We start from the raw sequence: 72,089 nt of genomic DNA on the forward strand, positions 1-72,089 counted from the left end.
GAAACTTTTCCCACGGAGGAGAGCATTAACCCCTTGGAGATCCCCCTGGGTCGCAGCTGGACGGGCGGGTGCTGCAGGGTGCAGGCGTCCGCCAGGCTGACTCGCGCAAACTGGGCTCCTCGCAGGAACCGCTGCTTCCTCGTCCTTTGTGCGGCTTCCTCCAGTTCATGCCAACGGAAGGGAGTGTGCTCTGTATTTGTTGGCAACACAGTTTTTCTTCCCTTTTCCTCTCGTTTCCATGAGAGCTTGGAGGCCAAGGAGAGAATCCAGGAGTTAGATATGCCTCAGAGTTTCATTACAGATACAATGGGCCATAAACATGTTGCTGGAGAAATGCAGGCTTTTAAGCCATGACCTAGTTAAGGTTCCTACATCTGCAGAAATTTGTTTTTCCCAGCCAGGCAGTTCCTAACTAACCTTTGGTAAGTTGTTCCTTTCCTCCCCGCCTCCTCTGAAAGGCTGTAGCTCTCTTTCGGCAGGTGTAATTCAATCAAATAGTCATTGCATATTCCTCGCTAGTCATTGCCTGCTCCCCTAGGCACTGACTGAGTTGTTGCCTACCCCTTGGCATTTTGGGGAAGTTGCATAATGCTGCAGAGACACGGTGGAGAAAAGCAATATTTTTAAATGTGTGCTTTATTTTTGAAACCTGTATAAATAAATACAAAATGACAAAGAGGTTCATGTTTACTAAACATTGCATTTGATTGTATGACATTACACAGTGTGTGTCACAAGAGTTCACCTTGTAATTGTGTCCTTTTAGCTGTTGGTGCATAATTCTGTAACTCATAGGAGACAATTAGTCCTGAAGCTGCATCCAGCCACCCTTTTAGTGGAACCCCTGAGTGCTTACAATTGCAAGAGAGTGTTCGGGGAGCTCTGGAGCCAATTGGCTGAAAGCAGGGAATTTCATTAAGAGAAGTCTGACATAGCAAAAGAAGAAGCTCATGGGAGGGGTGGGATAGATTCTCGAGAAAAGAAAAAGTGTTAAAGCTTCGGAGCATTTTTATTTCTGATTTTTTTCCCCTTAGCAGTTACAGAAATATATATCTAAAGTAATCAAGTCAGCAGAGACCACAGGTTCATTTGGGAATATGTTCTTTTTCATGCTCGCTGAGAGCAGGCAAGTGGACAAACCTTGAATGATCAGTTTTTACCTGAAGAGCTGGTTCATATTTTGATAGGGGTAAAATAATGCTCGATCACTTGATGAGGTGCTGGTTCTCCAAACCACTTACCATCCTCCCCCAGTGAAGGTCAACTGCCAAGGTTTTATAGACATACTCTGGTCATGATTTGCTTGCTTGCTTCTTTAAATTGCACTCTATGCACTTTTTCACATTCATTCTCTCTAATTCTCTTCAGAAAGCTTGAATGTAGATACCTTACCTTCACATTTAGAGTTGATAAAACTATTTGCTGGAAATCATTTTTGTATTCTATTTGGCCTATTTGAAGCAAATCTTTTTTTCTGTTTTTTTGAATTCTCTACAGATTTTTATGGATTATCTATCTGAATGGTGCGTGAGCACCAGGGCACTACAGAGCAGCAGGTGACAGGTTCTTAACTTAGAACTGTAAAGAGGTTTAGGGCTTTAAAAATCTTTCCCTACAACATGTTCTTTTTTCTAAATGAGAGAGTTTTTGGTAACATTTAGCAGATCCTGCATTCAGGTCTGTGTTTCTACCACATACCAGGTTTCCCATTGTTTGCATTTGCTATTGCTTTCCTCATAAGTGCTGCTTGCTTGCTGCTCACCTTTCCCATTTTCCTCTACTGATGGAGTTAGAGCTCAATACCTTCCTTCCACTCAGCAGCAATTTGAAATAAGCTTGGTGGGTAAAGTGCCGCTTTACTCCTTCATGAAGCGATTAAATCCAAACCCAGACACCCCATTGCTTTGACACAGGACACACCAATGTTACCTGGGTCCATGACAAGGCTGAGGCATTACAGAAGTAAGTCAGAAAAGATACATCTTTTCTCAGCTCACCTTCTGCCTCTCTCCTCCTGCACAGAAGCCTCTCATCTTCATTGCAGCTCGTGCAGACTTGTGAATAACGTAAGTTAATCTGGCCAGAATTTTTGTAACTGAGTCTATATGCTTCAAATTTGGGATACTCAGGTGAGACTTGTTAAAAAATGAAGTATCTTCCTAAGTCCTCTTTTGACAGAAAATCTCATGTTCAAAGTGCATTCTTCTTCTGTTTCTTTGATTCATTTTCTTTCCCATCCGAACAACGGAAAAATCTCTCAATTATTTTTTTAATTAAAAGCCAATATTTTCTGCTGCAGATCTTAAAACAAGCAATTCTCTCCTCCTCTCCTCCCCTTTCCAATGTTTTTTTCTACAGAGCAACATGTTTTCGAGCCAACTGTTGTACTCTATTTGCTCTGTCATGTAGGAATATTGAAAACGCACAGTTCTTCCTGGCTTAGAATTAGAATATCAAGCAATTTTAGAAAAGTTGGTAGTGGAAAATGAGCATCCCCAAATCACTGTTGATTGAGCCTTGCAAAATCAGCTGTCACCTAGTAAAAGTAAAAGGACTTTTACTTGTTTTACAATTGTCGTCCTCTTCCTGCTGTCACCCCTTTCATTTCCAAATGCACTAACAGGGGATAGAGATGGTAGGTAGGATAAACCTTTTGGGGAGAATAAAACAATTCATACCTAAAAATATTTGTTTAATCTGAATAAAATCTCTTTCACCAAACAGGTATCTCAATAAAGCCTGCAGTATGAATCTCAGACAGGTTGCATGGCACGAAGCCAAAGGCTGAGGGTTACCAAGTACTGGAAAAGTGCAAGCCTAAGTATACATGGATGGCATCCAGAGCATGTCTACATGCTAGCATACCTGTGGAGTACCAATTTTTCTTGTAAGCCTAAGTAGTGGCCAATTTTTTTGGTAAGCTTTGAAAGAACATTAAAAATACGAATGCCCTCTTTTACATTTCTCTCCGATGAAAGAGTAATTAAATGCTTTGCCCTTGCAGTGGCTAGAGTCTGGGTTGTTTCTCATTAAACCTGTGATGATCAGTGCTCAGTCACAGCCGGCCCTGTGTCCTGGACTCCTGGTCAGCCAGGCATCGTCAGAGCTTCCCTCTGCCGCAGGGAACTGTCTCACAAAACTAAACTCAGCCCTTGGCTTTGAGGTGCAGAGGAAAATGGTCATTTGGAACATGATGGGCTGCATTTTCAGCAAGGCTTAGTAGCAATAACCCCTGAGAGGTCTGTGGAGAGACACTGATGTACAAAAGAGTTATTTATTAAAGTATTTTTCCCATCATTTTTTCCATTTCTCCCTTAGCCAGGCACCACAGTTTAAAGCTCTATTGGTTGTAGGTGTCAATAATTTGAAACTCTTACCTTATTTTCAGCCTGATGCTGGAAAAGACCACCTGAAGAGTCCTTCAGGGCTGTGAGTACATCTGAAAGTTTTTCTATGCAGGCTTTTATGGCATTCTCTACAGTAAATCTAGATGTTTCTGATCGGAGTTGACTTTTTGTCTCTCTTGATTTTTCCATTTCCAGTATGTATTTGTTATTTCTACCTGTGAAACATTCACCCTAAATTTATTATTTTCTGCCCACTTTAGACATTTTATATTCTGAGATCTTGCCTTTTGAAATACAAGCTGAGGAAAAAGGAACTCTATTATAATGTTACAAATCTTTTTCATAGTTTTTACTCTTTCATAGTTCTAAAGTCTTGTATCTCAACTCTGAATTTCCCCTTTCTAAGCCTGATCCTTTTAACCTTTTCTTGTAAGTTAGTTTCTTCAGGCTTAGTATCATCCTTGGCTGCAAGGCAGTAATTGCTCCCTTGCTAAAGAGATTTGCAGAGTGTCAAATGGGTAGTTTAAATGTTATTCTCTCTGTCTCTGTCTCTGTCTCTTTTTTCTCGTCTCCCTGTTTCTGCAAGTTCTATACTAGAAATTTGCTGTCTAATATACACGCGGATGGGGATATAAACTATAATATGATGTGCTGACATTAAGTTTTGAATATTTCTCCTTTCCAGACCTATCCATAGGTCACGTCACTCATATATATCGAAGGTGTGGCAGAGCACCAAAACGTCTTTGGCTGTCCTGTCACAGCTGTTGCAGGGGCTCTCCCGGTAAGATCTGAGCTATTGGCTGAAATGACTCCCATCAACGGGCTACCAAACAGGAATAATCCTGAAATCATAGTGGGACCACTGCCTCTGAAGCCAGTACCGGGTGAGATTCAGCAGAGTCCCACCTCTCCTGCTGCCAGAGAGGTACGGTATCCTGAGTTACGTAACACTGTGAATAGGCAAGTCTGGAACAGCTCACAACAGCATGCTGAGAGGAAAGGAGAGAAAATTCAATTGCAGATGTTCTTGACTCAAGAATCACCTTAAGAGAGCTGGTATTTCTCACTTCCCGCCATAGGAAGTGTGTCGCAGGGCTCACTTTGTCCAGAAAGAAAACAGAACACAGCTTACAAGAAAAAGAAATCCTTCCAGCACATGAGTATTTTATCAGGAATGTGTGACTGTTTCAAAAAAGTTACAAGTCAGCTCTTTTTCTCTAAGTAAGAATATCAGTCAAAGAGACTGAGGGTCCATTTGTTATTTTCAGTAAGTAATAAACCAGCAAGCATCTGATTGCTCTCTGATTCTGTATGGTATTGTATGTATTTCATGCACAAATCTCCAGCACTGAGATCCAGACTCTTTTATGAATAATATCCACATTTTATTCCAAAGCAATGAAGTACTGAATCTATATTTGAATTCATGTAAGGAGGCAGCTGTGAATTTTCATTTTCCATATGTGAAAAGCCCTGGTCCTATTTAGACAACCTTAGTATACGTCAGAGCTGCAAATCTTACACACACTCAAATAATTTTGCTCACTCTTCATTTTCACTCCTTTGCCTTTGCAACTCAGCAGTTTTTATATTTTCTCTCCCATTCACCTGACACAATAAAAACTGTTTATTTTCCTTTCCTGACAGTTCTGAATTTCTGCAGCTAGCTTCTTTGTGCTTAAACTCAATAACTTCTCTGTTGCTCCACTCCTGCTGATTCATTACTATTAGGACAGCTAAAACAGTCTTCCTACCAACTTTTGACTACATTTCTGGGTTGGCTTTTCTTCCTCTTTATATAGAGCCAACTTGAACTGGGTCTATGCACTATACGTAATTGGTATGGGAGTGTATGCACAATATATATTAGTGGGGCATATAATTTTCCTGAATACAGCTGCCAAATATAAGATAATATTTACTTGTAGTATCAGTGAACAAATTGTTTATTATGAAATTTAATCAGCATGTAAAGGCATACTTTTTTGTGCCATATATTTTCTGGCATCGATTTGTTTATATGCATTTAAAATTTTGTTTCTAGCAAACGTCACCTTTGCAATTTGGTAGTTTCTAGGAACATTAATGTCAATCCTGCTCAAAAGTATGAATGTTCACACAGTAGAGCATGTTTAAAGGGATTTAATGTGGCCGAAGAGAATCAGAATAGAATACTTTGCATTCATTTAAAGCACATTCTATTGCATCTACTCTGGATTTGCCAGCTATTAGGCTCTTTAAAGCACGTGTCTTTTATATCCATTTGTTTGTAAACTTAAAAGTGTGCTTTTATTTCTGCTGTTGAATTGTTAGATGTCTTATTCCCCTCTTCTCTATAGCTAGATGGTTGGCATATGTTTCAGTTATTCTGCGCCATGAAACTTAAATCAGCAAAACAAATACAGTTCTCCTCATAAGTTCTGTGCTGCCATTAACCTATACACGTGCAAGCAACGTTTAAAGGATGAATGTAAATGTGAGCACACTCAAGTGTGTGGAATTAGTAATCTTGCCTAGTTCATCCTTGCAAGCTAATTGTACAAATGACTAAATGTGGTATTTTGGAATTAAAATATTCTGGTTGGTATGCAGCAGTGTAGGAATTGCATGCACCGTTTAAACATGCTGTTTGTGAACATTTGTTGGGCTCACTTGAATTCCCTGGTGACCTAGAAAGGAGACTTAATACGCCTGTGTTCTAAAGGTACACATGCAGATGAGAGGGTTATTTTTCAGAATAAAATGTATTGCTTGGGCATTTAGCCTAATTTTGGTAAGTCACACCTATGGAGAACTACATGAACAGCTTTCGCTAATGCAGACCAGCGAGGCATGCTGGCCTTGCACAGGACTGTTGCTCTTTGAGCTCCTGAATGATATTGAGATGCAGCCTCTCTCACATTAGATTAGCAATTAGAAAATGAATATAATTTGATTGTCTGTTTCAGCCAGAATTTCTGCCGTCAGTGCTTGTGAATCCTGAATATAGGGCAACATAACAAAGCATGACTGGAAGGGACCAAGTCAGAAACCATAACAGGCAGTGGAAGTTACCTATAAACTCCAGACTCCAACTTTCCATGAAACCAGAGTGGCTGAAAGCCTCGACAAGTGCTGCTGGCAGCCAAGAGCTCCCTAGCTCTCAGGCCTCCTGCTGTTCACCCTGACTTGGGCTTGGGTCCGTGGGTCCGTCACTTGCTCTTTTGAGTAAACTCATTTTTATCTCATTGCTGCAACCAGGTGTGACAGAGCAACCGTAACAAATCCGCTTGTCACTCAGTGTGGTGGTTTGCTTCTCCAGGAAGCCTCACCTCCCTCAAAGCCCTGGGAGAAGGTGCGAATGGGTGGCCTGCATGGGTGTGGGGAGAGGACGAAGGACCTATAGGTGGACCCTGGGCAGTGACCTCAGCTCTACCATGCAGACGGAGAGGTGCGTCTTGATCAGCGTTTTATAACTTTGCGGATGCTAAGGTGTTGGTAAGGAAATACTTAATAGCAATATTTCTGGCAGTCCTGGTAGAGGTCTGGTTCTCGTGTAATCCCACAAACCTAGATTTTGGAGCTACCCAAACCATCACTCAGTTGCAGGTTTTTATCTTAACCTTTGGTTAGCCTGCTTGGGCAGCTGTGTTTCTGCTGCTGGATATGCTAGGAAAAACAAAGAAAAGCACTTGGATCCCATGAACGTGAGGACAAATGCATATGAGGTGAATGCATTTTCCCTGCGCTTGCTGCTGAGCAGAGTGCAGGATGGGGCAAGAGGAGCTACTGGGGAAGCAGCGTGGGCTTCATCTTTGGGACACTGCTGGCCTTGAGCTGCTGCAGGTGTCCTTGAACTGTTCAGCCGTCGCTCTCTAAGGGGAGTCAGAGAGGATACACAGCCTCATTAGCTGGGTTAGGCCAGACAATTTATCAGTTTGCTGACTAGATGAGGAAATGGGAATTCTGTAGCAGGTTGGGAGCACAGGAAGCAAAGAGAGAGACAGCCATTTTATTTTAGGCTTATGCTATACATTGAGATTCATTATACAATTTTCTTCCCTAAATTAATACAAAAATAGTAAAAATAGGTTAAAAAAGCCAAAACGAAAACCCCTGAAATCTTGCAAGCCATTTATTTGACGCACAGATTAAGACTTCTTGGAGCTTAAATAACTTAGAGTTATTTAGATTGATTTTTTCCCCCCAAACTAAAAAAGGTGATGCCTTTTAGAACGCCAACCGTATTGGACTAATTCTTGTCTAAGCAGTAAGTGCCCCACGTAGCCGCATGTAAATACTGAGGTGCCCCTCTCTTCAGGCAGGAGGCTGTGTCAGGTGCGGGTGTCTCGGGACCACTACGGGGTGCAGGACGCATCCACAGAAACGTTGCTCTGCCCAAACTCAAGTGCGGCAGGCAGGAATACCTCTTCGAATCACCTCCTGGGCCCATGCCCTTCTCAAAAAAAGGCTCTCTCTTGCACTTTCCTGGCAGGGAGTGGGTTTCACAAGGGCTCCCCAGGCGCACAGACCAGAATTTGGATCTAAAGCTCCCCGTTCCCTGGCCCGGTTGGAGAGGGGAGAGGGTGGGCTGAGTTTGCCCTCGCGCCTGCAATGGGCTGGGGTCGGCGCTGCTCTCCCCATTCTCATCAGAGCTGCGTGTACCATGGGAATGCTTACTTCTTCCAAAATATTTAAAAGTCAATAAATGACAAATAGCTGGAGTGATAAATGTAAGTATTCAAGCAAAGAAGAAATACTTTGCCCATATGTAGCTAACCGTACAATTCGATTTGTATAGAACTGGGTCTTGATAGGCATGAACGTAAGGGAGAAAAAGGTTGTGGGTAATCCTTTCTGCTGAGGGTCTTTAAAAAAGCAGCTTCCCATTGGGCTTGTGCCTTACCATGTGAGCTCTGCTTCAGCGAAACACATAAGCGTTTTAATAATTTGGCACAGATGAGTAGCTGTGTGTGAACAGGATTTCTTACATGCAGCGGCCCAGCGGTAGCATGCGATAGCCGTGCACTTCGCTCTGGCTTCCCGCAGCAAGTAACGGCAGATCGGCCCCTTTCCTTCTCGTGCTCCGCTCCTGGCTCCAGCCTCCCGTCCACGCTAGGGTAATTAGAGCAGTGCGAGGTCTGTAGCAAACCCAAGTCCTAACTCATATTCTCTGCTTCCTTTGCCTAGTCCCCCCCAAAATTCTGTGTCTATTTCCCAACTTAAGAAATGGGAAAACTATTAATTTGCTGAGTTTTGAAATAACCAGCTGTCTTACAGAGGCACGTGCTAAAGAAAAGCCTTTTCCTACTTTCCCACTGTTCAAAGAGGAAGTCATGATCTCTAGTTCTGACTCTCCTGAATTTTGTCCAGCCACTCGATTTTGATTTTTTCTTTTAATGCAACTAAACAAGCTGCTGGTTGAAGTGGGATTTGGTGGCTCACAGGAGGACAGTTAGCCTTGAGAAGCATTTTAAAATATACCTTTCAATTTACAGTGTACATTTTACGTAAAATCAGTGCTGGCTCAGAAAGCTTCTGAGAGCAGATGTGAATCCTCATATATTTTAAAGTAACCTCAAGCCACTTTGGTATTGTTTTCCCTCCAGGTTCATGCAGTTGACCATGATGAGTGTGTTTGCTTTTCTTTGGAAAAGCAGCTCCTTCTCTTTGCCAGACAGGTTTGTCTCAGCCTTCACAGCTCTAATTTTAATCTGATTGGAACATTCCCACTTAAAGCTTTGGGCAGAAAATTCTGGCTTCATCAGTTAATTTTTACAGTGAAATTATTCCAGCTATACTAGCTTTTCTCTTTTCATTTTTTTCTTCCATACTTTACGGTTTGGAAATTTTAATGTTTGTAGCTGATCTGTGTGCTCAGAGAGCCACAGTCTTTCACATTCTTGTTAGCCTTAGCTAAAATTTTGGCTGTTCATTTTTAGTCGGTGCCTGACAATGTATAATACTACATTACTCACTGAGTTTATGCAAAAATTGGGTCATTTATATTGCAGACAAACCACAGTTAAACCTGGGCTAAAAAACCACTTACGAGTATGACAAAAAGTGCTTAAACATAGGTAGCCTTCTGAAAAGGAGGTTTATCAGTAAGGGTAAAATCTTATGCACAGTTAGTCATTTAGAGTGCTTTGGACCAAGAACAGAGCATGATATTTGCACCCACTAATCAGTTGATGCAATGAATATCAATTGACTTTGGTGAAAATAATTACTCCAGAGAAAAGAGCCAAAGGGGAGGAAGGCCAAAGTGGGTTTAGCATAGTCTGGAGAACATGCAGTTTCTGGTACATGTTGACGTAGTCAAGCTACCTGTACAGATGGAATATTTGGTGTATCTCAGATATATCAGGATTCAGGCATAAAATGATGAAGCTCGGTTAAGTACACTGTCGGCGTTTTTATGGTTTTACCTCATCAAGCCTGAAAGTGGGGAATGGAGTAACAGCTTGAGGTGAAACGTGAGAAAGCTACATAAGTTGTTTCTATTTCTGTTTTGGGTTTTTCTGTGAGAGTTGAGGGGCTTTAGAAAGTGCTTCCCTGCCCTGGCCTTCTTTGCATGGACATGGGCACAGTCCCTGTTCCTCTGCCAGTCCTCGGAAGAACAGCAACTACTGGTAAGGAATAAATAAATTCCTGGAATAAATTGCCAGGGGAAGTTCAGGAATCTGCTTTTATAAAGATTTCTAAGAATGGGAGAGACAAATATCCTTCAGCAACGATTTAAGTACAGCTGGCTCTGCCCTGGGGCAAGGGGACTGACTAGATGTCTTCTAACCCTGATTTCTGTGGAGGCCCAAGCACGACTGTGGCACGTCATCTTAGGAACGCCTCTACATCAGTTTTCCAACAGGTCTGGAGATCGCAGAGAAATTTTGTCACTGGTTTTATCACCTGTATCGGAGATCTCAGAAGACCTCACATGCTGAGATTTAATAAGAGATCTGTGAACTACAAGCTCATTTTTGGGCATCTCTTTAAAGACACTCCTATTTATGCATTTCAATTAGATGTAAGGAGGTTTATCATAGACATCCCTGCGTCTGGTGGTTGTAGATGATGGCATCAGGGATAGCAGAGGTGCAAAATCAGTGTTTGACACGCATTCCTCTCTGCAGTGTACAAACAACCTCTTTCACACATCTCCCATTTCCAAGTAGAAACAACAACCCAGTAGGCTGCTGCTGTCAAAAGTAGTTTACTATTTCTTTGAAACACTCAGCTGATTTGTTAATACGCTCAGAAATTTAAAAGCCACCACAGCTGCCTGCTGAACAGCTGGGACATAGGGTGATTGTTACGTAAGGACCTAATGACTGTCACAGAAAGTCTGCAATGGAACATATATTTGAGGAATTATTTCTGGCTGCAAAAATGTAGCCCTATGCCCGAGTCTAAAGCAAACAGGGGAAACAGATCTTTTCCCTCAGCTCTCATTCATTTGACTGTCTTGAGGGTGTCCATCTGATTTCTGCCAAGTTGTTGTAGCTCCTCAGCTGGTACTCCATTTGATGTTGTTCAAGCAAAGAGCCCCTGCATTCCTGGATACAAAATTTTTTCTCCTCTGGAAAGGGAAGAGAGCTATCTGGGGTAAGCAAATGTTGGCAGCTGCATTGCAAACTTGTTTTGCTAGTCGGTATGTAACGTTTTGCTTGAGGGCAAAATATCTGGCTATCTTATTTTCTGCTAGGGAAGAAGCTTTGGTAGTATCCTTTTCTTGAAAATTAACATTCACAAGGTGGCATTTGAGGATTTTGCACAGTGCATCTGGGGCTCACTTGGAATTGATGCTAAAGGGAGGTTTCACAGGATGCAGCATAGCCCAGGTTTGCTATCACAGATGCACTAAACACTGTCCATGTAACTCAGGCAGCCTCCTGAGCCAAAGCACTCTCACTGGGCTGAGCTACATGGCTCCTGCAATATCCATTAGACCTTCATATACTGTGAATGAGGCAAACACTGTGCCAACTGCTGAAAACTTTTCAAGAACTCCTACTTTCTGGACAAGTTGTAAGAAGGAGTCTGGTTGAAATAGCCATATGTTCAATAGAACACCTGACACACGAGCTAGCTTCCCGCGGCTGGATTTTAGTGGGTGACACATAATTGGAATACTCTCAGCAAGATCAGTACAATTGGCTTATGCATCCTCATTGGGGCTCTGCCTCATAATAAAGCCTTCCCAGAATGCAGTCTGTAGTTCTTGAGGATGGAGAGGGTGGAGGAGAAAAGAGATGCTTCTTCGTCTGCATTACTCCACATCACAGATGCTGACACAATCATTGAATAAGAACTCACAGCTCCAAAAAGATTCAGTAAGGTAATCTTTTTAATTTTTTCTTTCCCTCTAATGTAATGCTTTCAATAGATCCCGTTGATATAGGCTCTTTGGGGGCATAGCTAAACTTGTTAAATTGCGGTCCCTTCCTTCAGTTTGTTACATATGACACTCTACTGTCATATGTCTACTGTCTCTTGGAAGAGCCCATAGCTGTAAGGTCTATTGCTTTACAGGTACTCTAGGAAGATTGAGGGATTAAGTAAAAGTTATACATTACGCAAAACTACCCACTAATCCTCTTAGTGTCCATTACCAGTGAATGGCCTGAAATAGACTCTTATTAAAGAGCCCTAACATTCACTCCCTTGATGACATTTAAGTATTTGAGGTTTGTGTCATGGATTTTGGTGCTGAAATATTCAGTACACCATCTTCTGTCTGCTGCTAGATCCACTGGCATGTGCTAGTAGAGTGCTAGCAAAATTACAGTTCGTAAAGCAAATTACTTGTTTAACTACTAGTGAGACACTTATAAAATAGAATTATATATTTTCTAGAGTGACAGAGTCACTGGGATTTTTTTTGTTCTTTTTTTTGTTCTTTTTGTTTTTATAAGAAAAACAAACAGCTATAAAACCATGATTAAAAATGTTCTAGGGGATGATTTACATTTTAAAATAATGATATTTCTAGGAAAAATAAGGTGATTTATAACATAAAAGTGTTTTGAAAGTGTTTGGTTGCTGCATACTGCCTTCTTTCCCAGTACAGTTTGCTGTTATACAGTCTTGCATAAATGTTTAGATTAGGGGAGAAAAGAAAAATTAAATGTGATGGCTAAGACCTATAAGAGCTGACTCACTGACTTGAGTTATTGCTGTGCAGAAAGTTTGTAAAGCCTTTACATCCAGCGAACACTTAGTGCTACTCCAGCCTTGACAGTTGACCTTTCGATCTGATCGGGTTTAGCAACAGTAATTGCACTACCTGCAGTACAGACAACGCAGAATGCTGCTTAGTAACCCAACTTTGCTCATTAGATCTTAATTCATGCCTCTAAAGTTCACCCTCTCTTTGCATGCGTGTGCAAATTCTCTCATAATACCTGCTAAGGGAGCCAACCAAGGAACAATCCCCCGCCCTGGATTTTTTCTTCCTTCCTCCCATCATTTTGAGTATTCCTGGATTTAGCTTAGAAGGTGAAACCCCCCCTAAACCTCTTCCCCTCCCCAAACATTTAGCCAATACTGATTTCTTTTTCTCTCAGTAAGACCTCGTGTAATAAACAGCAAACAAACAAGTTAGACTGTTGTGATTTGGTCAACCACTCGGGTGCTATCCATATCCACCATTTCAACACACTCTATTTCCTCACGGTTTTCAGGATTCTTCTTCTCTTTCCTCTTCTTCTTGGATGGTGGCAGGAAAGTCAGTATCACAGGTAAAATGGCAAAGCAGTGAAAGAAGGTGACTAATGCTATTAAAAACAAGCACCTGAACAGTGTACGGGTCAGATTTGAAGGCACAGCTGCAAGAGGAATCAGACCAACAATATAGCAGAGGTAGCTCTGCAAAATAGCTACCCCATGCACTTCCAGGGCATTTTTCACCCATTTAGTTCTTGTGAACTCTTTGCCCAGGACAAAGGTTGATAACAGTGGAGCACAGTTGTCAATTGTATAATTAATTCCGTAAATTAAGCACAACACAGAAATACAATCTAGTTCCACTTTCCACAAGGTCATAAAACCTATAACTCCAAACTCAACTGAGGCAACAGTTAGAGTGAGCCAGACATTGATCAGAGAATCTGCCACCAGGAATGCAGAGAAGAAGAGCAGAAATAAAGCACTGATGCAGGAGTTTTGTAAGGGGGCTCCCACTGAAGAGGCGTAACGATCCATGTACACAAATGATGGATTGAAAACAATGAATTTCACCTTGGAGGTGAGAGAGAGCTTCCTCAGGGTTTCCAGGAGGTCATAAAGTTCTTCCCTCTTGGTTTCCATTGTCTTGGCCACCAAGAACATCCTGGAGGCCACTACATCGACTTCGTTGTTGTATTTCTTGGAAAAGATGATATCCTCTGTAAAATGGGCAAATTGAGGGGCTTTCAGGAAAGAGTTCCTCAACATATCAGTGAAATTTTTCTTGGGCAATCCAGTAGATATGTTGAGTTTCCTAAGATAATTTAAGTAGCTTTCAAACCAAGATATCCTCACAAACCCCTTGGTATACTCTAGCACATCCTCTTGAACACTGGTGTTCCAGTACTCTATTGACTCATAGATATAAAACCCAATGACCGGGCTGTAGTTACTGAAATACTTTTGCTGGGCAGTAGTATACTCAATGGTTCGTGTTGCAGTTGCTACGATGTTACTAAGGTCTGACCCTTCACTGACCTGCAGGTAGCCCATTAAGGCAAAGGAAATATAAACCAGGTAAAAGAGAACTACAAAAGGCTTGACGTAAGTGTTTGTTATCCAGTCACAATAATAGCGTTTAAGGAACCACACCAAAAGATGACTTTCGTAAGTGTTTGTTTCCTCTGAATCCGTTGTGTCCTCACTGAATTTGGCTGTCAGAAGAAACCTATACCATGCAGGCTTCTCTTGCAATACCTCTGGCTTTGGTACCTTTCTACAGAAGATACTATGCTGGTAGTTGTTTTCTATGTAGCCAGTAAACACCAGGCTGGAACCATAAAAGGAGAGTACATAGAGGTAGTTGAAGAAAATTGCAATACAGGAATTGCAGCAGAAAATCCTGGCTGCTTCAATGTTAGTGAAGGGACTGGCCCCTATTCCAAAAGTGACCAGGTACATGGCAGTGGTGAGAGAAAACGAGAGCATGGAGTCTGCAAATACGGCTGCAGTTCTCTCTTTAACATGTTGGTCTTCTCTAGTTTTTCTCCAGGAGGACAACATTTCAAATGTCCCATATAACCCATGACCTACAATAGAGAACAAAGCAAGTGTTTAAAGTACTCAAATCAACAGGAGGAAAAACGAAATGCGGGCATGCTAGAAGACTCAAAGGAGACACGTTTGGCTGTTACCAATCCTTGAGGTAAACAACCTGCAGAAGAGAGACATTTTTATGGAGTTATAAGCCACAGAACCACATTCACTGCTGACTAGCAAACCTTACTATCTGAACTCAACGGGAGTTCTGCATCACTGACCCAGGGTTGAGGAGTTAAAGAAAAGGTATTTTTTTTTTCTGGTTGGCTGTTTCATTTCATTATTTCAGTGTGCCTGTGATGGAAGATGCTTCAAAATTAGTTTTTCCTGATGATGGGATCTGACCTGTGGTGAAAACAAAGAAATAGGACCTTGACGTGCCTATGCTGGAAGCAGAGAATTAGTTGGTTGCCTTGTAGAAAAACTGTAAAAAAATGAAACCTGCATGCAAGCTGAGTATCGTCAAGTAAATCAGTTTCTGACTTCTCCACTTCCTTTCCAAATTTTCTGCCAGGAAAAAGAAATCCTAGAAATGGAACAAACCAAAAAAAGTACAAGTGAATTTTAGAGAAGTAGAATGATTGAACTGATGTGCAACTGCTTAAAGCTTTAGTTTTCTCACTCTAACTTGTCTGAGGGTCTGTAAAACCAAGTGCAGCTCCATTTTTCTTGCCAGTTCCTAAATGTAATTAATTTAACTAACTGTTAAAATGGATGCAGCTTTCATGAAAGGAGATAAAGACCTGCAGACCTAAAATCCTCTGTTTAACCAGAAGGTAGAATGGGGAAAATGCATGGTTTTATCTCAATCTCTGGTTGGGGCTGTCTTCCTTTTCTGGTTTCTACTGTGTGACAGATAACAGAGGTACACTGGAGGGATACAGAACTCTTGCTTGCTTGTAATAGAGCTGAATGGGAAACAGTCATTAACCAAATATCAGATGAGAATGGCCAAGATAAAAGTAGGTTGAGTTTTTACATAGAGATCAAAGGAAAAAAATAGTCTTTCTATCACAGCTAAAATGTAAGTCTGGTACTTTCTCATAATACTTCATATCATCTTCATCAGTAAATAATAGATCTTTTCCATCCAATCCTACCCTCTTTGTTGCCTTTTAATTTCTTTTCTTCCTTATTCTTTTTCCCTGTCTCCTGCCTTTCTCTCTAGTCTGCTCTTTTCTCTGCATTGCATTATCGATAGAAATTCCCCAAAGCCAATCCACTGTGCTTTGCTCTTACCCCATTCCCCAATAACATTAGATAAAATGATCAGTGCTGAATTAGTTGCTGATAACAATGAAGTGCAATCACTGGACTTTTGAAGGTGATACTCCAGTCAGGCAGGGTCAAGGTAATTCACATATCTCCGTTAGAATTTCAGGCTGTCTGTAGAGTGACAAAATTGCTGTATCGGTTATGTTCTCTTCACATACAGACGATTGTCACTTTTGCCACACAGGCTACCAAATTGGTCAAGCAAACCCTGAACAAACTAAGTGTTCTGAAGAACCAGAACATATCATGTTTTATTCTTAAATGCCCCATGTGGGCTAGATATTTAATCCACTTGACAAATTAACTCTTCTGTAGTCAGTACCTTTTACAGAATGGACAGCTACACCTGATTCACCCCCCCCCCCCTTGCAAGGATTACCCTATCTACATTTTGAATAGGAGGAAGAGCTGTTTACTCTGTTAATACTGAAAAGAATGGGTATTTTATAAAGAATTCAAAACACAGATCTCATAAGATGGGATAACAGAACAACTGGTGTATTTCCTTATCACCACCACCTGGTATTTGAAATGACAAAGTCCATGCTCTCATGCATGCCAGATATCATGCCTACATTGTTACTTGCCGTCATGGCATGGAACACCAATGTCCAATTTGTAGCAACATTATGGTCCCATTTTCAGTATCGCATTTAGCATCTATCTTAATTTCCCCAAACAACGTTTTACAGTTGCTTCCAGAGGCTAGGTCAAGACTGTCAATTTGATAACTAGCACCGTGGCCCCTCTTAAAACTAATGGGAAATACTGGAACTCCCCAGACATAAAATAAAGCAAAAAAGCACAATCAGTGACTGGCACCCCGTTGTTAATTATGCTTCAAATAGTTATGTTCTAGTCTAGTAGGGAAAGCTATTAAGCTTGCTTTCAGTGTGTTCTTTGTAAAGACAGACTGACCTTTACTTAAATGTAACTGATCACTTGCCAAAGCAGGGAGTGAGAGGTTTAATCCATTTATGGCTCCCATAAGTCCTGCAGACAGGCTTGTCTGAGAATTTCACATGGCATCATATGCATTAGCTTGTAGTGAGCCAAACAGTATAAAATGAGGTCATTGAATATTACAAATTACTTCCATCATGAGCTTTAGTTATAACATGTTTTTGTAAAAAAATGTTTCAGCGTTAATAGGCTCTTGCCTAAAAACATTCAGATAGCTGCATTAATTTGGGAGGCCTTTGACTTTGCAGTGAATCAAAATTTAGATCTAATTAAACATGACACAGAGTATGACTTTTTCACAGGTATAAGATTTTGGATAATAGCAATGTCTTGATAACATTGACTCCTGATACCATATATTGTCTCTAAGGAGAAAACATAAAAACACTCTGGGACACAATCTGCTCTTACATAATCTTGGAGACTAAACCTAAAAGGAATTTGATTAAGAGAACTGTTCAAGTTAATGCATGAAGAGCCTTCACTGCATGGGCTCTACAAAACTAATTGAAAACAGCTGTATGTTATTCTGTTTTAGGATAGGCAACTTGGATTGTTTGCAGTCTGCATGCTAGGAATGGGTATTTTCTTTTGCCTGTAGACCTTCTGATTCCTCTGTCCATTTTGTGTAATAGCTACAAAGCTCTAACTTACCTTTAGGAAGATGCGCCTAAAAGACTCACAGACTTGCGCACTTTCTGCATCAGTGACACTACTAACCTGATTCAGTGCCGCTTGAGAAAAGGATTACGCCTAAACTCATATGCAAATTGGGCAGGGCAGTCCAAAAATTAGCCCTATTCAGGTAGAATGGGATTTATCTAATCCAATTTACTCCCCTAAATACTGGCTGCAAGCACAACTTGGGGTAACTATCTATCTCCAACACTGTCTAACTTGCTGATGCTTGTATAGTTCTATATCATAGATACTAGGGTAGACAGATCCATAGAGGCATTTTGTAAGAATCTCTTTCACTCACCTGTCATTTCAGAGTTTCCATTTTTTGCAACCTTAACTGATTTGCACCACTTGTATTCCTCTTGCTAGCGCTGTCTGCCCTATATAATACTAATGAGAAGGAGGGAAATTTTTCCTTGCAAATAAATCATGTAATTACTTTAACCGATTTTCCCTTTTTACTAGAGAATTAGCCACAAGTATCTAATGATTTATGCCAATTTTCTCATTATTCATAGTCACTCAGTAAATAATAAATATGAACTCAAACAGCTAATGGGCTATTGGAGAACTTTTCCTGTTGACATTTGCTATTATGATTCACTGGCTGTGCCCTACAGTTGTGCTGTACAGCTATAAGCTAGGAACAAGAAGTATAAGGAAGTACTGGATTTTGTAAGGAAAAGAGATTCTAAATAAGCAAAGTAAAATGTTAGGGGAATACGAGAAAGATATTGGTGAAAACGGAGACCAAATTCTTTTTTTTTTCTTACTCTCTTTTTCTACAACTTTACATTGTAGACGATCTGCCTGCCACATGTCTTGGGCAACAGAAGACAAAAATTCTGGCTTTTGTAGCCAGAGTAAATGAAGATAGTCATAGTTACCTATTATTTGTGAAGCACCTTAAATTTTTCATGGGCTGAGCTGGGCCTATCTTTAGTTTTGGAAACCAATAATACCAGTAATAAAAACAATAAATGGTGCCTAGTGTAAGTATGGCGCTTTAATGACTAGCCTAAAACTGCTACAAAAAGTTTCATTAGCCTCCTTCAGGATCAACTTTTGCAAATACACATGCTCTGCAAAATCAATGTAGGGCATGTGTGAGAGAAAAAACATATGTAGGGAGTTGTGAAGACTAAGGCAATTTTCTTCTGTTGCTTAATACTATAAAGCTCTTTACCTTACTACTTACGTGCAGGGGATGTCACAGTTCCCTTTGGCATCATTCTAAAAGCTGAAACAAGAAATGCATCCTTTTATATGCAAAATGCTTGCTCAAGCAAAAGGCCTTTATGAATGGGCATAGGTAGCCTACAGTTGGCTCTGTCCCTGTTTGGCAAAAGGCAAGACTGCATAACAGAGGGGTGAAGTGATTGAAAGCAGCCCAAGAGCCTGTGGCAGGAGGGTAACATGATCTCCCAGTCACCAGAGTCACAGACCAGCTCTCTATTCACTTAGCTTAATTGCTTCCCTAAAATGAAGGCTGCTGCTGGCTTTTCTTCAGTTTAAGGATTAAGCGGTATGTTCAATTTTACATTAAAATCATGTGAGGTTTTAGGATTTCAGTCTTATCATGAGAAGATGAAGTTCAGGTATTGAAACAGACTTTTTCAGTAAGAGAAAGTATGGAAAATGACTGAGAATGAAGTTTTGGCTCCTTTTCTCACAGTTTTACCCATTCATGAAAGTACAGAATAATGGTACAATGTGATTTCCATTTTTTTATTTTTAGCATTTTTCTGTGTGACTCTGTGTGTGTACTTGATGTCTGAGTAAAGTCTCTCTGAATAAATTCTCACTAAGTTCCCTTCTTCTAAGCTTTGTTTGGAAGGTAGTGTTTTATGGATAATTACTTTTATTCATCCCATTTAAACACATCTGCACTCAAAACACTAGTAATGACTGAGCTCTACCTCAGTGAGGCTGAAGGCTGCAACAGTACCTACGATACCCACTATCTGCCAGAATTGAGACTGGTGCTGACTTATTCAGCAGCAAAGCAGATCTGAGGTCTTTCCCCATTTTTAGGCACTTGCTCTCCTCCCCTGCCAAAGTTTACTGCTCCCTCACCAGGACCAATTCAACCGTTTCTAGCGTTCCTCTCTCTATTGGACTAAAGGCATGGTCTGGATTAGAAACACAAGTGACACTTTTTTTTTTGAGGGTTGCTTTTAATCTAAAATATTTTACTAGCCCAGTTTAAGGCATGGTCCCAGAAGTAGCACCTAAATTTACGCTGAAGGCACGAAAGCCTGTGGCCAAAGGTAGGAATGAGCCTTGGTAGCAGGCGTGGAAGCCTTGTAACCCGGACAGGCAAAACCTCAACCGGACCCATGCTCCGTTAGAATCACCGAGGCTAAGTCTCGATTTTTATTTAGGGTTTTTGCTTGTATTGCAATCGCTGCATCCATGTAACACTGTCAGTTCAGCTGGATGAATGCCCTCTCACTTAGGCTGATTTAAATCTGAAATCATTCCACTGAATAGGAGGACCTGTCTACAAGAGGAATTTAGTGTGCAGCGAAACAGTGTGTGAATTTGCAGAGTACTAGCTGCTCTGTACCATCTTTCTTTGTGGAAGTCTGTGAAAGGGAGCTTGACTCACAATCAAAGTGTAGCAAAATATCACCCACAAAGGCAAACACTGGAGGAGCAGCTAGGATGCTATAAATCCATACCCCAGCTTATTGCCAATGCCGTCAAGCTTCAAAGAGCTACACTTGCGCAAAATTAGTACATGGCAGATCAGAATCATGCCCCAGGAATTACCCTTTCCAAAACTATACCTGTAATAACATATGATATAATGAAGGTGCAATGAATGTTCCTAGGTGACTGTATTAAAAATAACAATGTACACTGCTCAACTATGTGATGGCTTTCCACAGAATGTAAACAAAGAGGCTGAGATAATTTCCCTCTGCTGACTTATGTTTTCCAGCTAGATCAGCGAGCTCATCAGCTGCCATCTCATACAAAGCTGAGTGAAATTGCTAGTCCGGACTCCCTTTGTCACAGGAGTTATAATCAACCAGTTGTTGACTAAATATTAATGCTAGGTGACCTGCCTCATGTGGCCTCTCCCAGCATAAGCAACTTTAACTCGGAACATATAGCAGTTTCAAAGTGCTGCTGAATATGCAGGCAGAGCAAGAGAATTTGCATCCAGTTCAAAAAGCTAGCAAGCAAATCTCTGGATTCACACGCTATTCCCAATAAAACAATATTAAAGCAAATAGAGAGAGCTCAGCATGCAAACAGAACCAAATGTAACTTACACTTCAGTTCGCAATAATCTTATCCCAGTTTAGTGGCATGGGTTGAGCTGAACACGGTTACATCATCATCAGTCTAATATTGCAACCAACTATGGGTTTTTCTAACCGATGTCTTACTTTGCCTTCCATAAACAGAGCTGTAACACTATAGTTTTGCTGCGTGAATGTCAAAGAGTGTGTGTACAGTCAGATGTGCCACAGGGTGCAGACTTGCCTGTCTCGAACAATTCTGGTGAGCGAAGAAAAATCACTGCAAATACTACTTGCCTTTCTTTCACCTGCCTGAGTATTTCTGGGGGCACAGCTCACAGTGTGTACTAACATCCCATAGGATACCAGCATCCTATAAGGTGCTCATCTGGTCAAATGTGTTTCCAGTTGGCAGTGTTTTTCTCAGGAGGATTGTGGAAAGACAGTTGAACAGCTGTAACTGTGAGGACGCTGTGTGACAGCATACCTCAAAAATACAATGACAACGCTGCAGGGTAGGTTCATTATTTGTGGCTGCTGTTTTAAAGACTGCTGAGTTTTATATATGTATCCAGAAGGTGCATTATGCCTGCAGATGTTAACGTTTGATTTGGGATCCTCCCCAGAAAAGAGACATACTTACTGAAATTAGGCACGTCAGTCTGCTAGGCATTTAGGCAAGACACCAGCAGATCAGTCTTGTATTTGAATATTAGCTGTTCATTCTCAATAGTCAGAGCTGATCTCTTAAACCATGCTTATAACAGTGCCAAATATCCCAGTCAGAAACCAGCAGGCATGTCCATATATACTCCTCAATTTACTGCCTGGATCAAAAATCTGAGTATCTGGGCATATTCACACTGGGTAAAAACCTGCCTCAGTCTCCTGAGAGGGTGCCTGTCTGCTGTGTTTTGTACTTTGGAAAAAAGTAGGAGAAACTGAAATGTTTAATAATATGCTCTAAGTATCTATCTGTCTGCTGCATTTGACATCTGCGGGCACAACCAGCGAAACACGCCAATGAAGAGAAAATGTGATTGTATACAACAGACAGTGCTGGTTGGTGCATTCAAAGAGGAAATCTTCAACCGGTGCTCAACATGTTATGTTGCGAGACCACAATGTTATTTTTAGTCTTCAATCCTGCAGAAAGATTCTCTGGGCCATTAAGCCTATGTTCAAATTAAACTGTTTAATGCACATGCAGGAAAATAGTGTGTCTTGAAATCCAGCACCAGGTTTATGCCTCATTTAGGTCTCATGTGGGGCCTCCAAACACAGCTTAAAATGGGTTTGGGTTGCTCATCAGATTCACGTGGATCTGCTGCACAGCAGGAATTTTGATCCCAGTCTTCTGGCAATGCCTGTTTGACACACAGTAGCCTTCCTACGCTATGTTTCTAAAGACTGCAGTTTTTGGAAAGGCAGCATAAGCTCTCCTTTTTGTGTGAAAGACCCTACTTTGGTCAGGCTTTGCCCTTTATGAATTATATTTGTTTCCGTAAGTATATATTTGCACAAAGAATATACTGGCAAAAGGAAATCACCCTCACCTCTGCTTCAGAGAAAACATATAGGACCAGTGATGCCTGGGATACATGATGTGTGTCCCTTTTATACAGTTAAACTTCCCAAATACTCATATTGTATCATAGCAAACAAACATTAATGGGTCGATGTTTTAGAAATGGTACAAAAGACAAGCTAATTTTAAGTGTGTGATCAATATATTATTATTGAAACTAAAATTATTCTAGGCAAAAGTGCTTATCTGTGAACAAATACATACACATACACACAAGACAGATGTACATAGTCCTGTCATTTTTCTACCTCTCTGAGGGGAAGAGAAACAAAGAAAAGGAGAAATATTTTAAATAACTAGAATTAAACAATGCCTCAGCGTTCATAATCCTAGTCTTACCATGATTCCTAGTCTTGGTTCGCTATATTTTAGTTCCAGAATACGTATATTTTAACTCCATTCATTACAAAAAGCCATCTTTTGACTCAATATTGCATTTTAAAATTAAAATATTTTAAACCACAGCAAATTAAATTCAAATCAATGACCTCTTATTATTGTGATTATCTGGGTATTCAGTGACTATGTGGTTAATCATAACAGTGCCATTGATTTCAACAGAGTAAAAATAACTGATTTAAGTTTTGAGAAAATGCTGCTTTTTGCTTGGATCACCCTTTTTTCAGTATTGAACCAGTGTAATATTTGAGTTCTTGTTGTTATAGTGATAGCAAGAATGCCAGATAAGCACATTTTATAAATAGAAATAAATTCGAGAGAAAACCTAAGTGGCTTTTTTATTTTGAGAAAGACAGATAAGCAAGGCAAGTTATGGTTCAAAATCCACCTATATACATTAAGTGACTATTTAATTCCACTTGAGAATTGGTAAAGGTTTATTTTGGTGTTTAAATAGCGGGTTGTCAATTCTGTTTAAACATGTGACTGACTGTCCTCAGTTTTCGTGAAAGACCTGGCAAAAGCAGAAAGTCGTATTTCTTTCAGTGCAATGAAAGGAGCTGAGCGTTAGCAAAAGCTGATTTTACGTGTTGGGAGTATTTCTGCCTGCGTGGTACCCAAACCTTTTGTAGCTCTGCACCCAAAGTATCTGAACCAAATCTATGCTGTGCACACGTGGCTCCAGTTCTTCCAGAAGGGAGCGTGGCCAAGAGACAAGAGCCGTCAGGTGTCTACCTCCCAATCCAAGATCCCAGGGAGAAATGCTTCGTTTTGCTGCACAACGGGTGACAAAGGGAGGAAGGTGCAAAGCTGCGGCTGTCCACGATAGCTGCTGGCACTGAGTGCAGATGGTGGGGTGTTCGCGGGATGCTCAGACACCCTTTGCATGAGGGGAGCCGCGCAGGATGGGAAAGTCTGATGCCATGATAGTAGAGAAATGACTGATGTATCTGGCAAGACAAATTGCCCATATGATATATGTACCTCAAGCCTCACTAACTAGGAAGGGTCTTAGATACAGAGGCATACGTAAAGTATTACTGCACTCTTTTTGTATATGACATGCTTACGTTCATGCCAGCAGCTAAAATTGCAAACTGATTTTCCCCATGAAGTGAGTTTTTGAGAGATTTCATGTATACTGTATAAAACAGAACAATTACTTACAGGTAAATGAAAGCCACCTGCAATCGTCTGTGAAAGGTTAATGTTTACCGTATTACAGAATAGCTACATGATATACAGTACCTGACAGGTCCTGAAGACTGAATAAGACAGTGAGTCTATCTGGGACAGAATCTTGTTTAAAATCAGTTTTAAATCTTAAAACTCACAAGCCAAAATATCATTTGCTGCTTCTGGGAGTGTCTTCCTTTATGGGCTAGTGGTATATGGCTTAGTTTACCACATTTCAAGTATCCCTTTTTTGCACTGAAAACATCTCAAGTATACTCTTAAATTCTCCTGTTTAAATAATGTTTGTTAATACTCTTAGTCACAATGGATAGAATCAACCACACATGAAACACAATGCTCTAAAAGTTGCAAAACTTCCATTAAAACACTTATGACCTACTATTTTTAGCAATCAAAAAAAAAAAAAAAAAGAAAAAAATGAAAAATCCTTACAAGTTGGGAGCTCAGCTTGGATGGTACCAAGCAGCTAAATGAACTTCCAAAGCCAACTAGCTCTTATCCGAATAGGTTTAGTGGTCATGTCCCTTCATCTCTATCAGTGTCCTTTTCCAGAAGGCAGAGGTCTCGTTACCTGGAGGTGGCAGGCCTCCTCCTGCCGCACACGCCTCTCAGCTATCGCTTATTTTGGGGAATGTCACTGATTAGAGGCACGCAATGTACACCATCGCTCTCAAAGACCTGCAATGAAAAGTCACAGCAGCTCCTACTGACCTTCCCTAGCTCTCCACTGACCATCTGAGTCCAGTATGCAAAGTATACCACAAAACTAATTCAATCTGTCTATCTGTCTATGTATCCATCTAGGAAAGGGTTTCTTTTCTTTAACCTGTGAACTTGAAATATATTTTCTTATGTGTGGAATCTTCTTTTGAGGGACATCACTTCTTGAAGAAAATCAGGATTTTCTTCAAACAAAAAACCAGACAAAAATCTTAGGTCCTTGACTGTGATTTCTCTGAAGAGGCCTTCTGTTAAACAGTCATGAACATTAACTTCCCTATAGTTAAAAGCATGCAGACAGTAAGAGTAAAGTATAACATCTTTCCACTACTCTTTGCATATACCAGTGCTGATTAAATGCACTGTGTTGCCTGTAACATGCTTTTCTTAGGACACAAATGTATACCAGAGTACCACCAGTCAAGAGGCAACTCTCGATCTTACTGTATAATTGCAGAGTGCATGCTTTATTAACTTGTTCCCTGGACAGTTTTTGTTCCTACAATTAAGCTCCTCTTCCAAAAAGCACCATATTCACTAATACTCTCCTGAAGCTAAGCAGCACATAGGTGTGCAAGATTTTCACTGGGGTTTGTGTTGCTGAAGGGGGAAGATGGGTGCACATTAGCTGTGTTGTCACCTCATTTTGCCATCTGGGCATTTTCCTTGCATGTCTTGCACTGGTAAGAAAGCTGGTACAACAGTATCTAAAGCACTCTGCCACCATGTGTTTTTTAAGCATATCTGCTTCCCATGTGTTAATGTTCTCTTTGCAATTGGTTTCCTCAGTACATTTGGGGCAACAGATCAATTAGGAGGAGAACTGGAGAAAGGGAGAACAGCTGGTGGAGGAGGTGGTCACTCAACTTGCCTTTAAGAAGAAAGTGATGACTTTGGTGAGAGGACTGTGGTAGACTGACTGAGAAGGGGCAACCTGGAATCTTGCTCTGCCCTTCCCCTCCAGGAACAGAAATGCTGGGAGTGATGTCTGAGGGACTGGAGAAGATGCATGGCAAGTTAGAGAGGTCAGGAAGAGACTGAGAGATTGAGAGAGGAGTGAAAAAGGAGAGGAAAAAGCAATGACCAGCAAAAATGACGTGTCTAGGAATCTGTTCAGGGTAGATAAAATAATTTTATTTATTCCTTAGAAGGGGGATGAATGGAACAAATCATGAATTGATTAAGGGTATAACTGAGCTGCACAGGATTGAAATGTGCAGGTTGAGCAGATGGAGTGACAAAAAGCAAAAGTACTTCCACAGCCATTCAAGGAGTGCTTTGGCAGAGCAAAAGCAGCACAGGATGAACTGTGGAAATCACTGGGAAATCTGAGGAAGCAGAGAGATTACTGCAGGATATGGGCAACATGGTGAGGAACTGTTTGTGAGCCAAGGAAGTTATTCAAGAATATACGGAGAAAGATACGACCGGGAGGAACAGCCACTGCTGGGGAAGTCTAAGTGAAAAGAAGTGCTGTGCAGGCTTACTTTGCTTAAGCTGAGCTGGGGGTGGAGGAATATGGGGGAGAGAGAGAAAAGAGGAATTAAAAAAAAAAGGCAGGATGGATGCCCTACCAGGAATGGAGAAAACAGGAAAAGAGACAAAGGAAGTTTAGGGAGACCAGAACATACTGAGAGCTGTGCTGGGATCACGAAGGAGATAACATGGCATGAAACAGGAAAATCAGTGAGATGCGCTGGCAAGGGCTGCAGGAGATTGCAGTCAAGATGAATGAGATGGAAGAGAAAGCAGGGCAGTAAATTGTGAGGCATGTAGTTGGAGAATGACACATTTCTTCCTGGAATGAACAGACAGGAAAGGGGCAGACTGACAACGAAAGTGAGAAAGCTTAGTGCAGAGAATAAAAACAAGAGAGACTCAATAAGCTTCACATTTTTATTAACTGGTAACAAAAAAATTGGTGGAAAAGTACTATACAAAGTCAAACATTTGTGTGCATGTTACCATTACGTGTGGACTGAAGGGCATCTGGGGGACCTGTGCAGGAGCTGTTACAAGAGCTGCTTTTCTGTCTTTGTAACTCTCTCTATATAAACAACGCTGACACTTCAGTTTTCATGAATATAGTAAATAGTTGGGTGCTTGGTAAGGAATATAATGAATGCTTTTAGGGCTTACAATTTTGGCACACGTTGCAATTACCTACCGGCAACTTCTCTGAGAAATCTGAAGGAGCTGGTTGCCTTTCGGCACTGAGGCTCAGCTCCAGCAAGTTGCACATGGAGTTTCAAACTGTTCTGGCCCCAGCTCCAGAGCACCCTCAACTTTTGAGGTTTTTCATGCTGCTTGTGAGCTGCCCTGCTTGGCTTAGCTACTTGTTGCCGTCATGATCCCTAAACTTCAGCAGTCCTCTCATCTCCCTTGCACATCCTGATCTTTTCCCTCCCATCTTCAAACAGTGAATTTCCCTCATCTTACTAAGTTCAAATTTTCCTTCTGACCTTTCTCAAATGTTTGACCTCAGATCCACCTTTGCTGCTCCAACTTTTCGAATCCATGGAGCCCTTGTGCAGACATCAGCTCCCTGCTCCATCAGGATGAGTCCCCATCAGGCAAGCCATGAGGGAGAAGCGGGTCCAACAAATCCGTGTTTCTGAGAAGTGCTCGGTGCTTGTTCGCATCTGAGAGGCACTCTTTTCATTGCAGCTCTCTGAACCCTGGGGTCTCTGGGTACCTCCAGGACAATTTGCATTGCTATGCTCTTTCTCCTGCTCTTGTGAACCCACACACCAAACACAGCCGTGTGTAGCCTGTAACGTGCTGCAAGAGCTAATATGGGGGTAGTGGTGAGGCGGCCTGCAGCGGGGACCCACCAGAGATCCCCTGCATGGGCACTGTGCATCCCCAGCATGCATAAACACCTATGGCTCAACAGGTTGGCCTTTCCTCCTCCAGATCCTGCTTCCTGCCATCTCCCAGACTTCAGTTTCCCCATTTCTTTCTCCCCATGTGACTGAGACTCAGAAGGGCCTCTCCTTGGGTTCTGCCTGAGACTCGTTCCCCTTTTACTCACTCATTCCCTTTTATGCACTCAAATTTTCCCTTGTTAGAGCTGCCCTGTGAACTCTTTTCCCCTTCTCCCTTCTCAGAAACGAATGCGTTTTGAAGCTGCTGCTGCCCTACTGAAAAAAACAGAGCATGATTTGCTGAAAGAGCATGGGATGTGGAAGGAGCAAGAATTGGGTTTATATTTATTTGTATTTTGGCAAATTTCACAAAACGCTTGCTATCATTTCAATTTACAGAAAGCTGCAAGTTCAGGCCATTCTTTTCACTGCTAACTCCTTTTTCCATGCCAGTTTAATGAGCAGTGTACTTTCAAATCAGAAGCTAAATATAAGCTTGTGGAACAGGCCCTGCATCTTTCCCCATATTTGGCAATGTCTGACATTCCGTAATTATTTTACATAGCTGATTCTTTTCATGAACTTGGCAGCTGAAAAGAGCCACATCTTTCTGAATAAACCGTAGGAGTTTCTAAAAGAATACGAAACAGATTGCTATTTTTCTCTTAAATACAAAGACCAATATTGCAATTTTCACTTGAGCCTCAAAGTTAAATGTTGCACTCCACCTGTGGGAGGTCAAAAAGTAATGCCAAAAACTTCTTGGGTGAGCACTCCTTGTTTTTCAATACTTTATTTTGTAACACAATGTTTTTGAGGAAACCTGTATTTTGAAAGGATTGGCAGTTATTAAACAGCATTTACTGCATAAGGGAAACATGACGAATTTATTAACATCTGCAAATTTTAGTGGAGTAGGCAAGAGGAAATCAGAATTTTAATTCTGCTTTTCAGCTGGCATTATAATTCAGCTATTTTAAATTCAGTTGAATTATGAAGAATTTAATTTTTCAGTATAGAAAGCTTATGGTGAAAGCAGATAGACCCAGCTCAACAAACTATTTCACGTGAACTAGGCATGTGAATAACCTTGCCCTCAAAATACTTGTTTACGCACGCTTAAGCACATTGATAAATGCGAATGAGTGCTAGTTTTAGAAAACCATTGAGGCACATGCTGGTTCTAAATATGCCCAGATGAACGGCAGGAGCCTGTCAGGTTTCAGAGGTTTCAAACTTCACTTTGACATTAAGAGTACCAGTGTCAACCTAGAGGTCAAGAAAAAGTTCCCAGCTCCGCCTCACAACATTTTCCTTGGAAAAAGAGGGATTCCAGTCAACGGTGCCTTAGCTGGCTTGTTTCCTAATGCAGCCCCTGCCCAGGGCTGAGGCAACTTCCTAGGCAGCGCTTCCCCTCCTGCCTCCCCCTCAAAACCTGTCCTCCTGTGGCAGAAGAAGACCTGTGCTTTTTCACACAGCTGGGGAAGGAGGTCTCTCGCAATACTGCTGGCTAGTGCTGAAGCTTGCTGAATTGCAGTTCTCAGCAGTCACGTATCGCTACAGCTGGATTTGACTTCTGCCATTCAGTTAGCACTCGATGGGGGCTGAAAAGAAATCTGCCACAGCATCAAAATCATCGCTATAGTGATATACGCAGGGTGCCTACAGACAATCACGAATGACTGAGTTATTGTGACTTAATGAGTTGCCTTTCATGAGCTGAGTTACAGGAACCTGCCTTAATTAAAGTGTAAAATACATTAGAAGAAACTACCCTAAAGGTGATTAAACCTGAAGTATGAAGTGTTTAAACTAATATGTCATATTTAATAGGTGGGGTAGGCAAAAGATGTTCCTATCTACACTTACAAAGTCTGAGCTTAGGAGTGTAACTTGATAAATCATGGTAATTTAATTGTTTATAATTGTCCTATCGACACAAAGGCTAAAGATTCAATATATACAGAGGCTGCTACTCTTCACTATAGATTGTTTGTTCTCAGAAATAGCTGATGCCTAAGGGACGTTAGGGAAAACAAGATTAATAAAATCTAATATTACAGACCTGAACTGAATTATTTTGCAGATATATTGCCTAACTCATTGGCATAGGTTTATGACTGGGCAAACTACTTAACTGGCTCAGAAAGCAATTTTAAAAATACGAAAAAGTAGATATTTGGAAAACGGTGCTGACTAGCCTCAGTTAATGCATCTTGGAAGGGCAGTGCTGGTATCAAGATGAACATAGTGAACAGCAGAAATGGTGTGACATAAACAGGGCATAATTCAGCGAGGACAAGGGTAAACTTCTACGTCGGCTGGAATAATCAACTGTGCAAGCAGGGTGGAAAGTGCCAGGAAGGATGTGTGAGTTACCGTGCGCCACAAACCAAACATGTCAACCATTTCATACTGCTGAGAAAAAATGAATGTCATATGGGGATGCATGAACACAAGTGCCATATGCAAGATGTGTGAAATAATCCTCCTACTCTACCTGGTGCTGCGAGTCTCAGCCTGAATCCTGCGCCCAGTTTTAGGCACCACACTCCAACGAAGATGTGGAGCAGCCAAAGTGCAACAAGAAAGCTGGAAGCCCAGTAAGCACAATCTTTGAGATCTGGGATGAAATGGAAGAGGGCTGGATGAGAGAAAGTAGTCCCAAATATGCAAAAAAACAGGAAATACATTGTTGTCCAGATGCAGTGGAGCATGAATAAGAAGGAGGGCACTTGAGTTGCAACGGAGCAATTCAGGTCACACGTTATGTGACTGCTCTCATGGTGGACAGTGAAGCACCAGGGGAAGTTGCCCACGGAGGAGTTAAAGTCCAAGCTGGACGAGTATCTGCTAGGAAGGGTGTAACCTTGTCCTGTGGCAGAGGTCAGCGGATGTCTGGAGCACCCTCCCGGTTCTGTGATTCTGATGAGAGGCTAAAAATCCTCAGCTGCTATAAAGTGGGGAAACTTCATTTATGATTTATTCTAGCGGAGGAGGCTTGCCTGAAACCTGTCCAGTGTAAGCACTTTTTCTATCTCATTCTTGCTTTTGGCCATGCAATTATGGGGAATAACAGCTACAGAGCTATACTGTTAGCCAGAAATCCTTTAGCCTTCTAAACATCAGTTAACCTACAATTTAATCTGATGGTCACTGAAATTAAGTGGAAGTATTTCAGCAGATCACAACGGAGGGTGGTTTGTGTCTCTAGCCTTTGGTTACCTTGAGTTAAACCTTCCCTATAAGCAACACAGTTTATATAAATCAAATACATTTCAAAATGCATGAAGAATCTTTCCGTTGTACTGCAGGGGGAAAAAAAACCCCTGCCTTTCTAGCTATCTGCTAGTTTCAAATAGTTCTCATTAAAAACATCAAAGTCTCTTTAGTGCCTGCTGTTCACCTGCTGATGTTTCTGTCCCTTGGGAGAGTTTATGGAGCTAAGGAAGCAAGAGAGATTCATACGAACTTGGTTGTTATGTCCTGACTTTTTCATAGTGAGAGCTGAGTTGTGTATTTGAAACTTACTCTTAAAAAAGTGGAGTATTTCAACTAAGACATACCCCCTTCCCCCCAAAAAAAGAGAAAAAAGAAAACTAGAGATGGACTATAAAGTTTGGCAGTCAAAGGACGACTAAAATATAAGAGTGAAACTTCAAAGTTAACCTTAAGCCTTTAAAGGTTTCAAGTCTCAGCATAGTCACTATCAGTGAATTAAAGATTTGAATGGTTGTCCCAGAAAGCAGATGCCTTGATCCCTAAAAAGAGCTAATCTTTCATATTTTTGAGTCACTTTCCCTGGGTACTTTCATTCCTGCAGCTGGACTTTCAATTTTATTTCTACTATGCATATTTTCTTGTAACACATCGGGAAATTCCCCATGTGTTCACACAGAACACGTAGTTTGAGGAACAGATTTTTATAATACATGCCTAGACATAAAAGCCCACAAATGAACATGTAGACTTAGGTCACAAAGCTAGCCGCCTTATGACCCGGAGTTCTTGTGCTGTATTTCCTCTTGATTATGGTACAGTTTAATTTTTGTGGATGTCATATGAAAATGAGGGTTACACACTGCAACTGATGTAACATAGTTGATTTCTGCTTGCCACTGAATGCATCTTATATGTTAACTGGTAGTGTGATGCACTCAAGCTCAGTCTTTAATTAAGTGAGGCAAAACCACACATGTAGTATGGGCATGGCAAAGAAACCTGGCACTTGATACAAAAATAACTGTGCTGAAACGTGTCCTATCACTACGTGATGTGACTAAGTCAGTGGAGACACACTAATGCTTGAAATCTGAAGTATTAGGGAGCACTGATTTTCAGCTGGGAAAGCTGTGATCAAATCAATGCATGCATTATTCTTCACAAACGAATAACGTTGAGAACAAGGACATATTAGACACCTACAGCGTACAAAGCTTTTCACGCCGTTTGTGAACCAAACACAAACCCACAGATTGTGAACTCTCCAGAGCTCACTCTTTGTCTCCCATGAAGTCCTTCTGCCTGTTTTGATATAATGCTAAGTTTCCCCACAAGGGCCCTGGTCCACGGACCACCGAAATCAACAGGAGAGTCCACTGAGTTTTGATTAGGAGCAAAGTGACTCCCTTGATTTCTTCCTCGTTTTTCCCGTCCTCAAAAAGCCAAACAGAACAACCTCACAGTCCACAGTGAGCGAATGTGGTATGAAAACCAGAGAGAGGAAAAATGTCTGTCAATACCATGGCCAAGGGGCTCCAGATGTGACTTGCTCTATAGCCCACTAACGCCTGTATCGCCCAGACCCATGAGACACCTTTGGCACTACCTGCACGGGTCCTTTCTCCGACCGGGAGGAGACAAAGCTCTGCACATCCAGGCTGTAAAGTGCTACTTAACTGCCTCAGCAAACAAAGGTTTTCCAAGAGAAAATGCAACAAAGAACTGACTCCCGCATTTATCCCATGGACAGGCTCCTGCTAAAGTGTAAGCCAAGAGTAAAACACGCCTCTGCTCTCCCAAGGAGTGAGCGCTCTCTAAATGAAAAACGCACAGTCCCTGTTATTTGCCAAGACAGCTGATACTGTCGCTCCACCAAAGGGACCTGTGCACAGGTTGCCTTCTAACGTTGACCACCAAAACCGTAATCAAACTTCCACAGAAAAGCAACCGTCGGGGTCCTCTCTTGCACGACGCACGGCATTAGAGCGTACTTGCTCCTCGCTACCACCTGGGCACCGCGTCATACAGTAGGGTGCTACACAACACCAGAGCCCCCCAGAATAGTTCTAATGTCCAGGTATGGTACGGACATTTATAAGCAGAGGCTGTGTGGACTTTGTACACTGCAGCGTTACAGCGACTAGATATCAGGACTCATGCAGTGATGCTTCTCTATTTGCTGGGAAACACGTCAGGGAAGCACAAACACACAAAAGAGAGAGTAGTAGGAGATAGTTACCTAACATGATGAAGGGGATTCCCAGGAAGGTGGAATTGTATTTCCCACCAGTGAGATTGATGATTCCAGCTGCAGTCAGAGTGGCAAGGGTCACAGTCAGCAATCCCAGCAGGCCAAGCCAGGGTTTGCTGCGGACACAATCCTGCATGGAGCAGCAGAGAACAGCCAAGGTGACCACAAGGACCAAGCTTGTGACCAGGTAGCGTTCTGACACCCTGCTAGTCTTCTGGAAATCCTCCTTCAGCGAAGAAGAAGTGAAAGGATACATTTTGACTTTCCTGTTGGATTTCTGGAAAAGTTCAACAGTGTCACAAAAAATGGATTCCCACTTTTCTGCCACCATGTCATTCAAGGAGTTGATTGCCTGCAAGTAGTAGGTGAGCTGAATGGCTTCTGCAGACTTCACCCGGTCTTTGCTGTGCACAGTAACCCCACCAAGCTGATGCCCGTTATACACTTCCCTGCCATCCTTTAAGTGAGTAATTGGATATGTGATTGCAAAATTAGTTCGATTAGAAGAACGAGCAGCCTTTAATTCCTCCAGTACATGCACTATGTCGTCCACTATGCATGTCTTGTCATTGTTCAGGATACATATATGGGCAAACGTGTAATTGAAACCAGGTCTTTGAACTTGGATCCTGGTCACAGCAGAGTGCAACTACAAGGGAAAGAGAAATCACACACGTTATTCATCAGTTCATCTTGCACAGAAGCAGCCAGCAGAACAGCGGAGTGTGGCCTCAGTCCCTTTCCCATTTGATCTAAGCAGCAACAACAGAAGTTCTGCAGTATTAATAGCACACTTGCTGCAAAAAAGGAAGCATGCATTAAAATAGCAGTACTATTCTCCTGTGTCCTTTACTGATAACTCAGGTATGTTGTGACTTGCATATGTGCCACGTGCATCTGCTGTTCAACCCCTCTGCATAAACAAACTCAAAAAGCAGGGAACTTCACTTTCAAGTGATCTAATGAATATAAAGGGGATAGCTACAGCCTGACCGTATTTGGGGATGCTTGTCATACTTGTGATTGCCAAATTACTTTCTCAGCAGATAAACTTCAGGTACAGAACGCAGGAGAGCAATGTGACCATAAACACCACTAGCGTGGGATGTAACGGGAGTCTGTCAGTTGGCAGTGGAAGGGGATTAGCACCCTCTCAGAATAAAGGACAGACTACAGCTGCATGGCCTAAACGCGGGGATTGTCGGCATAGCAGGAATAAGATAGCTGGCATTAATTAATTTGCCCTCTTTTTTACCCCATTACTCCTTAGCAAAACTGAGAACGAGAAGTAATACGAGAGACTGACATTAGTTTTTTTCTTTCTCTCTCTCTCTCTCTCTCTCTCTCCCCCTCTCTGAGAGTTTCTGTTAATCAGAAAAGGCCCCAATTTTAGGGGCTGCAGGTTATTATCTCTCGTTATGTTGGTGTAACCGCTTTCATTGCAGCCTCCTTTCACGTCATTTTGCATTTTTCTGAAATTCTCCGTGCCTGAGCTCGGACTTCAAGTACGTTCAGTTATTTGTGACCATCACAACAAATTTCAGTCAACACAGAAGAAGCAAGAAACTTGAAACATAGTGTGGAAATAGCTCAAATACGGTAGGTTTCTTGCAGTATTTCTGGGGTAAAAAAAGGTGCGTGCTACTGTTGTAAGTCTTACAAAGGGCAAGGTGTTTTTGCCTATTTTTCTTGCTAAATGTGTAGGCCAAGACCGCCATCACCATCATTTAATTCCTTCCATGCTGCTCTAGTTGCACAAAAGACACTAAGACCTTCCATAAGGATGCTGCTGAGGCCAGGGCTATGTTATCCACCCCCAGATATTTGAGTAGACTTTGCCTGTGGCTCTACATGGATAGCTCTACTTCCAGCAGCCATGAAGTTCAGGAAGGGGCTTCCTCTGCTCTCTCCTAGCCGGCATGGAGACAAAAGAAGTCCCAAGTGGTGCGGGCCCCCACACGCCCCTGAGTATCTGCTTTCTGCATGGCTCAGTGAAATATGTAATTCTCTTGAGGTGTCAGCATGACGGTGCAGAGGGCTGCCAGGGTACACCCCTTTTGCTGACTGGTCCCAACAGCTCTTTGAACTTCAGAGTCTGTGTTCAGTGACAGCTTACATCCTCAGCACAGGGGCCAGGCGAACCTCGCTGGTGCCATTTTTCACAGGGGCTAATCAAGGGGGAGAAGTCAGGTGGGGTACGAGACAAATTTATCCTCAAGCACTAGTCACCGCTCTTCCCAGAAAAACAGCAAACATGGGCCAGCCGAGCGCTTCTGCGACTGGGAAAACCCGTGCAGCTTGAGACAGCCCACTACCCTGGTCTGCTTGTGTGGCCACATCCACTGCTGTGGAGGTGAACAAATTATTAGGTTCATGCAGAAGAAACGCTTTGAAGAAATGCAAAGTTTTAACACTAGGTCCGTTCTACATAGAGGAAACAGACATAGGAGCATTGCCAAGGTCTGGCACTAAAATCAGGGCTAAGACAAGGAAAAGCCCTCCTCCATCTGCAAAGTGGGGAGACTACAGCTCATCTGGGAAGCTAAAGAAACAAATTAAGAATGCCTCTAACTTCTTTCCTTAAAGGGTGAATAACTATTTTCTGCCTCCGGATTCTGAGTAAAACAAAGAGAACTGGGTAAAAGGGAAAGAAGAATTCTTTTTTTTTTTTTTTTGGTAAAAGCATATGCGGCTTTCCACTAAAATTCAAAGAGGAAATTCTTATACACAGTAAACAGGCTGGGATTAGGTGATATTTAATGGAACTAGTTCCTTCTGAAGAAAAATGTGGACTAAAAAGATAGTGTACAATAGAGCACTAGAACTTATATACTCAGCTGGCGATGATGGATGAATTGTCTAATAATCACGCCTAAAATCCTGGGTCTGCTGAAGTTAATGACTTGCAGTGACTTTTGTGTGGTATTTCAGACCGATTTGTAGGGAAAAAAAAAAAACCATACTCATGATACTATGTATCTAATTATCTTGTAATACATTACGTAATTGGGGATGGGTATAACGTCAGTTAAACTGCCTCCACTTCTCAGGGTGACATGATGTCAAACAGGCAAAATATACAAACTTCCTGTATTCCTAGCTTGTTTCTCTAGGAGCATGGGGGTACATTCTTCCACATTTGAGTAGCTTTTATTCTCCACATAACATCAGTTCAATGTCAACAGCAGAAAGACAAGTTTGAGAAAAGAACTGAACTAACAAATCTTTTCACAATACTGGCAGAATACAATACCTTGCCATGGTGAGAGGGAAAATTTTCCATCATGGAGCGAGCACAAATAGCTGTCTGTGCAACACTTAGGGCTTCTTGCACAACTTTCTTCTAAAACGAAGTAAATGAAAAGACTCGCAAGCACATCCCAGAGAAATGAGCCAGTATGGGGAATTCTTCCCATCCTTCCAGTTTGTCTCTGCTCTGTTCTGGGGGCCTGAACTTCAAATGCATGTTGTTACAGTTTCAGGAAAATACCCTGCTTGACTGAAATCAAAGGCAGATATCGGATTTTAAATTTACTACAGTGGCAGCTATCGTATCTATTTCATTGACAAAGGTTGTAAAATCAAATGTCATATCAAGAAGTGTGGCTGAGGACAACTAGCAGCAACAGAAGGAATTTACTGCCTGTATGAGATTAACAATACAGCTCCTTCAGAAAGGATCCATCAAATGACATAATGCAGAAGAAAAGAAACTGTCATAGAAGTTTCATCAAACAAGGTGTGTTGCTATTTACCTACTCTGCCTCACTGCTGCATTCATTTCCTTCTACATCTGAAGCACTTTCTTTTAATATTTAGGTTATAAAACAACCTCATCTGTCACAGCTGCTATTTTATCTTTAGCGAAAGGCTAGAAGCTAAATGTCATACTTAAAATACTCATTTCTTCTTGGAAACTATCATTTCAGATTCAGGAACCAGTTCTGCTGTGCTGGCACAGCGTTTGCTATGACACTGCGGCACAGCAGTGAGGCCGGAGGCTCCCTGGCCAGGCAGAAGGGGTTGGCCGAAGCAATCGGACGGTACCCGGCAGAGACCTGGCTATCGACTTCCCGGCAACGGGACTTGCCAAGGAGGCATCATGAAAGGCAGGGGAGCAGCCAGAGAGCGCTCTGTCCTGGCAAATACCGGCCAGCCTCGCAGCCCCGAGCGCCTGCTGCAAGCTGATGCACTTCAGAGCAGCTCTGAGACTCACTCCGAGCGTTGCCAGCAGCCACCGCGGCCCCCATTTGGCCCGGGATCGGAGACAAGCAGCCAAAGAGGACAAAAACCTTTCGTGCCCTCCGTCCCACCGAAGCACGCCAAGCATGGCCCCAGCATGCCGGAGGAGGCAGCTTCGGGAGGTCTGACTCACACTCTCATCCTCACGGCAAATACGTTCTTTTCCCTGCACTTTGCTTCTTCTGGTCAGATCCTAGAAAACCAACCATGGGTGCTTCAGTGCATTCTGCACAGGTCAGAGATGTGCTGCAGCATCATCGCAGACCGTTTCCCTTTGCTTGTCTGTATTAGCCCCTGTGTCGCTGGGCTGCTGCCTCTTCGCCACTGAGAGCCACATCCCACGGCGCTCCCAGCTCCCCTGCCATGCTGCATGCAGCTGCAATTGTGCAGATTTTTCCACTTAAATCCAGAATCCACGTTCCAGGTTGCAGGCGACTGGCTTCCACAGAACCCACAAGGTTTAAGAGGTTATAAGATGCGGCATGAATTTAGGGGGTTACACTCTCTGCAATTTGGTTTGCATACGGCATACCAAGAGGAAACTTTAGTTTGTTAACAGATGGCAGACACCGTTGTCCACGCTGGACAACATTAGCATCTTTTTCCCCAGGGCTGCAGTTCACTGGCAAGTAAGTATATTCTAAATAAATCTGACACCAAGGACTGGGACAAATGACTGACCACCAGATTCTCTCTTTTATCCAATTGTTTTCTTATCCTTACTGATCCTATTAGTAGAAAGGGAGAATTAACGGAATAATAAAGCTGCACAAGTAGTTTTTCTTGATGGAAGACATGTATTGCTTGCTCATTTCTTACAGCTTTTTCAGTTAATTAACAGTGCGAGTAACCAAAAAGCAGTTTACTGCTGAGGTACTAGAGCACTTCAGCATAAGAACTGAACAGTACTGCCTCCGCTTACTTGCTGTGATGGCATACTACTTTTGGCCTTTTCCCTGAAAGTGCTCAGTCATGAGATAATAACTGACACTCATCTCTCTCTGTCCTGGTTTAAACAGTGACCATCACTTGCAGTTCCCCTTTCCCTTCCGAAAACAGTCTTCATCTGTGTCCTGTACCATGCTGGAGATTTCTAGAAAGGAAGGACAGCATTTTCTCCTCCTTCAGCCTGTTTGCCATTTGCATCTGATAACATCTTGGTCCTGGTCTTTGTTTACTCCAAGTCTCGTGCTCACGGCTTTACTTATTTTTGACAGACCAAAGGTGGCTTCAATGGGGAGATAAATCCCTTTCTACAAGGAGCCTCCAGCTGAGCGCTATTCGCATTTCACATCTCCACACCAATCCCTGTTTTAGTCTGTGACGTAGCTGACAGATGAGGGATGGCTAAACCTCGTGCTCTATCAGTTGGTTTTGACGGCGGGCCCAGGAGGGGATGCCAGGAAGCAAAATGCAGAATCCTTGCACTGATCCTGGGCTAAACCGTTTGCCCCAGGGCCTCTGAGTGCCACAGCTGCAAAGCTTTCTTAAAGCTATTTTTGGCTGCCGGTTCTCCTACCTCTGCCATAAACGCAGGAAGGGAGACACTGAGAAACAGAGCCACTCAGTACGCTCAGTTTTGCTTTTCTGCGATTGCAAAGTGCAGCACCAGGCTCTGCAAGAGGGCCAGCAGCGAGCTTTGCGCAACTTTCAGCGCTGACAGCCAAGCCGAAACTTGAAGGCAAAGGGGAGTACTTAGAGCTCTATCCTCAGGACAGAAATCTTGGTTTTATTCTTAAGCCGTTCAAAAGACCCAGGGAGCCATGAGAAGGGGCCAGGAAAACCTCTAGCTCCTTTGTTTTCTCTAAAAGTCCTGCCTTTAATTAAAAAGTGAGCATGTACTGTCCGATTTTTTTTTTTTTGGTCAATTTAATAAGGAAACAAAAAAACTCTGCAGCATTCCTGCGAAGCAAACAGATCCCATCCCAGCAGGGAGGGCTTAGAAACTGCCGATTCATTTGCAAAACGGTCCAATCCCAGAAATCCTTTAAGCCCACATTATATAATCTGCTACCAGGATCAAAGCTATAGTCAAACAGGATGAGGACCGAAGAACCAGAAAAGGCAATTTGTGCCTGACAAGAGGCTCTCCTTGCGGGCAGAACGGGTCTGCTCCCAGGGAAACTCCACGGCGAGGGAGCAGCAACCTTCAGCGGCGTGCCCGGGTTTCACCCAGCTCCTCTTCTAGGCCAGGGAAAGATGGTCCGACTCCCCTGGGAGCTGGATCACAACAGAGCTGCCACCACCATTTTTAACATTAAGGATGCGTAAAATCAGCTTGTGGTTATTATACTGCGAAAATGTGTTTGGTTTTGCTGCTGAGCAGTGATGTGCAGTGTTTTATAGGTGACATTACTCATCATAAGGACTTGACTATGCTTTTTTACTTGACATATAGTCGATGAGCAGCCAACTAGATAAAGCGAGCTAAACACACGTATTTCTTCCTGTGTTGCAAATGATCTGGCACATACAGAGACATGCTTTACTCATGGGAGTCAGATCTTTGCAATGCCACATTACAATGTATTTTTTTGCTATTATTTGACTCAGTCTCACAGTCTGTGTCCTATGGTTGGAATTGAAAATGAACTTCATTTTAGTCAGTGGGGCCAACTCTTAAAATTTTATTGTCATTTTCACTGAGTCTGGTGTTTCTTTGAGCCCTGTAGCCTGAAGTATTGTGGGTTTTTTTTTTTTTTTAAAAAGAATCTCAGCTTTCATCAGCAAAAGAAATGTCTGATCTCACGATTATGGAGGAAAGCCTGAGAAGGCTCAAAAATAAAGCAAAAACTGAACTCATTATGTATTAATGCTTAAAAACTCCTCTCTATTTTGGGCTCCTGCTTTCTAGCTTTTCAGTCAGAAGGCAATGAATTAAAGGTAGGATTCATTTTTCTGGTTTACTGTTTTGGTAATTTTTACAGGTAACTTGTGCCAAAGAAAATGAAGAGAGGGAAAAGCTTTTATTGGATTGCTATAAACTCCCCCTCTTTTTCTATGATCTCAGTAATCTTTGGCATGCACCACCTTTGCGGAGTGCTTTTTTATTCACTGCAAGGGACTGTCTCAGTCAAAAAGCAAAACAGTTATAAGAGGGAAAAGACACAGCTCCCAACTTAATTCACAAAAGAAAACACTCTGCACACTTTGCAGACATGGACAGAATGAAACTATTCATAATGTATTTTAATCAGAAAAGGGTGCAGGGAGGGAAGGCAAGGTAGCCTTTCAATAGGGCTAGGCTCTGCTGTGAGCCCGACTACCGTGCATCCAGAACAAGGGTTCAAGCCAGGCAGCCGGCCGAGGTGTCCTGAACAAGCCTTTCTGGCCGAGGGATGGAGGCTGCGTGCGCAGCTGACGGGCAAAGCTAATAGATCGTAATGGCTCAGAACAAAATATTAGGAATTGTAGCTGGAGAGCATGCAGTGAGGAACATTACGGGTAGTTGGGCTCTTTCTCTAGCAGTCCCACAGAGATTTCCTAAATAAACTCTAGTTTCTAAAAGAAGATGACAACTATTTCAGCTATGTATTTTTACAATTAGTTTTGTCAGCTGTCCAAAACATGGTGAATAACAGAATCATATTTTTTCCCAACAATTTTTAACATAAACAAAATCTAAAAATGTGTAAAATACAAATCATCAACGTATGGACCACTATCATAGTGCTCAAACGTGCACGTTGACAGATATGTGTGCATTTATATTTCCACAGACCTTCTTGACAGAAAACTGCTAGACACGATTGTTCTTTTCCAAAGTGGAAAAGCTTTTCCAGTCAACGCGGTCTTCATTGCAACCACTGCCCCAGCAATTCCATCTAAATTTGTTTCGCTGCGCTGAACACACCCCGGTCTGGCCAGCAAATTTTCAGTCCTACTGCTCCAGGAGGACATGATGCAGAGGCAGCAGAAATCCCGTTAGGTTGCTTGGAATGTGAATCCAAGATCAATTTTTTTATGACTGGAATCAAGATAAAAATTTTGTTTTTGTTGCTGATCTCTCATCAGCTCTAAAAAGTGCTTTTCAAGGGGACTGGGAACACGGTACGGACCCTTATCCAGGCCTCCTCCAACGTACGAGTGACTAATGGCCCCTTTTTTGCTATAGAAAATCTCAGTAGCTTCAAGTTCACAACTGATCATTTTAATTAACGCATCAATTCCTTGCTATCTCTCCCCAGAGGAGAGACGAGGTTGCTGGGGGGCTCTGCATCTCTGGAGGCCCTGCAGCAAAGGTCCCTGCTGTTCACACGGCAGCATAACGGCAGGCCCGGCCACAGCTTTTGGGAAGCCCAAATGCGGTTGGTTGCCAAGGAGCCCCGACACCTCCTCTGAGATCCACCGAGCCGCGCTGGGGCACGGTGCCCGGGGGAGCCGGCTGGGCCCTCCCGCCGACGGAGGCACCGAGCGCCCGGCGCGTGGGTCAGTGGCGCGCGCCTGCTCTACCTGCTTGCTGCGTTTTTCCAGACGCTCTGGGAACGGGTCTGACGTCCCCTGTAACGCACTTCAAGCCACGCAGCGAGAAAAGCTGTGCCCCCTGCGCGAGAGGTCAGCTCTGACCTTCAAACGCAGGCAATGCCGTACGACACGGGGCGGTCGGCAACCCAGACACGGACGGCTTGGGGTGACTCCAAACCGCTGAGCGGGGCGCAGCTGGCTGAAAGTGCCCGGGAGGGCAGCGCGGGACCGCGTCGGACGCAGCGCGACTCCCCGGCACGCGGGAACTTGGTGACTTCTGCTCTAGCCTGAGCCGAGATCAAACTCTCCCGCGCAGAAACGGCGCCGAGCTCCTGCCGACACGATGGCCATTAAGCGTAGGAGGGGGTTTCTGCGCGTGTCTCTGTGGTGCCCTGGCAGTGTGCTGTTTATTTTCCTTTTCCCCTGGCTGTGCCCAGATCTTACCTGCATATCTTAATTCTCATCTGTTTTCGCATAAGATACATTTTAGCCCTGCAGCATTGTGCTGCTATGACAACAGGCTTGCACTTCTGCTGCTTTCACACCCTTGTTTTTCTTATATTAGGACTCTTCCCCTCATCTTACAGCCTTGCTCTAAAGACATGACTTCATCCTTTATTTTTCAGCAGAATTCACTATTTGTTCAGTTGTCTACTTGTCTGGAAGTGTTTTTAGTGCTTGAGCTACACCGAGAAGGTGAAAATCTACTACATCCATGGCTAGATCCACCATGGACTCTCTGTGCGCTGGCATTTAGAAGTAGCCAAAGTTTTGACATAATGGGTAGCTGCCATTAGCCAAAATCACAACACACCTAGTTTTCAGCTGTGCTGCACAACCAGAGGCTCCAAAGACTTTGAAAATAAAGGCTTACGCGTGCCACGCTTGTACAGCAAAGCAATGAGAAATACCACAAACACGGGAACATAAACACAGTCATCTCCTTCGTGAGTTTCTTCACACAGAGAAAAAGAATGAGGAAATCCGGGAAGAAAGTAGACAGAGCATGCAGGCGTACACTTTAACACAGACAATAATTAAAGAACAAGGAGAAGAAACAAAACCCAGACAAGTATGATGGCTACAAAATTCTGAAGTTAAACCACTTTGTTTTGCAGTAATCAGAAGTTGTGCAGTTCTTAAATAAATCTGTGCTTACACATAAATATCTAGTTTGACTACGCACTCACATGTTCGAGTAGAAATTCAAGCAGTTTTCTAGATCCAGTGACGGCCAGCTTATATGAGAGAGGCAATGCATAAGCACTGCCTTTGAAAATCTGCAGTTAGGACAGGCTTCTTTGAAAGAAAAATAAACCTACATCTATAGATTTTCATATTGGCAAGCTATAAATACAATCCCTTTCAGTAAGGCATGCTGCATTTTATTCTCTTTTCATCTTTGGGTCTTGTCACCTGAAGTAGAGTTTTCTGGCAAAAAATATTAATACGGTGTTAATGTTAAAAATACAGTAGCCTAAGTGGAAGAGGAGATGTTCTTCTGCAAAAAGGAACGTATTAAAAAAAAAGTCTGTTGAAGTATAATACAGTTAACTCACTGTAATTATGGAGGAATGAACAGGCAGGCTCATAAAGAGGAGCGTCTCAAATTCCAGCTAAATCAGAATAAATTTCTTTTTGAGGCTTAAAAAAATCTGGCTAGGTCTGTATTTCCAGCAAGTCTGTATGCCTTTAACCTTTCAAGTTTCTAGCTGCAAGCGGAAATATCACAGTGAAATGGGAGGGGGCTGCTCTCATACTATTTTTAGGTTTGATTCTAGGCTTAAATGATTTGTACTGGATTTACACAAGCATCTGAACTTTTGCATGGTGGTCTGCACCAAATATCCAAATTATTTTTGTTTCTCCAACTGCTTCTTTAAGTACAGGGCTAAAAACACACTTTCTTCAGCTAGGTGTTTTTGTTTCATCTTCCTCTCTCTCTCTAAGGAGTGAAATCTTGAGGACGAAAGGTCCTGGACTGACAGCGCAGGATGCCAATGCCCTGTGCACAGCTATGGAGCAAGCATAGCAGACAGCAAATTTCCATTACTGCCCTCCCAGAGCATCCCGGTCTCAGGATGCATCTCTTGCATATCTGAGACTCTGCAGAGCTTTTTGTTGGCTCACTCATTCAAGGCCAGAGACTCAGGATAGGTTTCGGTTTTTCCCTTTCCTTTCTTCTGCAAATGACTAGGCTAGCTGGAAATGCAATGGACAGCTGGTGCAGAAATGGTTTAAGTGTTTATGGGGAGTGGTATGAGAACTATGGATGGAGACTGCTACACAAAAAAGGGTAATCAGCATCATCTTCAAGTCAAAACTGTTATATATAAGGCAGCCACACGCCTCCCTGCTAATTAACAGGAGAGAACTTGTGTGGAGCAGCTTGTACATTCAGCAAGAACCGCCACCGTCATGTGAGCAGCCACCATCGCGCTAACATATGTATGCTGTCAGCGGGGAGCCCTGCAGCATCTACTGCTCTGGGAGCATTGCTTGAAATCTGGGCCCGAGACAGGCACGAGGCTGTTCTCTTTCCTAAATCTCTTCCCAGCCAGCTACTGAAGTATTACGCAGAAGTGCTAAGAAATAACGTCTCCGGCTGATAATGTGCCTGTTAGGAATTGCACTAAGTCAACCACAGTATTTTAGAGAAGCCACCAAAGAAGTTATTAGTTTATTAGTTAAATAATTAATTGGGATATTAAAGTTATTAACTTCTGACTGTACCAGCTAGGTTCCAATTCCAATTGCTCAGACTGCAAAACTTTGGACCTCATTACTCAGGTTACGATAATGGCAGCTCACTTCCTGTGCTGCTGAAACCAGGGAGAAATCTCCTCCTTTCCCTTGTCATGCAACTAGGGAAGCACTCATGGTTTAAGGCTCATCGAGCTTCCTCCTTGCCTGCTGAGGTAGATAGAGCGGGTAAGGAAACCTAGAAGAGATGCCATCAGAGGTGCCTGTTGGGGCGATTTCTGGGTGCCTCCTGCCAGTGGGTGGAGATGCAGCAACAGCCGTATGGGAGGAGGCAGCGTCCAACCTGATGCCTCTTCGGAGGCTAAATCTCTTCCTTGGCGAGGTCATCCTTCTTCAGAAAAGGAAGGATACATAAAAGCTGCCCACACAGAGTTTGCCCTAACTGTACCTCCATGGCAGCATTTATAGGAATGTAGCTGTGATTACTCCCTGAATATTTATTACTTTCACCCAGGATGCTTATTTACAAGCACAGCACTTTGAACTGGCTGGCTCTGGGCTGGGTCAGGATACTTTTTCAGATGTCTTTGTTCCCTTCTCTCCTCCAGGCAACCGGCTATGTGAATGAAAGCCTAGATGGACAGACCATTCCCTTTCTCCTTCTCTCGCTCATGCTCTTGACACAGAACGATGTAACCCTTTGTCACTGTGTATATAACAATGTTGGGACCTGGGAGCTCTCCTTCCTATTTTGCTGTGTTTTGACCCGCTGGGCCATCCACAGGGTTCCTTAGGCAGCTGTCTGAGCCTGGCTCTGCCCAAAACAGAGGAATAATTAGGACAGAGACATAAGCACTTTGCACGAGACGTACTGAAATTAGATACGTAAAGAGTTGGAAATAACGCATCAAATATGCCTGACCATGCCAAAGTAACAGTAACTAAAGAGTCAAATAACAATGGTGTTTCATTATCTCCCTAAATGAAAAACAATCATTTTATCGGCAAATTCCATCTATTAAAAATGAGGCAGTGTTAAATCCTGACAGAACTTGCCAAGTTATAGCTTTTTTTTGCTGGTATGATAAACCTTTTGCGTAAGTTTGCTTGTGGAAAGATTCAGAGTAACATTTATTTGTGTGTCACTATGCTATTGATAAAACTACAGATCTCTAAGGAAAGGAGTACAGAGAAAAAAATCTGTTATTGTTATTATCCTATGACTGAGTAAATGTGCACATAGTGGATGTGAATGCAGTTCATGGTACAAGAAAATGAAGGAATGAAACTCCAGAGAGACGATTTTTCTCATTCGCCAGTAACATTTCTGTTACTGTACTTAGTGAGTCTATGCTCATTAAATCTGTTTGCTGATTACCGTTGGGTAATACGTCAACAGCAAAAAAAGGAAAACATAAAATACTCAGCGTCTCTGTACTATAGTTCTGTACCGGGCTACAATGGAAATAAAAATACGTACTTTGTAACAGTTATTTCCTTGCTTAGTAAAAAGAGTGAGATCTCCCCAAAGTCTCTTAGAACAGGAATTTGTATCTACCTTCTCATTTTAGAGGAGACTCTCTCTGCAGCTTAAAGATATTGACATTGCCTTTTGTATGGTCTGACAGTTTGACATTCAGAAAAAAAAGAAAAAGCAACACTGAGTCTCTGGGGTTTCCATAAGGGAAGAGTGTAAACGCGCAGCGCTCCAGTTGCTCAGTGCTGAAGGTGCGCAAATTCAGATAGCCACACCTCTGGGTATTTGTAAATGTTCTCTTCTTTCACGACTTGACCCTCTTAGCATATAATTTTTGCACCCGTCCTCCCTGTTTTTCCTTCAAGGAACGCTCAGAACTACCGTGGTGTAAACTACAAGTCCAGCTCCAAGAAATTCAGACTTCCGACATGTTACGACATACTGCACAGTGAGATGTCCTGTGCCGATTGTTACTTACATACCCCACGCCGCCTAAGTGACATGAAAAGATGATGCCTGGTATAGATAACTTGAAAGAGCAGCACATCATGTAACGATATGCACCACACCTCCAGTCTACAGCTGAACTGCATTTTTCTTAATCTATGCAAACAGCATTTTTTGCGATGGGTTGGGAAGGGAGGGGAAAAAACACTGCCCGCTAAAAATAATCAACTGAATCACGTTATTTGCCTTCAAGAGCCATGAAAAGGCGCTTTCACGTCAGCTTGCACTAGGCAAAAGTGCAGTCCACACGCAGCTGCAGCCCCCCAAGGCGTTCTCGGCAGCTTGGCAGATTGGTACCTAACTGTTTGTGAAGTTGGAGTTTATCAAACCCCGAGCCGCCTTCACTCGGGAGCACGACTGCAAGACGAGCGCAGAGGGACTGGAAAAATTGTTTCACCAAGCAACCTGCCATTCTCCTTCACCCAAAGCAAATTAAAAGACAAACCCAAACCATCCCCCCCGCCCCCCCCCCCAAAAAAAAGAAAGAAAAGCGCAGTCCCTTCGCTGTGTCTCTATCTGAGGAAGCAAGTGGGGGGGGGGGGGGGAAGAGAGGTTTCAGATCGCTCTTAAAAAAAGGGTAGTCATCCCAACTGTTGCAGGGATGCGACTTCGCAGCCGTACGCGCCGCGTCCCCAGCGGGCGGGCGGGCAGGCGCCGGAGCGCACGCAGATGCGGAGCCGGCGGGGCCGCGGTTACCTTGAGGATGAGATCGGTGTGGTGCTGGTCGAGCATGTTGGCCTTGCGGAAGGAGGTGATGATCACCCGGCCGTAGCGGCCCGGGGTTTGCAGGTCGGAGTAGAGCCGGTGCTTGGAGCGGTTCACGGGGAAGAGGCTGTTGACCAGGCTCCGCTCGATCTTGGCCAGGCTGTGCGCGGGGGCCAGCAGGTGCTCCACGCTCTCCTCCACCTGGTAGCGGCTGAAGCTGGCGCCCAGCAGGATGGAGATGAGCACGGGAGCCGAGGCGAAGAACACCGGGTGGCTGGCGACGAAGTGGCCGAGCCGGGAGAAGGACGTCCCCAGCCCCCTGTGCAAGACCTGCCGCAACATCCTAGTGCGGAGGGAGCGCAGGAGGGCCAGCGCCGCGCCGGGGCCGCCGCACCTGCCCCACGGCCCCCGCAAGACCATGGGGCAGCCCCGCCGGCCGCGGCTGCGCGGGGCGGCGGGGACGGGGGGCCCGCCGGCCGCTCTGCGTGCGCCTGCCTCCGCGCGTGTGCGCGCGCGCGCGCGCGTGTGCGTGTGTGTGTGTGTGTGTGTGTGTACGCGGGGCGGCTACGGCGCTCTTCCTCCTGCGACGCCGCCGTGCCCGAGAGGAGTTTCCCAGCGCCTCATTGCCTGACTTGCCAGCAACACACCGCCCGCCGCGGCCGCGGAGCGGCGGCGCGGACCGCCGCGGGGCAGCCCCGCCACCGCTACCGCCACCACCGCCCCCGGCGCGGAGTTTGCGCGGGAGCGGGGCTGCGCGCAGACTGCTGACTAATCCCCCGGCAGGCGAGGCCAGGCCAGGCGAGGCGAGGCGAGGCGAGGCGAGGCGGGGCGCGCACAGCCCTGCGCGGCGCCCCCGCGGCCGGCCAGGCCGGGCCGGGCCAGGCCGGGCGGCGGCGGCAGCTAGCGCGGGGCGGCGGGGCGCAGCGCGGCGCCTCCCGCCGGGGCCGCCCCGCGGGCCGCGCTCGGGACGCCGCGGCGCGGCGCGCCCCGCCCCGCCCGGCTGCCGGGGCGGCTCCGCCCGCCGCCACCGCCCGCCACATCCCCCCGCCCCGAAAATGATTAGTCAGTCCGCGCCGGGGCGGCCTCCTCCGCCGCGGGGGCTCCCTCGCCCGTCCCTCCTCCCCCCCCGCCCCATCCCCCGACGGGCGGGCTCAGCCCCGCGGAGCGGGATTTGCGTGCGCTTCGTGGCTGCCGGGCGCCCCCACCCGCCCCCGACGGCGCGGCGCGGCCTGCCTGCCGCCGCCCGAGTGGGCATGTGCGAGCGGCTCCGCACATGCCCACTGGGGAGGCTGCCCCGGCGCGGCCCGCCGCCCCCGGGCCCCCAACGCGGCCCCCGGGCCCCCGGCGCGGGGCGGCGGGTGCTGCGGTGGGAGCGGGCGGGGCGGCGCGGCGCGGCGCGGCGCGGTGCGGGGCGGCTGCCTACCTGCTCGCTCGCAGCCCGCATGGCTCTGCGCGGCGGGAGCAGGCTGCCTGGGTTTGGAAACAGCTATTGCGGCGAGGTATGGGAAGCGGGCGAGAGATACCAGCGTGTTCAGGCGAGCCGGCTCCTGCCGCCGTCAAACGCCCCTGGCTTTTATTTCCCAGAGCAAAGCTTTCGATATTGGCAGACCTGTTAACTGCCCAGGCCAGTGGTTTTACAAATGGGTGAAGAGGAAGTTTCTGTTTGACAACTGTTACACCTGTTGCTGCGTGAAATAGCAGCAGCTCTCTGTTTCCGTTGTTGATAGACAGACGGCCATCCTCCCTTTCACATCTCAGCGGTCTCTGACCTAAGCTAATGTTTTGTCTGTGGACGCTTCGTGCACAAAACCTCCTTGACATCGTTCCCGTCTCTTCACTCACAGCTAGGTCACGCAGCTTGAATGCTAAGCTCTTTCCATGTTTCATTGCTTCTAATGTGGCAAGCAAATGAACTACTTGATTGAGCAGTGCTGAGTTCTGGCCAGTAACGTCCCCACTTTCCCTGATTCTTCTGGCTTTTTGTCCAGTAAAGGCACTGCCAGCATGGCACCATCTAGCCTGCTGGAGCCGCTGAGGCTCGTGTTTGTAATGTCGTCGTGCCCCTACTCAGTTCCAGCTGCGTCTTCCCCCTGAGACTGGTCCTCACTGTGCTAAGTCCTGTATCAGACCTGCATCAGTCCTGTATCCTGTTCAAGAAAAACATAATTTGAGTAAAATTTGGATAAAACCACACGGATGGAGATAGTTGCAGGAGCACGGACAGGGAAATGATTCGGCCCAATTTTGTGTGAAGTTCTGCAGAAGAACAAGAAATACAGCCCAGGTCTCTTATCTCGCAATCCAGTGCTCTCTGCTTGCTGCCTGTTTGTAGCTGTAGACAGGTATATAGATGTATATAGATGTATAGGGCTGATTTGCATTATTAGGCATTAGGATGAAACATGAGGATGTGCGTAGTACTTTATGTCATTAGCAGCGAGTAAAGAGCTTTGTCATTGCTACTGACAGTATCATCTGTGCTGATTATTTTTTTTTGTTCCATTAAGATATTTTTGACAGTATTAAAATTGAAGGGGATTATTAACGATTTCAGCAACTAGCCAGTGGCAGATTTGCATTTCTCCCAAATACCTCAGGAAAATGACTTTAAGGACCAGACATCCAGCCCAGTTCTCAGCACATTAATAGAATATATCCAATTTGCTAGGACAGAGAGGAAAACTAATGTATCAGCAGTTCTACTGAACGTTCCTCTCTCTTCCCAGACCAGTGTCTCTTTTATTGCCTGTTGTAACCTGCATCAGCCTGCACAGCTAACTGCTATGGAAATGAAGTCTTTCTGAAGGTAGTTGCAGGTCTTTACCTGCCAAAGTCTGCCTCCTCTTGGTCCAGGGAGTTGCATTGTCCTCCTCAGTGGGGTTTCCCATAGGGGATGTGTAGGGGTGGGATGTGAGGCCGTTTGACACAGGCTGCTAGGAACACAGCTCAGCCCTGTGTGCTGTAACCGAGCCAAACAAGTGTTACAAAGCCACAAGTGTTACAAAAACAGAGGGGGAACCTCCTGCAAATTCCTTGCTGTGCAGACAGTGAAATCACCCTGCTAACAACCGTCACTGCTCTGACGCTCTTAAAATTGTCTCCAAAATATAGCCTGTGGTAGTATGGTTGTCAGGCGTACAGCAGCTGCAGGCCTCCCATGGTATTCTGAGAAAAGCAAAACACGACTGAGCTCTCACATTCATTTGAGAGGAAAACACCAGTAGCTGGAGTTCTTGCCAGTAGCACCTGCCGGGCTGTGGTGCATTAACCTGCTGAGCATTAACCAGCTCCATGTGACTTTCGGAGGAAAAGGATGGGTAGGATTTTTACCACGTATGAGTGCTACTCCACTACAGCTTTGAATGGCGCTTTACAAAATAGATAACGATGTCTTATTGCTCTAGAGAATTTCCAAACTAAATTAAGAAGAGAACGATGGGAAGAGATGACCACACAATGAGGTGCAGATACTGGGAAGAGGGATAATGAAGGTGAGGACAGTATGATTATGGTTTTTCAAAGTGAACGCCTCAGGGCAGCTACTTTTGGGGACAGAGTTTAAAAGGGAGATGGGGAAGACGTGACTTATAAAGAGAGCATCTAAGTCTGTGTGTAAGAGCAGACCTGTCCTTTATGAATGCTGTTAAATCTCAGACCTGTGCAAAGAGGTTGTCTCAGACTGAGCTCAGGAGCTCTTAAGGAGGGAGAAGGTCAAACACGTATGGTGGCTTAGCATGAAGCCATGCTTTCATTCCTAGAGGCTGAAAGGACGCGGTGGGCCAAGTCCAGCACAGCCCAGGTCACAGGGGTTTTGCTCTTTGGGAGCACAAGAGGTATGCTTTGAACGTCCAGTAATGGGCATCTCCGCGCATCTGCTCAATCTTGTTACAACTGCAAGTTTTAAACCGAATGTGAGAGGAAGAAGTGGACAAGGTTAAAATAACCTCTTGCTCCTGTTGTTGTTGTTGCAGTTGCTTGGCGTTGGCTGGTCTCAGTGGTACCCACAGGGGAACAAGAGAGGATGTCAATTTTTTCTTGTTCGGATGTTGTTCATCCTTATGTGGATGCTCGTAGTGACCATTAGCGGAGAGTAACCAACCAAAAAGGGGTCCCATGAAAGAAAAAGCCTAGACAAGTGATGGAGGAGGGATTCCTGATGAGTAACTTCAGTTGAGTAAAGAGGGCCTACAGGAAATGAAAGGTGGCAGGAGCAGCTGGGATGGCTGTGGGAGGCATGCAAAGAATCAGGATTTTGTGTTGTTTTGTTAGGCATGAGGAACCAGCAAAGATATTTTAGGAGTGTTTGCATGGGATTTAGTGCTGTAAATGGAGAATGATTTTTGCAGCAGAGCACTGAGCGATGTGTGATGCAGGTTCCAGCTGGAGCCTGGAGAGAATGTGGTTACCCGCAGAGAGGAGATGGGTAACAAAGACTTTTTTTTTTTGAAAGGGAACTGAGAAGAAGACTTCTGAGGAGTTTAATTATGGCTAAATTCTTAAGTGATGCAAAACCTTTTTCACTGAAGTTGTTGGGGGTCATAGTCATTTATACCTGCTGAAAGTCTGGCTCAGCATGCCTGGTGGTGTGCAAAGCCGTTCTGCTTTGTGTCCAGGGGTCAAAATGACATGTAGGCAGCCTGAGATGGGTGGGCAGAGCAGCAGTCCTCACTGCATCACCCGACTGAGCTCTGCTTTGTGTTTCTTGGCCTTTGGTCTGGGACCTGGGCCGATGCCAATTAATTTGGTGGTGGCACAGGCAAGGTTAACAATAAAGTTAATTTCCCATTGCTAATTGGTGAGAGAACCTCACAACTTGTAGCTTTTGCCGGTTTACAGTCAACAGAAAAGCAAAGCAGAAGGTCTCCTCCTTATTTCCAGGTTGGCCCACATCAGAGTAGGAAGATTACCCACCAGTATTGCCCCTTTCACTGAAACGCTGCAAGGACAGCCACTTGCTTATAAAGAAAAGGATGTTACCTAAGCATCCATGGAATGCATGGATTTAGTGCAGTGGATTTAGTGCAATTAGTTGAATCAATGAAACTGCTGGCTTTCGCTTTTCATTTTATTTTTCGTTTCCCCAGTCCCACCTTCTCTTGCCTGGCACCAAGGAGCGGGGCATCATGGGATGAACAGCATTAAATCACAGCTTGAGAATCCCCAAACCAGGGTGATTGTTTTAACACTGCAACCAGAAAAAGCGAAAATTAAATAGAGGATCAAAACTGAATTTTTAGTAGGTGTATTCTCTCTCAGAACAAGTCCTTTAGGGCCTTAGATTATGGGGATAGCTGAAGAAAGGCTGCCTTTCTAATTCAACTTACAAACCAGGAGGCAGTACCCTTGCCAAAGGATGGCCACATATTTCGCAGCCTGCACCCATTGATTCCAGTGCTAGAATTTAAGATGGCTGATTTCTTACTTCCTGAAATAGGCTCCTGGCAAAATCAGTCTTGTTCCTTTAGGGTGCATAAGCCCCTTGTGTTCACCACATCGAACGGAAGAGAGGGGTAAAGACGAAGCATAGCTACAATTGCGCATGCACTTCAGAGCTGCACTCCCCAGTGCCCTGATGTTCTGCCGCCCGTAGCAGGACATACGTACTTTAATTGGGCCTGCGAATGCAGATGTTGGGAGAAATTACAGGAACTGGGCTATCTTTTTGCGTCAGCTGAAAGGAAAGAAATCCTGCCTCCTTGTGTGCTGCATGAAAATATCTCCTTTTTGCTGCTGTCCTATAAAATGGAAATGGGTAAATGCTCCTCACTGGCCTGTTCCTCCTTCCAGATTCAGAGATACATAAAAAGAATGTAAATCACCAAGAAATACTTTGACAGCTGGCACCTGATTCTTTCCCGCTTGCCCTGATGGTCACTCTTCAGCAGCTCTTTGCTGATTCATGAAGACTACTAAGAGAAAGTGTGTGTGACTTATCTTTTATGGAGAGTAATAAAAAGAGGGAAGTGCCCTGTGTGGCTAAAACTGCAGTTCTGTGGTCTGTCTCTGAGATGCTCCATTAGCCTGCTGCTGGCAGTGATGACATAGAAATTGGATTGGAGATCCCCGATTGTACCATTAGCATGAACAGATTGAAAAAGCAAACTGGAATAAAACGGGGAGCCTGTGCTTTTTTTGTGCTTGTATGAAAACTCAGTGGAGGGGAAGGATGATTCTGTTTCCTCACATGTTGGCATAGGCTGCACAAAAACACGGCTCAGCGTTTGTTAGAGTTTGTCCATACTGTATTAGATCTAGGTTTACTTCTTAAGCTGCAGCCTTTGGAGCATCCCTCACTGGCTGTATTTTTGGCTAGGCCGTTTGATATTTGTGACTGATCAGCTTGTTCATCACGGCCTCTCATCTGTTTATTTTTAAAACAGTGACTGTTGACATCTCTGTCAGCATTGCCTCTGGCCTTGGAGAAGGGTCTTTCCTTCGTCATAAACAATAATGGCCTGACAAAAAGTCCTTCAGTGCAGAAAGATGGATTAAGTTCTTATTTTGAAATGCAGTCTAAATGGTCCTGATGTACTGAAATGTAACAGCTAATATAAGCAGACGAGTCTATTTACAGCTTTCATACTACATTTTAAGAAACAAAACAAGCAGACAAGACAGCACAATAAATCTGCTTGGTGTCCCAGTCTGGTTGATGTTAATTGAACACAGTTGTATCAGATAACTGGATGATGCACCTTCCTAAAAAAGCAGGAAATGCACATATTTTGTCAAGAACATGAATTTGTCCAAAGAATGGAGCACAGACTTAAACAATATGTTCTTCTAAATAAAGGTTGGTGGGCCAATGAAGAAGCATAGATGTTTATGTACACAGCACAAAGTTCATATTATAATAATACTCCTACTGATATTAGAAAAACAATTACATTATTCAGGATTCAAGGGACCAGCAAAGAAAAGAGGTACTATTCATGGATAAATTATTTCAGGAAAATAGGAATTTATAATTTAACTATCACAATTAACTGTATAAAATATATGGATTCTTTGCTTTACGAGTAAAGCACTGCTTTAAGAGTCAAGCAAGTTTTAATATGAAACAAAAGATTAACTAGGACTTTAGTAAGTATGTCTGGAGACACTGGGATTTTGGCAGTGTAACTCCTAGAATAGTGTGAATGTTTATTTTCTGTTTATATGTCTTCACATAAAACTGGGCAAAACGTGTAGATTTCAAATGAAAGCAGAATAAAAAACGTAAAGCTATTGAAATAGGTTTACATCTGATTTCATATTTAGAGAGAGAGATATACATGTATATACACATATGCCTGTGTGTATGCACACACACACTCGCCATATATTTAATATATACATACAGTTATTTTATATATAGAGATATGTATATTTTACACATGTGGCCTTAAATGAAAGCAATGCACATTTAAGTCAGATATTATGAAGAAAGCCCATGAAGAAAGGCTGAGAGAGCTGGGCCTGTTCAGTCTGGAGAAGAGAAGACGGAGAGGCGATCTCATCAATGTGTGCAAGTATGTGAAGGGAAGGTGTCAAGAGGATGAGGCCAGACTGTTTTCCGTGGTGCCCAGGGACAGGACGAGAGGCAATGGGCACAAACGGAAACACGGGCAGTTCCATCTGAACCTGAGGAAAAACTTCTTTGCTGTGAGGGTGGCTGAGCACTGGCACAGGTTGCCCAGAGAGGTAGTGGAGTCTCCTTGCCGGGAGATATTCAAGACCCGCCTGGACGCAGTCTTGTGCAATGTGCTCTAGGTGGCCCTGCATGAGCAGGGGGGTTGGACTAGATGATCTCCAGAGGTCCCTTCCAACCTTGGTGATTCTGTGATTAGCAAAACTTTCTAACAGTAACATCTTTCTAATAGTAATGCAGAGCACTAGGATCACCCAAGAAGGATGTAAAGTTTCCATTACTGGAGAATTTTAAGAACAAACTAGATAAATGTGTAAGGTGTGACAAGTATTGCTGATCCTGCCTTGGGGCAGGGGAATGATTAAGGATGATTAAGATGATTAAGGGACTGAAGCATCTTCCATATGTGAAGAGGCTGAGAGAGCTGGGACTGTTCAGCCTGGAGAAGAGAAGGCTCTGGGTGGAGGTGGGTAGGATTTTATCAATATTTAAAAATATTTGATAGGAGGGTGTCAAGAGGATGGGGGGGGGTAGACTCTTCTCACTGGTGCCCAGTGACAGGACAAGAGGCAAAACTGAAACACAGGAAATTCCACTTGAACACAAGAAAGCACATATTCACTATGAGGGTGACTGATGGCTGGAGCAGATTGCCCAGAGAGGTTGTGGAGTCTCCATCCTTGGAGACGCTTAAAACCTGACTGGACATGGTCCTGGGCAACCTGCTCCAGGTGACCCTGCTTGAGCAGGATGGTTGGACCAGATGATGTCTGGAGGTGCCTTTCAACCCTAACCATTTTGGGATTCTGTGAATGGACTAGGTAACTTCTTGAGGTCTCTGTCAGCCCTGTTTTCTAAGATTCTAGGCTATAGCTGAAAGATAAGTTAGGTGAGCATACATAGACATCTGAAGAAGTGCAAGAAAAATAGTCTATGATTTGTCTCTGCAAATGCAGAGACATTTAATGCTGAGCATGGAAGACAGCTCGCCTACGAGGACAGAGAACACAGGCTTGTTGGTAGTCCCCAACACAGTAGCCAAACTGTATAGACAGGGCTGATCAGCCTGTTTCTCCCCAACTACTGCTTCATGTTCTCATTTATGTCCCCTTTATAGCCTTTGGCTAGGCTTTGTGTCTCTAATACTGTTAGTAAAGACAATTATATAAATATAAATTACAGATGTACAGCTTTGGGACAGCAGACTTTGACTCAGAACTGTCTTCATACTGCTCTGTCACGTTCTTCCACCTGCATCTAGATTGCATATTGAGTCATATTGACAGTGTAGTTGGCTATAAAGTAAGAGACCTTCAGCAAGGACATTAAAAAAAACCTCTTACTTTTTCTCCTGCCTTTGAGAATGCCTGTATGAATTGGCATCATGTTAACTAGGTTTTAGACAAAATCGTGGCGTTTTTGCATCATTTACAGGACGCAGCACAGACTGTTGGAGGAAGTATGGAGCAAGGGCTGAAAGCTCTAGAAATCTGGTTATGCCACTTCTCTTGGCTGGTCACAGTCAATTCACTGTTGATCACCCCATGGCTCAGTTTCCTTGTTTTTAAAACTCAAATGAGAAAGGTTGGCTGCCTCCTACAGGGAGTAGAATGAGCATATTTAAACAAATATTTTACAGCACGCAGGAAAGACAATATAATATGCCAATGTGAAGTTTTACAATATTCAGACTGGAGAACCCTTATTCATAAGTTTATTCCTATTCCTTTTTTATATTTTTATTAATTAAGTGTTAAAATGAGCCAAGTAATATTATAAAAAAAGAAAGGGGATGTGAGTTTTAACTACGCTTTAACCAGCCCGTTTTCAGCTTCCCATAAAAATATGGATGCCACGTGACCATTGTCACTGCCATGCCCTGCCCCAGTGCTCCTTTCTCAACATACGCCACACAGTTGCAGCAGGCCCGTGCTGTTAAGAGAGTTTGGATGTACCTCCATGCTGCTTCTCTGGACTGCCTTGAGCTTCTGCTGTCTTTCCTGTCTGTCACTGACCTGTCTTTCTCGTGCACTGCTGTCAGTACCCATGAACGCAGTCAGGGACTGGCTACAACTGGAAAAAAAAAAAAAGGAGAAGAGGATCAGTGAAAAAAACTTTTAAATAGCAAAACAGACAAACAAACAAAACCAAATAGCTACATTGCTTTAAAGCAGAGTATTGGCCATTTGTACATCTGCTGTTAAACGTGATCACTAAAAGCGTACCACAGCCATATTTTAATAGCCCTTAAAAATGTCCTTGTACTTGCTTACCTCATGTTGCTAGGTGGAGAATATGCAGGGTGGTAGCTGAAGATTTCTTAGGACTTTATTGGGATAAGACAAAAGTCCATCTCATTTTAAGTAATCAAAAGCTACCACGACAAAACAAGGAGTGTACCATGCTGAAAGAAACCCATTGCACTAAGTGACAGGTGTACATCTTATGAGCAGGTGGAGCACATACAGCATTTGATGGAGAGCACTTACATGGAGCACATTTTCAGTTTAGGAGAAGCGTTAGCTATTTAAGCAGGTGTGTATTGAAAATAAGAAAGCATCAGGGTCCTTTTTCTCTTACCTGCTTTTCAGAGAAGCAGCTTGATTTTCTGATTGTTCCTGATGTTGCTGAGATAAAAACAGAAGCAAGGAATTCCTCTGTTGTCTGTATTTGACCTTTATACTTTGCTGTTTTTTTCTTGCTTTCTACAAAAGCTACATTCCAAACAGAACTTTTCACTCATGAATACTAAATTACGTTATTACTGTAAATGTAACATGTTATCTTACATTTTAATCAAGCTGGTGTTCTACACGGGTAAGTGCCCATCAGTGTTAGGGTAAGTGCCCATCAGCGTTAGAAAATGCACAATTAAAACAATGACAAAACCTAATTTTCTAAGGCAAATGTTTAAAATGGCATACGTACCTCTTTCTGGATTAAAAACCCTTATCAGTCCGTACACTGGCTTTCCTAGCAAACATGAACATGCAGACCATGGCAGTATGAATCATCAGCTTGCCTCTGATCAGAATTCAGGGTATGTTCTGATTTGTGTGTAATACTAATTGAGTTTGGCTTTGCACCTGGAAACACACTTTATTTTGACTGCATGGGAATATCATATGAGGAGAGACTCTTTTCCATTTCATTGAAATTTACTGTAATGTTCGAGCAGATCATTAAGAATATTTTTTCCTAAAGGCTGCTACAAGCATACATTTTGGTTTATGGGAGATTTACGTTATTCGTAAGACTAAAAGTAGTTTTCATTATTCTGTAAGATTTATGTCACGGTAGTACTTAAAGTACTCTTGCTGTTCCTGTAAAATTCTTCCAAAATTTGCTAAATTATAATCTTGAAAGTCACTATTTGCACATGCGTAGCAGATGGCTCCTGAGGAGATGGCTGCTAAAACCACACTGTATTTAGTGTGCTCAGACTGGGGCTTTGCAATTGCTTTTTCTGGAAGCCAGGGGCTGCTCTGGTCCCTGGCAATTCTACTAAGCTCAGGGAAGTTGTTTTGCTCTTCTTTCCTATGCGTCCTCCTCTGTTATCATGGAAGGTGAATTAATCTAAGTGGACTGGAGAGGAGCAAGGGTGCATGGAAACAGAGATGTCTGAGAACTGATGAGGAATAATGGCACAGAGGGGAACGGAGACCAACTGGCGGGATCTAACAGCAAGAGACAGAGAGAATCCCAGGCCTGGAGAGCACGTTGGTTACGGGAGTGGACAATGAATAGAGAGAGATGGGTTCGTAACCACTTGCTTGCGTTCTTCGCTATGTATTGCTGAGCCTTCTTCTGTTACCACAGAAGAAGAGTAATAACAATCACAGTAAAGGGAGTGTTTGATCCTTCCCCAGTGAGGGGTAACTTTCCCTCTTGGCTTGAGAGGTAGAAGTCCATGTGTTAGGAGTTCAGACCTGCAGATAGGCCCTCTGAGATGATACTGTCTGCAGGAATTCCTGCAAGGGAGAGGAAGTCATTTGCTTTAAAAATGGACACCTCCCTCCCCACTCCTGAATTTACATATAGATGTATATTTAAAGACCATTCAGGTTGTGGAGTCAAGCACTGAAATGTTCAGAAGCACCTAATGGTTCAGGATGTCAATACAACCTTAATTCAGTGTCAGTATGCACATACGTTTTACTCACATGGTAGCACATCAGTCTTCTTTTAGGACTGACCCTTCCTTATTAGGTGTCCAGGATCAATAGAAATTTGGGAAGGAGTCAGAGTTGCATACTGAATGAGTTTATTCCCTAGACACCAGACCCAGCGTCATTTGCTGTAGATCCTAGAAGGAAGCTGTGACTGAACAAAGCGGAGGCTATCAAAAAAGAAAAAAAAAAAGGAAAAATTAATGAGTTATGTTGTTATGTTACTGTATATACCCTCTTGCAAATTAGATTTTGTCCTTTCCTCTTCCTACTATGTCTCACTGCATTGGGACTCTGATACTTGAGTACTGGGGAGCACAGTTTTGTTTGGATGAAAGGATGGGAGAAAAACGCTTGGATGGGGAAGAGCTGCAGTAGGGAAGGGAACTCAGCCTCGGCTCTTATCTGTCTTTGTGTCAGGGCAGGCGCATCTTCTAAGCAAAAGAGAAAACCAAGATAAGTAACACTCATCCTTGGGTCACTGATCTGTAGCTAGAGGTCCAGGTGGTTTCAAATGGCCTCAGTAGAGGTGAAACTGACTCCAGCCTGAGACGGGGAGAAAGGCAGCAGGATATGAAAGTTTGCCAGGGTTTTGGCACAGTCAGCTCAGGTGTGAGGAGAAAAAAAAAGTAATTAAAAGGGAAGCCCTTAAGTAAGGGGGAACTCAGGGTGGAGGGAGATGGGCAAGCTTTACCGTCCCTTGGCAAAGCTGCTTTCTCACTTCTGCCCGTTTACCATTGCTGAGGCTCTGCTGCTTTTAGCAGTCACTGGGGATGCCACCAGCCCTTCGATGCATCAGCAGCCATAGGCTGTAAATAGAGATGATTACCGGGAAAAAAGCAACCTACTGCTTGTGAAGAAAGCAGTGCCTTGCCTTAACGGTGACTGCAGCGTTGAGGCTTTCCCCCTGCCTCACGTCCTTGGAAAGAGCCTGCGAAGGGCATCACCGGCCCAGGAGCGACGATTTCAGTCAAATCCTCCTGCTCTTTTCAGGTAAGCTCCCCCATCTTTTGCCCACTTCTAGGCGTCCTTCTCGAGCGTTGTTGCATCCTACCCTGACACTCGATTCTTCTCGATATTTTCACATCAGATCCTGAGTCTTCTCCTCCCGCGTAGTCCTCCTTTGTCCTGCGCGCAGTTTCCCACCCTTCCTCCCCGGCCCTCCGTGCCGCTCGCACCGCCTGGCCCGGGGTGGCCGGGACGCGCGGTGGTGGTGGTGGTCACACCACCCCCCTGCAGACAGCGGGGAGGCCCTGGCCGGCGGCCACAGAGGCCCCGTGGGGGCCGCCCGCCTTGCGAGGGGCCTGTGGGCGCAGGCGGGTGTTTCCTTTTCCGGGTAAAAAAGGACAAAGCAGGGTGCAGGGCGAGGTGAGGCTGTCAGTGGAGGTCTCCCTTCCCCCCGAATGGCGGGAAGGCCCCTGCGGGTGCCGAGGCGGTGGCGGGTGGTGGCGGCCATGCGGGGCGACGCTGCTGCGGGCGCGCCGGGGCCGGGCCGAGGTTGGGGCCGGGGCTGGTGCCTGGCGCAGGGACCCGGAGCGGGACCCGGCCCAGGCGGCGCCTCGGCGTGCCACCTCGCCCCGCTGACAACGGCCATGAGGAGGGAGCGGGCGGGCCAGGAGCGGGCCACGTGAGGGGGCACGGGTCCCCTCGGGTCCCCTCGGAGGTGTCACCGACCCAACTGGGATTTCCCGGCTGCGTCCCTGGGCATGGCTGGACACGGCCCGCCAGGGACACTGCCGGGGCCCCCCCCGCGGGTTTCGCCCCGCTGCCGGGGGCTGTTTGCGCGGGCCGGCCTGGCGCAGCCGCGCTTCCCGCCTGGCTCTGGGGCTCGGTGCCCATCTTGCAGCTCTGAGCGCTGCGGTTATTCCCAGCGCGGGCAGGCAGGAGGAGCGCCGGCTGGCGGGAGAGGCTCTCCTGCCCTCCGACAGCCGCACGGCATCGGCCGTGACCACGTGTAGCCTCTCGAGGAGGCTGCGGCGCGAGCGCGGCTGTAGGACGTCCTGTATCCTTTTGCAAGTCGAACAAGTCGAACTCCCTGAATCGGACGCTGCAGCTACCGAGATGAAAAAAGATGTGTTATTCACTGGTGTTAAGCTGCCTTAAGCATGTGGGTGTTACGAAGCCGGTGTAACAACTACGAAACGGTGCAAACAAAATACTTCTGCCCAAATGAAATTGTCACGCTCTCTGCTAGTTTTTTTTTTTTTCCTCCCCTTCCAGATACAGGTGGGCACCGCTGCAGAGAAGGAAGGCAAATCCACAGCCATGGGGAATCAGAGGCAGTCGACTGCAGCGGCGAGGGGTTGCTCTGGTACGGCGCTGAAGCGTTAGGAAGTCAAAGCATCTCTGAGCAGCAGCAGCGGCGGCAGCAGCAGCAGCGGCGGCGGCAGTGGCAGCAGCAGCAGACGAGGACGGGTGTCTCCGAGCAAGTGTCAGAGTGTCTTGGCAACAGTACAAGATGTCTGCAACTTTCCTTCACTTATGCAGGGAACACGTCATGTAGGCAGTGCGGTGGTGCGTGAACACGGCAGTGTAGGCTTGGTTTTGAAAAATTTGCATTGAGAGCAAAGGCTTGTTTGGTCGGCGCAGGGAGACGGACTGAAAATTTTGTGACAGAGGCTATGGCATTTTCTTTCTCTGGCCATTAATTGGTTGTTACAAATCTGCAGTGCAGTCTTTTTTTTTTTTTTTCCTCCTTTCCTCTCCTTCGAATTATTTATTCTAATAGTAATACTAGTTTTAAGTGGTATAGAACATGAACTAGTTTCTCTGGTAACCAAGTCAGTTAAACACCCACACAAAGTTAGAATATGTTAGGTGCAGACATTATCCCCTTTAGAAAAGATGTGGGTTTTGAAAACCACAGCAGCAGGGCAACAGTGTATGTTCTCGGGGAGTTGTTCCAGAAAAAGTTTCATGTACCATATGCAGATTTATGTCTAAGTCCTGATCTTTTGTTTATACACACATATGGAACTTGAATATATTAGCTATATATTGATTTCTCCAGTGGTTTCAGGATTATATACTTTATGCTCTTCTCAGTATTTCATCCTTCCCTCTTTCCCCCTTATTCCTCCCCAGATATAGAGAACAGGTGACTGTGAAACATTATAGGAATATAGAACAGGTGAATAAACTTGCATATACGTGCTGCATTGCTTCATGCTTTATTTGGTGGAAATAAAAATTTGCACCGTTTCATCTGCCCCCTGAAATTATATATGGGAATTGCAAAGGCTTTTGTAGATAGTTTCTTTTTAAAAGGGGTCTAAATATAAATGTGGCCTTTATGGTCTTGGTAGTTTTCTGAAAGCAAATATGTGCATGTATGATTAAGATTATTCTGAGAGTTTGAATTGTAACAATGAATTTCACTAATAATCCTTGTCACATTGTCTTGATTACAATTGGTAGTTTAGTTCATGACAGAAACTTGGAGACTTATAAGGCACTTTTTCTCGTTACACATCAAATCCCCCCAAATTAAAACATGAAAATTTTAAAACATATTTGTCGTGTTTCTTTATATGAGGCAAGATTGGACTTGTACCTGAGAACTGAGGGATGACCCTAAGCAGAGACTGAGCCTGAAAAGGCCATTTCATTGTTCTGTTTGAATGAAGTATTGAAAAGGAGACAAAAGGAATAAATATGGAAGAGTGAATTAACAGGTTTTACATTATTTGCTTTCTTACTCTGCTCCTCGGTCATAAAAGAGAAAAATAGGTGTGTTTTTAGTTAAATGTGTTTCTTATGCTAATGCTGTGCCTTTTAATTGCAGTGCTTTCAGAGTGGGAAAAGCCTGACACAAATACAGAGAGCACCTGAAAGTACTCTTATGCAGTACTTGTTATTTCGTAACACCCCTTCCTGCACTACAACAAAGTACATAACACGCTGTGAAATTCTGCATCAGAAAGCTGGAAAGGATGCATAACATTTCCCAGTTTACAGAAGCCTGATGAAGATTGATCTGGATGATAGGTAATAAACACTTTTTATAGCACTGCATAGTTAAAATTTAATCCATTATAAATGGCAATGAAAACATTAGTTGGAAAAATTGCTTTACTTGAAGAAAACAGAAATGTATTTCTGTCCTCCTTTGGGTCACTTATATCATCCTGTGGTCACATCACTTTCTTAATCCCGCAGGGAATGTTTCCCTCCAGGCTTCTGCACATTCTGCTGTCTCCTCCTGGTGCCAGACACAGAATTTCTGCAGCATCTTTCTCAGGCGCTTCCTGTCTCTCATTGCCATAGAGACAGTATGTGCCTATTAGAGATACTGCAGAGATGTGCTCACTCAAAACCAGGGATGGATGGAAAAGGGAGACCATGTGCAGACCTGTAGGCTTAAAGTGCTGTGGAGAGGATTTTGTAGCAAGGCCCTAATCTGAATGGTTGTTTCAGTACAGAAGGGCAACAGGCTCCAGAAATCCTCAGCAGGGGAAATGATCTCATGAGGTGCAAGCAGAACGCTTAAGGAATGTATTTCCAGTGGTCTGGGTCATCTGAACCAAGCTCTAAAGCTATTTATGTTAAAGATGATGCACAGCATTATTCCATATTCTCAATAATAACAAAAATGCTTTATATAACAGGAAGGATGTCTTATAATAGAAGAATTAAGCAAGGATTCAAAACAGTTAGCCTTGATTCCCCCCTGTGGCACAGTGTTTTTGTGTGGTCCTAGCCAAATTATTTCTCTGCCTTAGTTTCTTCTCTGCAGAATATGGGAATTATTTTCTCTTCCCCCTTGTTTGGGCTAAGTAGGAGCCTATGGCCATCATCCAACTAATCTTGATGTGCATACACACTGTCCACTCATCTGCTCCAACACAAGCCTATTGGAGCGCCTTTGAGCAATGAAGAAAGCTTGAGCATGCTCGGTGCCTTACCATGGGCGTATGGTTTCTTGCACACATTTTGGATAGAGTGGCTCCATCCAAGGCTGAGTGCCTCACTGCATGACCTTTGAGTGGGTATTTCGAGTCCGGCTTGTGTTAAGCAGTATTGGCTCTTTGAATCCAAGCTACAGATGGAGTAACAGCCAGCAGTGTGGGTGCAAAATGCATGGTCACAATAGTCACTGTGTGTGAGCCTATATTTGGGCCCAAACTGGAACTAGCACAGCTATTGTAAGAGGAGTGTATATGGGTTACTCATATGGTAAGTAGCAGCTGCAGAGCAGAACTTTGTTTCCGCTGAGCTGGTGGTGTGTGTTCCTCTGTCATCTCCCATGCTTGCAGGCAAAGGGTAGCTGAGAGGAAGTGGGAAGCACACTAAATTATGCCTCCCTTTTCGCACAGCTAGCCAGTGCACTGGAGGAACTGAGGCAACACGCTGCATCAGGAACAGACCCAGAACATGAGGCATATCTACATGCAGGTGCTCGATGCAAAAACCCTGGGCCCTGCCCTGGCCAAGCTGGCATAGCCACCTTGCATGCTATGATGGGATATTGGCTTGGCTTCCCAGGATGGGTGGGTGATAAGATAAGGAACCCCAGACTGGCAAGATTATGTTCACAAACCTATACTTGGCCTAATAAAGCTTAACTCTTAGTGAGGCTAATTAATTAGTTTCTGTACAGCAACACGTAGAAAAATGAGTTGCAGTTCTGCAGCTAGCATAGTGGTCTCTGTACTGAGCACAGTCCCATGCTGACCTGCTCTGATTTCCCAGTTTTCTTTGGGAGAATCCTTTTGCTTGTGGCACAGCGGGAAAGCCACAAGCACAAGAGACTGTAGCTGCCAGTAAGGAGTCGAGCTACAAGGGTGGTATGCATCATTGCTGTTGTTTCTATAATGATAGCTAAAAATAGCAAAGGCCAGCATTTACAGATACAGTTTCTTAATGGTATGGCGACACTTCCAGCCCAGTTTTGCCCTGTTTTCCTGTTCTTTCTTCTTCTCTCTCTCTCTCTCTCTTCATATGACATGTGTGTCTTAGTCCACAGCAGTACAAAAATATGCGTAAGAACATGTTGGCATGTTAGGATGTTATGAGCACTACCGTTACTGACCATGAAGAGAAACCAGCCTGTAGGAAAACTGTGCTTACCAGGTAAATGAGTGTGTAAACTGCCTGGGGATGGCTGGGTAGGGAATACGTTGTTCAAAAAAGGAGGCAACTGGGGACAATTCCCCAGCTTTTCTTCTCCCAGCCTTCTGTGGTGAATTAGCAACTGAAACTCTGCATACAGCTCTCTCATAAAAAAGCTCCAATGTGATCATTTTTTACTTTCGGGTTTATGTGTATATGTTTACATTCACTTACTTACTCAGCCCACAGCTGTTGTCCCTACCTCATGCAGAAGGGATGGAGAACTTGGCTCATACCCACAGCATGTGGAAATCCTGCACATTTGGTCACCCAGGTCACCTGGCTTTCCTTTTATTTGGGGCCCTCCAGCGCTTAGGTAGCCAGACAAACAACACTGGCTTTGAAGTAGAAATGGCTAGTGTAGCAAAGACCTTGTAAGAGCCTGACATTGCTTTCATCAAAACTTAGATTAAGCTCATAATAATGGCCTTCATGTGCTGCAAATACATTAACACACTTTCTGAGACAGAGCCTGGTTCCATTGCACTGGTTCCTGTGGCACGCAGAAACTATTGCCTACCAGAGAAGTGTTAAGTGAAATGTCGCCAGGGGATTATCACCTCCCTTTCTTGCATGGTTTTGCTAACCTGAGCAGGAGAAGAGGAACTCCCACCACCCTGCTAGGAAGCCTTAAGGAGGAATCTGGTTTGTGCTCTGGTTTTTAAGTTGCTCTCAATAAGGAGGGAAGAATAGCAGCTTTTGACCATTGTTTTGCTCCATCTTTTTCTGCTATGAAGATCTGGCTTTCCACAGCTCCTTCCCAACACGTCTAAGCGCCTTTGCGGAAAACCCTGGGAGCCTTCCTGGCAAGGCCCAGGGAAAGTCACCTGATGTGAGTCTCCTCCTTTCCCCTTTCCTTGTGTGCTCCAAACATATCTCCAGTGGGGTTTTGCTGTACATGTATTACTTACAAGAACCAACTGTAACGTTAGTTGCTTGTACTTTTTGAGTTCATTGTATTCCTTGCCTTGCAGCTTTTGCTGCCTGTGCAGGCAAGTGTTTCTTGACCCATGTGTCTCTTTCCTACACCAGTCTCTCTCGTCTCCTCTAAGATTAATAACGCTGTACTGCAAACTCTGCTTGTTATTCACTGTGTTTATTGCCTAATTTTGATTTATGCAAACCAGCGTCAGCTCAGAATAGGTGTATGTACTCCTCAGCTTGTGTATGCATACAGTTGATGGCGAGATGAAAATTGCTTGACGTTGGTATTTTATGATGTTAGATGGGTACACCCTGGAATGTATTTCAGCTGTGTAATGCTGTAGTAGCAGGCACTCATAAGACATTTTCTATAGCCAAGATAACACCTGGGACAAAGGCATGTGAATTTAGGCAGATTTAGATAGATTAAAAACTAATTGTGGTGCGATGCTGATGCCACTTTAGAAGGTTAAACATTTAAAATAACATTGGAGGTTTTCAGGCTTCTGTTCATAGCAATACTATCTTGGTCGAGCTGAAGGGCTTCCCTTCCTTTTTATTTTGCATTTTTGCCAAATACCCCTAAACACACAAAACACCTGATGTACAGATGCAAAGGTGCAGACCCTGCCTGGGGAGGGCCGCAGGCAGGGCACTGCACCCGGGACTTGGGGAGAGGATACAGCACGGCACTGTAGCAGGGGCTGGGGCAGGAATGGCAGGGAGTTTTTGAGGGTAGGCCACAAAGCCCATACCACACATGCCTGCCAGATATGGTCCCTGTTCTCACCCTGAGAAAATACCACCTAATCTTTGTGACATAAATAAAAAACACAAGTAGGCAAATAGAAGGGAAGGAAGAGAGAAAGCGAGATGAGGAAAGCAAAGATCACGCAGTTTCTCACTGAAGCACGGATGTGTCTCTGTGGTCCATTTAATTGCAGCCTTTTGTCCTCCCTGTCTTTATCTTCCAGGCCTCTCTCCAGACAACTTGCATGGGAACTGGAGGGAGGCGAGGGAGATGCTTTAGGAGTGAGGAGTGAACTGAATATAACAAAGTGTGTGGAGCAAAACACAGAGCTTGGGAAGAGGGACCAGATGTAGGAAGACAAACAAGCAGATGTCCTGGGGTAGGTCAGCAGCTGAAGGTAACTTTCAAGTAGAGCACATACAATCCTGAATCAAGGCCCTTTCGTAAATCGTGGTCAGGCATACTTTATTGAGAAAAATTAATGATATTTAAGTTGGTAGCATTGACAAAGCAGTGATGATAGGTGCTGCAGAAGAAGTCCACGCCATAGACTTGACAGGGAAGTGGTATGTGGCAACCAGGTTACTGAAGGCACAGCTAAGGAATTCAAACATGGCATCCGTGGGGTGGAGGAAATTGTGCGCTTGTCGAGTTGCAACACTAACACCTAGAAAACTTTGGCTTCTTGTAAGGCCTCCCGTGAGACGCTGTATTTTCTGTGACTCAGCTTCCATATCAGCTAAACAGAACAACAGTGTATTTGTCAGAGCGTCATGGGAGTTAGTGCATCAGTGCTGGTAAATTGCTATGAAATCTTTGGATGGACAGAACCACGACAAGCACTTTAGTAAAAGTATCATTCTGAAAATGTTTTGCTTGATATCTTACCATTTATGCTTTAACATAGATATTGTTAACACCACGTTCAACAGAATGAGTTAGTGTTGCTGCTAATTTAAAAGTGACTTGCAATGTAAAGAGAACGTTTGTCTTTTCTGTCTTTGTGATTTTTAAATAAACCTGCTTCTTTTTGCTTACTGTCTCCTTTAGAAAGAAGGAATTATTTGTCTTCCTTTTTTGATTTCGTGTTTGGGAGATGAAAGGTGAGAGCTGGATGAAAATCGGAATTTTATTTTTCCAACATTAGCTTTTGTCAAGCCAAGAAAAAATAAGGTTATTATCAAAATCTTAAAAAAAAATTCTAATAGGGAAATGATGAAATGGCCATATAAAACAGTTTGTGAATTACAGCTTTCCTGCAATTAGTAGTCTATTGAAAATGTTCCTATCATCATTTTGCCCCAATTGGAGCCAAATATAGGGCTTCACATTAGTGAGGAAGGCTATTTTGTAACATGGGAGATGAGTCTGTTCAGGAAAACTGTCCCAAACAAACGTGGGGCATTGAGCTATAGTTCACATCAGGGAAACACACCATTACCGTGAAATCCAGCCAAACTGCTTTGAAACATAAGCGTTTTGCATCAAACCAAAATATTTACATTTGAATGGGATACTTAAACCAAGATATTTTGTTAAGTTTTTCTGGGAAGAACACTGAGAAAAAAATTCAACATCAGATTTCCCCCTCCTCACCAGTGTGGGAGATGCATTATCTTTACAACATAAACTTTCTGATCCAGTGCTACATAGGACTGATTCCAAATATATTGGGTCTAGTACTTGTCTTTTAACCTCTCCCATAAAATAACACAAATATTTATTAGTTGCTATTGAGATGAAAGGTGTTTCTAAAATGTTAGCTATCTGATGAGAGGACAGGATTATTTTATGAGAAGCATCTTGCTAATTAGTAACTTCATATTTCAATGAAAAAATATTTTAATATGTTGCTTTACTCTTTCTATAATTGATTTGGTTGGATTTATATATATCTGTAAAATACATTATATCCATATTATGTATTATATATATAAAGTCAGATTTAATGTAGCCTGCATAATACAGCTATCAAGTTAGATGTATACAACAAGACATGGGAGTTCAGATAATTAGATACATATGTGATATATTTCTGTATTTAAGGGAATTTCATTAAATTTATGAGCCAGAATTTGGCCACATGTTATGAGACAATACTAAAAAAAAAATCTAAATTCTAATTCAACGTACTGTTGTTGCTGAAATATCAAAGGAAAAGGTGGTATGGCACACAGAGTACATCTATAAACATTTCATTTGCTACAGAGCCATCTATCAGCAAAAAGATAACTAACCAACCCTTTTGTCAACAGAGCATTATTAAATTTATTATTTAAGTTGGTAGATAAACAAGGGAGTTAATGAACCAGAGACAAGTTGGTCATGATGTACAAGAAATATGGGGATTCTGCTTTGCCTTCTCCCTTATTCATCCCTTCATACCTGTATTATTTTGATTTGGTACCAGTTTTACTCCCATTTTACACTTGTCTTGCACTGCAGTAAATAATTACGCAAAGATGAAGACAGTGGCAAATCAGGCTTGACATATTTCACAGAGGAACTGTAGTTAGGACTCCTTAGGTGCTTGCCCCAGTTCTGCAAATCACTTGCTATGTGACCTTGGACAATTAACCTTTCTGTGTTTGTGTTTATCTAACCGTACTGCCTCCCAGGGGTGTTATTAGGCTTAATTTATCAATCACTCAATACACTATTATAAAATATTTTGAGATCTCTGCTGAAAGAGACCATGTGAGTGCAGAATGCTAGTTAGAAGGACAATTTGTCTATTGAACTTGGTTTGTAGCTGCTTCAATTTACTAGGCTTTATCAAAAGAATTTGATTCAAAATATTTAGCAAGTAGAGAATGGAGAAAAACAGGAGAGAGATATCGAGATCATGAATACTGAAAAAGAAGAAAATTTCAAGAAGTAGTTAATAGATGTCTTTAGGCATGCTATGACACTGAATCTTTCAAATAAGCTAAAATAAACTGATATTTGTATTAACATGCATTACTCAGCAAAGTGTTCTCATCATTTTTAGCTCACAAGCCAACTGTGCAAAAGCAGAAAGATTTTTAAAAGATCTGTAAATAAGGCTATCCAGCAAAGACAATTTCTAGGTCTTCTTCTTATCTTCTAAATAGAAATTTCAGTCACCTCAGAGGAAGAAGAAAAAAGGCAATTTGCAAAGTGCTTGTCTGCGCTCATGCATTTCTCTGATTTCTCTGACTGTAGGGTTTAAGATTCAAAGTCCACACCTGAAGCAGGTAGAAAAGTTTTTTGCCAGAAATTGCTTATTGGATGTGGGAAACCACCTTCATAGAATCAAATTTTCTAGTGAAGAAGATGGTTATTTTTGGTCAGAAAATTCCTGTCAGAGACCACTCTGTAAATAATAAACTGTAAACGCTGTCCAAAGTTTTATCCACTTGAGGCTATCCTTTGCTCTCCTAACACCAGTGTAAATGGGAACTATTTGCAATGAATGATTCCAGATTTACATCAGAGGCAGAGAGAGCAGCCAGAAAGCTAAAAGATATAGGAGCCAAGGGAGAGCACAGCAGAAACCAGAGCCACAACAAACGTATCAGGCAAGGTGCAGTTGTGAACGGCAGTTTTTCTGTTTTGAATAAGAGTAGTTCAGCGATACTGGGGAGGACAACAGCAGAGCGCTTTGCAGATAGCCTGTTGGGCACATTATGTTGTAAATAGATAATGAGGAAGGAAAAAGCAACCATCAGGGAAGGCAGTAATAGAAGCTGAAAGAACTAATCTTTTAGAATGAAGAAAGGTACGGAAACATATGCATTGTACATAAAATGACTCAAGACAAGATTTTAAACACTGCTATGAGAAGATTGTGTATTATTTCATTTAGAAATCAATTCCACATACTAAATAGCTGCGGTAACATCATTTCTTTCCTGATTAAAAGGGCATTTTTTCCTCTTCTGAAGACACAGTTAACATTGCAAAAAAAACCCTCCATTATTCTGCTTATTGCAATGTGTATTGTAGGATTTGGAGAACTTGCTCCCCCCACGCAGTGAAACTAGCCGGGAGCTCAGCTGAAAGCCAGGTTCAGCCTGCTGACTTAGCTTTTCTTCAGTGAGCACTGCAGCCCTTTTCCCTCCTACTCCCATCCCAAGCTGTAAACTAATAAGGCTTTTTCCTCCTGCTAGCTGAGAAGAAAACAATTGAAAGAGTGTCAAGTCTATGCCGAAATACTTGGGAAGGGCTGACATATTATGGGATAGGAGGGACATAAGCGTGCATAGATACAAGAGGATAATTAAACTGATGTGAGAGTGATTTTTTGCAGTTTGCTAGTTCTTAAGCTGAAAGCATATCTTTATTTTTACCTCTATTCCGGAAGCTCGACAGTTTATTCATCCTTAGCATGAGCTTAATTCTTTCTAATTTCAAGTGACTGTTAACCAAGTCCAGCAGATGAAATGACAACAGGTCTGATTCTCCACTGCCTTGCACTTTGAATAGTCGTTCAGAATTGCGTGAAGCACCTCTGAATGCCGCCAAATTAGAACCTGCCGTTTGTGTTTGTGGCAGCATTTCAAGCTGGAGCTTGGGCACCATGTTGTTTTTCACTCTGCAAGGCAGAGGAGGCTCAGATCAACGGACAGGAGTCACAGCTGCGTTGCTGTTCTATCAGCAGATCATTATATTTTTCATCTTCTCCCTCAAAGCTGGGGGAAAAGTGGTTTAACTTTATGTGAACTTCTGTTCAGCCGTGAGTAAATCCTGCTTAGGGGGTGTAAGTCAAAGCTACTCATGCTTTCCTTTGGGAAACAGGCTCTGTAGGGACAGGTGCTGATAAAGAGATTTGACTATTATTACTAGCATAAGCTTCTGAGTATTATTGCTCCTGGACTGTCACCTGGTATTAGCATATGTAGGTGATTGATTACCGTATCTTGAGTGACTGAACATAGGCAGCTTATTTTATTATAAGATTGTGCAGTACAGTAGATAATGGAGGCCTGAATTTCCACTAAACGAATGCACTTTTAACTCATTCTGAGTGTGCTAATAGAGTTAACTTTGCCGGTAGAGGAACCGTGTGTTTGAGCACAGCATTAAGCCTGATGAGTCATCCTGCTCTAGCAAAGTGATTTGTGTGCTGTTGCAGGATCCCTTACTCAGGGTTAATAACACTAGCACAGAGGAAGTTGCTCTCTTGCTGGCTAATATTCCACTCTCTGTTCAGGGCTCAGCTCAACGTTATGCCAGTTTTCATTAGCCCAGAAGCTGTAGGGAGCAAAAGTCTCTGAAGTACAAAAATTATTTATCAATAGAGTTTATACATCAATTCTTGAATAAATTATCTGTGAGCGTCCCTGAATTGCTCTGTGTAGAACAGTTATAACCTTCTGGCTTTACTCACCAAGGGCTGGCCAAGCCCTCTTGCTTCGTTTCCGCTCTC

General features: G+C 43.6%; 1 protein-coding gene across 2 annotated transcripts; it reads right to left on the reverse strand.

The window, feature by feature from the left end:
* Positions 1-480: 480 nt before the first annotated feature.
* PTCHD1 (patched domain containing 1) lies at positions 481-48,799 on the reverse strand. 2 transcript variants are annotated; one of them, XM_068917842.1, is made up of 4 exons: positions 48,536-48,799; positions 47,104-47,442; positions 33,003-33,663; positions 481-14,587 (listed from the first exon to the last, which is right to left on the reverse strand). In XM_068917842.1, exons 1-4 carry the CDS (start codon positions 48,554-48,556, stop codon positions 12,933-12,935), a joined length of 2,676 nt encoding a protein of 891 aa, XP_068773943.1. In that variant the 5' UTR covers positions 48,557-48,799; the 3' UTR covers positions 481-12,932. The 2 variants fall into 2 exon arrangements, with proteins under 2 accessions (XP_068773943.1, XP_068773942.1); XM_068917841.1 differs by lacking the exon at positions 48,536-48,799 and having other exon boundaries at positions 47,104-47,559.
* Positions 48,800-72,089: the final 23,290 nt, after the last annotated feature.

The sequence above is a fragment of the Struthio camelus genome, chromosome 1, assembly GCF_040807025.1.
Source record: "Struthio camelus isolate bStrCam1 chromosome 1, bStrCam1.hap1, whole genome shotgun sequence".
Classification (NCBI taxonomy): domain Eukaryota; kingdom Metazoa; phylum Chordata; class Aves; order Struthioniformes; family Struthionidae; genus Struthio; species Struthio camelus.

Bases quoted from the DNA above. Each gene is read 5' to 3' on its own strand.
- PTCHD1 (XM_068917841.1), bottom strand. From the start codon at position 47,532: ATGGTCTTGCGGGGGCCGTGGGGCAGGTGCGGCGGCCCCGGCGCGGCG. The intron at 33,664-47,103 runs GTAACCGCGGCC...TTTCCCTTGTAG, and splicing joins ACACCGATCTCATCCTCAAG to TTGCACTCTGCTGTGACCAG. The intron at 14,588-33,002 runs GTAACTATCTCC...TCTCTATTGTAG, and splicing joins AATCCCCTTCATCATGTTAG to GTCATGGGTTATATGGGACA.